We start from the raw sequence: 72,089 nt of genomic DNA, 5'->3' as shown, positions 1-72,089 counted from the left end.
GAATTAGGATGAAACCAACTTCTTTTCCTGTTACTTCTAGTAAATCTACCATAAGACTGTAAGCCAAAGAGAACTGAGAGATGCAGAAATCACATGGTAGGTTTGAGTCATGCTGGATAATCCATACTAGGGAGATGCTCTCCAGGGAGGCCACTGGGAAGGCCCTGAGTTCTGAGCATTCCCAGCAGCACTTGATTTATCTTTGGCTGGAGGCTGATGGCCTGTGATGATGTTGGTATAGTGTAGACTAAGGAGGCTATGATACAGGATGTGTAGTTTCACTTTATCTAACTTTTGATGCTTCCTGATGGCTATTTTGAAATGTGCCACCTGTTTGCTCTGTAAGACAACAGTCTAACACTCCAATTGCTTTCCCACCAGGCACATCCAAACTGTTCTATCTAATTATTTTGATTGAGAGATAGGTGAGGACTCAGCTTGGGTGGACAAGAGAAAAACATTACTCATTCCCGCACATTTAAAACTGTCTCTCTAAAGAGGAGACAGTTTCTCAGATACTTCAAACTACAGAGACAGGTTTGAGAGAGTTAATTTGAAGACTCACTTGGATTTACTGCCAGACTTGTCCCCAGTCCCCAAATCAGCTTACGGTTGTTGCCAGTATTACACAGTCATGGAAAGCTTTACAGAAACCAACCAGGCCAATGTGTACCAGGAAATCCCTTTCAATCCCCAAATCTAGCCAGCGTGCTCCTCCAGCTGGGATCCTGGCCAAAGAAGCAGTGGGGAAGACTGCTCATAATCGTGGCCAGTTTACAGCATGGTTGGGACACAAAGGCTGTTCTGAGGTTACATATTTCATCCCCCAACCTCCAGACCAAGCTGTCCTCTCACCAGGCCAGCAAGGCATGGCAAAATCCTCACAAAGTCACTGGAGAAGGTTCTCCCACTCCAGTGCTCAGCCGTCCCTGAGTTCAACCCAGACTCTCTGATGCAAATGGTTAAGACAAAAAGGACAAAGAATCTGTTATCCTCCAGCTTATTTGTTTCTGTTCCAGAGAATTACCTATGTGCCTGTTTTCACATGTACATATGGCATATATGTATGCTGTATCAGCCTTAGGATTAATGGTTAGAATTAACTTTAAAAACACTGGGTGGAGAAAGTCCTCAAATGAAGTTCAGTGCTATGGCTTCCTTTAGAAATCAGAACATTCATTATGGATTCAGCAGAGATACTCACGAGGTTTGACCATTAACCTTGTTCCCCCTCCAAATGTGAACACGTTGCCTGCATTATTATTCACACAGTGATCTTCAGCTCAGCAAAAACCTCCTGGAAACTGAACTAAGTTTTCCCTAAAGATCTTCTGGAAGAAGCGATACCATGAGCATGGAGAATATTAAGTAATTGTCATAGTAATAACCTGGCACAGAATCCTAGCTCCAGCTTGGAGTTCAGAACTGTTTCCACATTGGATGAATGGAGGGTATTCTTTCTAAATATTCTAAAGAAGGAATTTTCCCACAAAAGCCCAGAATACTTTCCCACAAAAGCCCAGACTGCCAAAATCCTAGCTATCCTCTGGTGCTTTAGATAAAAATTCTCCTGAGGTTCTGAAGATCATGTAACTCATTTGGACAAAGTAGGAACAGTTCCTATCCATGGCACCAAAGCAAAAGCAGTCAGAGATGCTGTCATCGCAATGGTAGAGACTGAGGGCAGCTGCCACTGCCCACCCGGCGAGAGGGGTGGGCACATTGGTCCACCCTTTCAGGATGCTGGAGCCTGGCTCTGCTGCCCAGGCTCTCGAATGTGTAAGGGGATTCCTGCCTTGTTCTCATTCCAAAAAACTAGAGACAGTTGCAGGCACTGGTCAGCCCTGGAGCTCACCCTTGACTCTAGCTCCAGACCTTTCATCTCCAGCTTGGACAGTCACCAGGAAAAGGACTTTCACTACTTTCTATCTTTGTCCTAGTGCAGGCTTTTCCTAGCTTACTGTCCCTTTCCCGGGAGATAACACAAGCCAAGGACTAACCTAAAATAATTCTTTTAAAGGTAACTTCTCCTGTTCTGTCAAGGTGATTCTTTTGAACCTCTCTTAATTTTGAGGTAGCTTGAAGGAAAATCTGAGAATGATTTTACCTTTTACTTTCACTGTTGAGTATAGGGCAAAGTGTCCCCCCCTCTTCCCTACCTCTGGGTACCGGTGGGTGGGGACCAGGGGCTTAACAACCAACCATCTGGAATGGACCCCTCCAGAGGGAAAACAAGAAGCATGCAGGAAATATGGCAGCCCATACATTCCTACTTGGGTTAAGTCAGTGTTGTTCTCCTCCAGAGAATGTCTTCCCGCCTCTCCACACCTGTTACAGAAGCATCTCCTTCCTTCCTACTTTGCTATTTGCCTGTTGGATCGCTTACCCAAGTCTCCGTCATTTTGAAGAAGGCATATAGTTTCTCAAGTTGTCCTGTGAAATGAAGCCTGGTGACACTTGTGCTGGGTCTCCTGGCTGAGAAACAATTGGTTTCATGTCTGCAAGTCTGCTCTCATTGGTGGGTCCGTGGAGTCTGACTTATGGACACCAGGCTCAGGTGTGGGCAATTGTAAGCGTTCAGGGGAAGCAGGTGTCCAGTTTTCCTGGAGCAGAGCATTTGAGAAACAGCTGGAAAGAGATTTGGAGAACAGAAAGGGTCCAGGTTTTCGAGAGCCTGCTTTCCTGGTGACTCAGACAGTAAAGAATCTGCCTGTAATATAGGAGACCTGGGTTTGATCCCTGGGTCGGAAGATTCCCTGGAGAAGGGAATGGCTACCCATTCCAGTATTCTTGCCTGGGGAATTCCATGCACAGAGGAGCCTAGTGGGCTACAGCCTTTGGGGTCGCATGAGTCGGACACGACTGAGCAACTCTTTCACTTAATTACTTAAGTCACAGGCTAAGAAGTGGACATGATGGTTTCTCAAAACATGAGTGCCCAGATAAAGCACTGAATTGGATGAGGGAGAAAGGTATAAAGAGGGGTAGGAAAAGCAAGTGAAAAATGTAGAATGAGAGTACAATTTTGAGAAGAATTCCCGTGTTTAGAGGAATCTCTCAAAGTCTTAAGCCAATAAATATTTTCTAGTAATTAATATAATTCTTATGAAATTGGTGGTAAGTTCATGTTGGTGAGCCTCAAGCTCTCCTTCATCCCTCCTGTCCAGAGTGGAGGGACCCAGAATGGCCACTTCAGGCAGCTGCCATTTTTGCTTCCATAGTTTACAGCAAGTATTTCCCTTATGTTACCTTTGCCTCTCAGACACTAACAACATTTAAAATAATATGTCTTGCCTGTAATACTCACTTGTTAAAACCTGCAGCCTAGTGCCTGCTCCAAAGACGTATTTGTAGCTTCCTGAGTCACAGTGCTACGTGGCTCTACACAAACCAGCATAGGGTTCCCCTTTTCTTACAGTAGCTTTGGAGTCAATTAGCAAGATGTTGTATGCACTTTTTCCACGGGAAGGTTTTGCCCTCATGTTTTTCTGAAAGGGACTTACTTGGGATAACATCTCGGTTCATAGTGAAGTCTTCTTGCTTTGGTTAGGTCTGGGCTTGCAAAACTTCCTCAGTCTCAGGCTATGCTTATCTTAAGCGTGTTTATTAAGTAAAGAGGCTGTTTTAACAAACATGTCAGGATTTAAACATCTAAATGATGGTTGAACCCTTCAAGGTACTCCCTTTAGGATCAGTTTATGGGCCACACATCATAACAATGACCTTATTTTACAGTCATACCTCATTTTTTGGAACCATGATAGTACCAGTAATTATTTTGAGTCCCTCCTTTATTTATAAGTCATGGCTCCAAAAGCTTTTTGCTTATTAATAAAAATAAAATTCACCTTCAAAACATAAAACCATCAAGGCTGCTACAGAAAGAATGTCCCAGGCCCTTTGAGGGCAGATTCAAAGGAGGAGGTGAGCAAAAGACAGTAGGGTGTGTGTAGGGGACTGAAGTGTGTGTCACTTCAGGCTGAGTGGCTTGACTGGGCCACTCATTTAAATGTACAAACGCTATTTGTTAACAAATCAACCCGGTTACTTGTTGTCACACCTGGTTCAGGCACAGAGGGTAGCTGACAAAATACAAATGAAGTGTGAGATGGCAGGTATTTCTGCAAAGAGTGTGCCTGCATGGAAAGTACCTCAGTTTCTATAATTCTAACAGAAAAACCCAAACCCAAACCCAAACCCCGGAGCACTGAACTCTGCAAGGGTGGAGATAGTGTATAAATTTTCAACACTGCTTGTTGTAATACATCTCTCCTCCCCTCTCCCTGACAGCTTCACAACTCAGATAAACACCCTGCTTTATCACAGGCAATCCAGTGGCGACAGGGAGGCTTCCAGGTTCAGGGATCCTCTGTCCCTCCTGCAGAGTAGACTCAGCCAGGCTGGGTGATGGGAGAAGTCTGTGTGGGGAACTCCTTTGTCCCCAGAGTGAAGGAGGGGGCTGTCCACTGATATGACCCACTGAGGCCATCCTCACACCGGAGAAAGTTGGATTGTTCCACTGTTCTCCCAGCAGAGGAAAGTCACGAGAAGCTCGTAACTCCTGCTGCCCACCCCTCACACAAGCCCTCAGTCCAGTGGCTGGTTCCACCCGGTGATACAGCATAAGCGCAACTGGCTCCTCAGTGCTTATCTGTTAAGGACATGCTTCTGTGGCCACACGCTGCTGCTTTGGTAGCCTCCCTTTTCATTGGTTTGTTTCTGTCTCTATCACCGAGCTTTTCTGCCTCTTATCTCTGCTTTTCCCCCAAAGCCTCAACGTGCTTTGTGGACCTTCAAGAAACACTGACTATGGTATTAATACAATTTATCAAACTGCCCACAGGACTGATAACTAAATTCAGCCTCCAGGGAAACATGTATTCATATCTTACTCACACATCCGACATAGTTAACAACTGCATGCTAAACGAAGCAATTAAGTTCAGCTGCGTTTCAACAGGTCCCTTTGGATGGCTCTCCAGAAAGGATAAGGAGTAAACCACAAGAACTCACCGGGTGTGACCAGCACTGAGGTGCCTTGGCCAAAGTTGAGCACGTAGCCGACACTGAGTTCCACAGTGCACCTTCCCTAAACAAAAACCCCTCTCTTCCTCATGGAACCTTCCATTAAATCTAATGTCTGCATCACCCTGCAGTCACACAGATTGTGGGTCTCCAAGGGCCCTCTTCCAGGAGACCACTGCTGAGAAGCTCGCTCACTCACCACAGTGAGGTGGGTAATCATTCCTGAGAAGCGCTAACCTGGGGAGGGGGCCCTCCCTCTCCCCAGGGGGTTACATGTTGTGAAACCCTATGTCCAGCAGAGGCCAGGCCTGTCTGAACTGAGGACAGCCAGGGGCCTGGACCAGGGCAGCTCTGTGGGCTCATGGCTGAAGGGCGGGTAAATTTCTTCTCATTCTCTCTGGATTGTGCTTTTAGTTGCACTATTGATTAGTCTCTGAAACCCCCCAACACTTACTTGGTTTAACAGAGACCCTAGTGCCTTTTCCAAAGATGAGCTTTCCTTGGCTGCTGCCAACATTCACACAGTCATATGGGACTTTACAATTATCAGTGGGTGGGAAGGATTCAGGGGAAGACAGAATATGGGAGACCACTTGCCCTCTAGTGAAAGTCTCACTGCTTTACAGACTCAACTCCCAATACCTTGGCAGGGATAGGACATTTCTCTAAAAATAAAAGCTGGCTGTGCAGATAGATCTGAGCTTGATCTTAAACCCTTAGTTTTGCTCCCAGAACACTGAGTTCTGATGGCTGACTCATGCCTGAGATGCGTGGAACAATTGCAAGGTCAGGCTGAGATATGCCATCTAGCACAGGGGTCAAAGAGTGGCTATTTTGGGGACTAGGGACCATGCCACTTTCATAGTTCTTACAAAGAATAACAGCAACCATAAAATCCAATAAAAACCCAACAAAGGAGCTGACTGTGCTCCTCTCGGAGAGAAGGAGGGATCTTCTTGAGGAAAACCTGATTTCTGAGTTGTTTGGTTTTTTTAATTTGGGTTTTGCTTATTATCATTAGCATTTTTATATATCCAGAGCCAAGGAAGAAACCAACGAAAGTCTCTACTTCTTCGTGACCTAATTCTTAGGATTGCCAGAACTCATCAAGAAATGGACTCCAACCAGCTCAGGTACAAAGAAACCAGGTGCATCTACCCCCGTGGGAGCAGCAGTGTCCCAATCCTGCTGAACTGCAGAGAACAGCACTGCCTTTCAGACTGACCCGGTTCCCTCACTTACTTGGTTTTACCATCAGTCTGGTCCCTGCTCCAAAGCGCAGGTTGTTGTTATAATTGCCACAGCAGTACACCCTCTAACAAAAACCTCCCAAGGAAAGCTTGCAGCCAGGCTCCCCGTGTGGCAGGGGCAGGGGGCAGAGGCACCAACTAAGACCACAACACAACTGTCTCATTCTCTCTCTCACAGGAAGGGAGCCATTTGTCATGCTACTAGGCTGTACAAGTGGGCACTTCTCAGCGCACTGAGCACAGCTAATCCAGAACCCAAATTGGCACTCTGAGACATAGAATCAGCTCTCTAACAGGTTCCCAAATTAGGTATAAACCCATACCACAAACAAATCATGCCCAAACACAGGGTGTGTCTTCAGGGACCACTGTGTATGAGTTACTGCCTGGTGGCATGCTCCAGATTGTTGATAACTTGCATCTTAATTATGGGTTCAAAATACTCAAACTGCTCATCTATATAATTTCACGTTAATTATCATGTAGTTATTTCATAATTGGTAAATAATGAAACGCGGCAGTGTGTTGGGGGAGAGGATTAGCATTTCATTAGGTTTTCAGAGGATTGAGTGTCTTACTCCACCAAGTGTCTAACCCAACAATTCCTCTCAGAAGTTGAGTGTGTAGGACATTAAGCAAGTTTCCTGAGAGTCACTCAAAAAGTCATTAGAAGGTCACTCTAGCCCACTTCCTCCCATTTGCACATGTCACCCTTGAAAAGTTATCTGGAAGAGCAGGGCTTTCTACTCTCTATTTGAGAACACTTTTCATTCTGTTGCTCAGAGTGACATAATCCTGGTGATAAATTCCCAAACCTGCTGCTCCAAAGAAAACACACAGAGTAACAAAGACTGAAAGAGCTTCAAGTAGGGAGAAGTCTGTTTTCACAGGTGGATAGGAAAGCCTCAGTAGTGGAAATAAAAACTAGCACAAATACTGATGCAATGCTGGTACCCTCAGTGAGACCACCTCCCACTGGAACAAAGGCAGGACTGCATCCAGCTAGGATATCCCCTCCAGAGCACTCCTGTTTCAAAGGTTTCCCTGGTGGGTCAGCAGTAAAGAATATGCCTGCCCATGCAGGAGATGTGGAAGACACAGGTTCGATCCCTGGGTTGGGAGGATCCCCTGGAGAAGGAAACAGCAACCCACTCCAGTATTCTTGTCCGGGAAATCCCATGGAGAGTGGAGCCTGGCAGGCTACAGTCCATAGGGTCGCAGAGTCGGACGCGACTGAGTGACTGAACACACACACACACACACGGTTGTTACCTTAAGGTTCCTGTTACCTACCAAGGGTGACCTGAAGTCTCGTTCCAGTCCCAAATATGACTTTCCCGCCACTCCCCGTGTTACACTGTGAGATGCTCCATGACAGAAACCTGCCGCTGGCCTCCATCCTACACTCTGCTACTCAGAGCTCTCCCCATGGACAGGCTGCCCAGGCAAGCCCTTGGGGGTCCCTTTTCATCCACCTCCCACACTCTGCAGTGTTAACCCTAGGAGGGTGGTGGAGCTCTGGCCAGATGCTACCTGGGTGGCCCTCTTTGACCTCCACTCATCATGGAGTGCTGGCTAGCTGATGAAGACTGAGAAGTTGTCAAGCTCAGCTCCCCAGACACTGGGAATTGAACTCCTTGTCCTTTCCCTTTCTGGGTTTTATGTTAATGAATCTCTCTTGTCAGAATTTGATGAGAGATGGGACTCAGAAAGCAAATGATTAATAACTGTTCTAACTTAAGGTCCCTAAGTCAGGCGGAGTAGAGGGCATGAAGACAGAAAAGAAACAATCAAACTTCTGTCCACACAGCCTTGTCCACAACACCCATGAGAGTCATTTTCATTGCAAAGGTGCTGATAACAAAACGGTTGCTATATAGTCATGCTATATATTCATACCCAAGAGGTATCCTTTGTCTGCCAGAATCCAGAATCCCCAGTAACAGGGGTACACTCACAATAACCACCAAGGACCCCCCACCCCGACTATCCCCTCCCACATCTACACATCTCAAAAGTGCCTGTGGGCTTAGGACCTTGCTGATATGCCCATGGGACCAGAGGCTCATCAGCAGGGTGTGGGAATGTTCCCATGCGGTCTGCCTTGAGGTCCCCAGCTCTCAGGCACAAGCACTTACTGGGCTGGATGATGAGCTGAGTCCCTTTTCCAAAGATGAGTCTGTTACCTCCTCCTGTATTCACACCCCATGTCAACCCTTTACATAAATCTCTCTGCCAGAGACCCATGCCCTGAACCTCCAGAACTTCTAGCTACAGCTGCTCCAAAGCCCTCAAACACCAGGAACAGCTCACAGCCCTGCTGAAGCTGCTGGTCATTTCTTCCCCTCCCTTGTTGCTGTCGTAGAAACTCAAAACACACATAACGAGATGAGGGGACTGGAAATGAGGGCAGGGGCTGCCACCACATGGCTACCAACTGCACCGCTGTTGATTTCTTCATGAGAGCAGACGAGGTCACGAAACACACCCGTGCCACGTAGGAGAAGAAGGGGAGGCCAGAGGCCCTTAGCCACAGACATTTAAAGGGGCTATGGTTTGTACCTCTGGCGTGTAAAACAGGACAATGCAAAAATTATGCTAGAACAAATAATAGGAAGAGACATAAATGTTCCACTTTCCTCTCAGACTTACTGGGCCTCACTGCTAAATGCGTCCCGGTCCCAAAAGTCAGCCTGTCTCCGCTGCCACTCTTCTCACTGTTGTCAGCAGCTTTACAGAAACAGGGCAGATATCTGTCACGAGTGTCAGCTCACCAACCTGTCTGGCTGGCTTTCTCCTGACACCGATCCCAAAGTGCCCTACAAACCAAGCAGTGTGCATCTTCCCTCATACCTCTCTAAGTCACAGGCTCAGGATGAATGTCTCAGCTCAAAACAACAGGCTAAGGTTTCTATCTGACAAGTTGAGACACCCAAACAGCAAGCAGTGCAGTCCTGCAGAGACGCTGACATTTAGAAAAAAAATTTAAGTTCTATTTCAAACCTTAAAAGATTTAAGTTCTCTCTTAACATCAGTTAATTGGTGTGTTTAACTCTCTCAAAGGCAATGCATGGGAATTCTTTGAAAAATTAAAAAATCTACAGTTTATAATAATATTAAGTTTATATAAAACCCCATGGTTACTTTTGGAGGAAACTAGGAAACCATTCAATATTCCCAAACTAGTAACCACAAGGAAAGAACCAAGTGTGTACTCTTGCATTTCTTATAACTGCATGGGAATTCTTAAGTGAATCACATTAATCAAGTGTTTGTGTTGCACTGAGATTTCACTTTTTCTTCCTTAGGAACAAAAACTTCTAAACTAGAGTCTATTTGATTTGTTATGAAACACAGGTTGGGATTAAGGTGGGCCAGAGCACGTTTTATACTCACGAGGCTTGACTGTCAAAGTGGTTCCTGAGCCAAAGATCAGTGTGTTTCCATAATTCACACAGCATCAAACTCCTCTACAAAAACAGCTCGTGGGTCTTAGCGTGTGGGGTGGCATGGGGTGAATGACTTGGTGTTGGAAACAGAACTCTTCCTCTCTGCCTGTAGGACATGCTGGGTTTTGGCCAAGAAGCCAAAGATATTGGAGTTATCACAGAAACTTCCAAATTTGAAAAGTTCAGTTGTGTATGGAGTTTCCATTGTGTTTGCTCTTTGCTTCTTGTAGTAGGATAAACGCCATGACTCTTCTCTAGAAGGAACGAATGCTCCAAAGATTTAGTATTTCTTTTCTTTCAGTGCTTTCCTAACCCTCTAGCAGAATTTTCTTTCATCTCATTAATCCTAATCAGACTCCCCTGTTACAAACATTTCTACTCTGTTGTGATGTTCTCCAACTTCAAAACCCATAGCAACCACCAATCAGTAAAAATTTCTGGATGCATTGATTGGAAACAAACTCTTTGCAGCTGGCTTCCGCATACAGTTTTTGAGTATTTGGGGCTCTGAGTTGATTTAGAACCACTCTAATCGTCCCCTGCTGGGGAAAGCATACTTTTACTGAGTTGCTCTTGGTAGCACAGAGGAGAGTGACATTTTCACCAAATGAGTTATGTTTTCAGCTGGGTACAGTCCCCTGAATACTTCTGGCTACTGACCATCACTGGGTCCCCACAGCTCAGCTCTGTCACTGTCTTGCTTTGTAACACTCAGAGCTCCCTTTCCCTGGATACAGAGTGGAGAGAGTACCACTCCTTTACCTTCTCCAGACAGAGAAGAAAAAGACTTTGAAGCCTAAAAGTGCTTTATCCAGCCTAGCTGGGAGGTGCTTTATAATGTAATTTTCACTACAATAGTCTGAGCCATCCAAGTCCTCAATACTCATGCCTTTAATTTCTAATGCAGAAAAAAGAGAAAAATATTCCTCTAGGTAACTGAGTGGTTAAGACAGTTGAGAAATCCAGACTTGGGCAGGTTTCATCTATCCAGTTCTTGCCCTTCCAGTATTTGCGAGGTTGTCTTTTGTTACAAAGTCTATATGTTCAGATTTTCCACAGCTTTAAATTTTAGATGTAAGAAATTTATTTGCCCCATGCTTTTCGCATTACTGTACTCTGGGTATATATATCCAGGATTTATGTCGTTCTTTCTATCTCTCTCATTTATCAACTATCAACTATCTATCATCTCAGACATAGTTTTTTTTTTTTTTTCAGTTAATTCTGTGCCTTATCCATGCTGTTACTTACTAAATGCTCGAGAATTGGTGATGGACAGGAAAGGTGGCCTGCTGCAGTCCATGGAGTGGCAAAGAGTCAGACACGACTGAGCAACTGAACTGTACTAAACTGAGATGTGCTGATACACTGATAAACTCCACTGGGGGACCGCCCTCCTCCACATTTTCCAAGTTTAACCTTCCCCTTGGGACCAGAGCTCAGTGTCCCATTGTTCTGCCCCATCTAAGGCATCAGTTCTTAGCACCCTCCCAAATACCTTCACCATCTGCAAAGAGAAACACATTGGACTAACTTTGTAAAATTATACTCTCCAGCATTCTGTCTGCCTGCTTCTCTGGGTCTCATGGTTTGCTTGTCATTTTGATAGCCTACGTTTCAACCATTTCTTCCCAATGACTGCAGTACTTAAAGTTCAAATTATCATACAAGATAAAAGTGGAGATGCAGTTATTCTGTCTGAATTCTCTTCACATGTCACATTAGCACATGATGGCAGCAGCAAAAACAGAATTGTGAATTATATTTTCAGCTTTGAATTAAATATTCAAGACTGGAGATCCCCCCAGAAAACTCAGATATTTGGCTGCCACTCATCCCTACCATTTGTGAGAAAGGACAGGTGGAAATTCTTCTAAGCCTGCTCTATCTAGTGTGACCTCCAGAATCTCACATAGGTGACCTAAAAATTAAAGAATAGCTGATTTCCTGACCAAGAATGAAGTACTTACTGGCTGTGATGGTGAGTCTAGTTCCTGCTCCAAAGTTTAATTGATTGGCTTGGTAGTTAGACACACAGTGTTCTAAGTCATTACAAAAACCAAGGCTCCAAGCTCTCCAAACCCTACTGTGCAGCCCCCATTTCTTCTGAACCCCCTTCTCCAAATACTTCACCATCAAAGCTGTCAGTGACCCCTTCATACCATTTCCTGCTGGACCAGCTGAGAGAAAGTGGAAAAAAGGCTATAATTAGGAGCGGCTTGACATGTGAGAACTGTTTTGATTTTTCTGCCAAATTTTCTTCAGAGAGAGGACTAGACATCCCCTTTCTCTCTCCAGGTGCCATCAGCGAATCCCTCAGGTCTAAACATAGGATGAGTCTGGACAGCCTGCCATCTTTCTCATGCTTTCATACCATTCCATATTTCAATTTTCTCTGAAGTCGCCTCTTTCCCCTCCTTTAGCCTTCTGGGCCGTTTTCTTTCAGTTGAAACTTGCCCCCCAGTCTCTGCTCCTGTGGCCTGTGCCAGGACAGGCCACGCTTCTCTGGTCAGTGCAGGTGTGAGGGGCCAGCTTGCGGGGGTGGCCCGGCTGCACGTGACACCATTTGTCCCCCTCCTCCCAGGGGTGTCCAGGTGAGGATTTATGTTCCTAAGCATGAATCACTCTTGGGGGTGGAGGGGCAGGGACTCTGCTCTGTTCCAGATACAATTCTATCTAGTTTAGAGAATTAGGACAGGGAGGCCTGGCTTGCTGCAGTCCATGGGGTCCCAAAGAGTCGGACACAACTGAGCGACTGAACTGAACTGAGTTTAGAGAAAGAGTAGCAGAATCTTGATGATTTCTTTCTGGAATTTAAAGGGTTTGCTCAACACAATGGGGATGGAAAATTTTCTTTGACTTACTTGGAATGACTGTCAAACTTGTCCCTCTCCCAAAATAGAAGTTCTGGCCGTAGCTGTTCCACTGTGATAGGAAGCTCAACAAAAACCAGGCAGAAGACAGAGCTGGTGCAGACACCTGGAGGCCCACCCGACAGAAAGACAGCCAGCCAGCCAGCCAATCTCTTGTCCTGTGCAGGCTCAGGGGCCAGGGCATTAATGGAAAGGAGCTTCAGGGCTTAGAGCAGCTGTGACCACGAGGAGTGGTTGGAGGGACCGAGTCCTGAGCTGGGGTTAAAGGGAAGGTTAAAATGCTTTGTGGGCTGCTCGCTATCTAGTGAAAGTTGTGGGCCCATTTGTTTTATGCATGGACATTTAAAAAATTCTTTTTCTTTGAAGATTTAATTTCTCTCCTGATGATCACATGATTCTGAAGCTCATTCTCATTAAGTCTCTTTATTATATCTTTTAACTCTGGGAAGGCTTTTATTTCTTTGTGAAATTTTTGGAACAATTCCTTTTCTTGGGATTAACCCAGATGAGGCTCTGATCACTTGCTCCTTTCCAACCTACCTCACTTCCCTAACACCCTATTACCGTGTCCATTGTTCACCCACCTGATCTTATACCCCATGAGCAAGGAGAGGGTGGAGTGAGGAGAACACAGGTTAGTGACTTGTTTTTCAAATTGCCATGTTCAGGTCCAAGCTCTCTACGATACCTTTTAGGCACTAAACCCATATCTGCCATTCTTTGACCTCCTTTTCTGATCACAGTGAATATATCCTGATTCCCTTAGCTTTGTGTTTTCAACCACCATGCCACCAGCACAGCCATCTGAGCCCCATGCCTGTGGTAATTATCCCCACCACCCTCCACAGGCAGAGTCACAGGCAAACTTACTTGGAATGACTGATAAGCTCGTCCCTTGCCCAAACATCAACTTGTAGGAGTTGTCACACAGCCATCGAACACTTTGCAATAACTGACAGGTGACTCTGTGATCTCAGACCCCAGTCTTTCTTGATGCCACTTCAAAAGGCATCTCAGGTAACTTCAGATCTGAGAGTATGGGGCCACAGTTAGGTCAGATTCTTTGGGGGATGGTAGAAAACTTGCTAGGAACATGTGCTTCTTCACCTTGGGGTCATTGCAACTTCTGACATGCTAATGATTTTAAAAACATCAGTGAGTTCCCTTGTCATCTTCTCCCTTCTCTGTCGTCACCCACCCACACCATGTCCCCATCTGCATCTCATTTCCATCTCCAAGCCCTTGTTTGGTGACACCAGGTCCTCAGGCACCATTGATCTGCCTTCTCCGAGACAGCATATATTCACAGGCTGCCGTGATTAAAGGACTGGAAATGCCAGCCTCTCAGAAGCTGAGACCTGGGCCCCTCGCTCTTGATTGCTGGTCAGTATGTTGTCCTCATTTGTCTGGCTAATGAAGAGCTGACCTTTCTAAGTGGATGCTTTTTTTTGCTGAAATGACAACTGCCAAAGAGCTAACAACAAAAGCAGAGCTCTGAAGGCGGTGTTGCCCTTTCAGACCCCTTTGGCATATTTCAGTCAAAGGGTTCCCAGGCTCAAATGTCATCCTCTCAGTTTCAGCTCCCACAATACTAGGCTTGGAGAAATTCAACAAAAATTGGGCAATACTGGTCCAACCTGCCCCCTGTTCAGTAGACCCAGGCTCTTCTGGGAGGCATCTTGCACATTCAAGATGGTCATCACAAGCCAAGACTCCCCTTTAGAGCGGCACTTCTAATGCCACATCCACCTGGTGTGAATTGATGCTGCTCCTCAGACCATGATATCAGAAAACTCCAACCCTCCATCCCCACTCCCCTCTCCATCACACAGAGTAGGGACCATGCTGTCTGCCTGGTCGACTACGCCTGCACAAAGACACAGACCTGGATTCTCATCCCTTTAGCATCAGAAGACTTTGCCCTCAGTGGAAAGCCTGGGAAAACAGTGCCTGTAGCCCAGTCAGGGTGGTGCCACCCTTCTCTGTGACACCCTCCTCCCCATCTCAGTCTCATCATGCTGCTGTTAAAGACATATTCCTACGTTTTAATATTTTAACATTTCCCCCTTCCTATAGCTCATTCCTTCCATTTATGTTTCTGAGCACCCCCAGGACTCTAGCCTCCGTGATCTGTTTCCACTGGACTCCATTAGCATCCTTGCAAGAAAGGGACAAAAGTCCTAAAATGCAAGGATACCTGGGGGACACTGTGAGTTTGGGTCTTTCTAGCTTCTCGGCTTCATGGTTAGTCAAGTTCTTTCTTTTTCTAACTCAGAGCTGCCGTGCTACTCCCTGCAGTGGAGAGTTTTACAACGACTGACAGAAGGAACTTTATGAATCTTAAAAAAACAGTTTCTCACTCTTCCCAGCGGGGAGCAGCAGCAAACACACCAAAGCCAAATCTTCCTATCTGCTCTAATTATCAGCAAGGATACAAGTCACCACGAGGAGAAAGGTATTAAGCCTTGTATCTGAAACTCTTTGGAATTAATTGTAATCCCTTGCCTGGTGGTTTCAGTGATAGGAACAGTGGATGTGTGTGGTTTCCCACCCCTTTCCCCCCGCCTCCTCTCTTTTTGTAGTTTTGCATCTAGAGAAGCCATAGGAGACATGCAGGGATTTGAAATAAGACCCTAGATTCCCGTTCAGTTTTCACTTTTTCCCTCTCTGCTTTCATTTGAAACTCATTCTGAACTGAATGCCACGGACTTATTCAACCTCTGCTCTCAATTATCCCTCTCCACTGTAGATGATACCAGTGAAAATGGCCTTGGCTGCACCAAGAAGAATTTAAAGTTGATATAAGGAAGAACTTTCTGATGAGGGATGGTACTAACGGTTAGAATGGGTTACTCAGGGGAGTCGATTGGAAAAGGGACACCCTCATCCCCAAAGTTGGGCATCATGTCTAGAGAAGGCTCTGAAAGCAGCAGACTCTTTCCTATCTTTCCAAGGTCAAGGTCAGCTTTATTCCACAGCAGTGGGATAGACCCAGAGTCTCAAAGGGTTAGACCCAAAGACTCAAGCTCCAAAATGGAATCTATGAATGCTGAGATTAAAGAAGAGACAGGACCCTGGAGACTACTGGTCAACGTCAAGCAAGATCTGGTTTCTAGGCAACACACATTTCTCTCAAAACTAACACCAAGGCTGAAATCCCAGAATTTCCAGTATGTTTCTGTGACATGTTACACTTACTTGGATGGACAGTCAAAGTGGTTCCTTGTCCAAACATCAGCTTTCCATAGGTACCACCAGTATTAACACTGCGATGGAAGCCTTTACAAGAACCCCGGGGGCACCCCCAAGGCTCACAGACAACTTCCTCTTTAACTCCAGGGAGAAGAGACTCACTCAGAGGGGTCCCAATCTGTGAGGCTGAGATTCTTCCCACCTAAGATCAGAGAACCATTTGCATGTCTGGTCCTGGGACGCTGACCTCCTGCATCCCCCCCAAGCCCGGGGGCTGGGGGCTGTGTTTTGTCTCTGTCCATTTCCTCTGGTTTGCATCCCGAGGCTTACTGATTTCTCATGTTCAGCATTTCTCTTTCTAAAGGTCTCATTTCCATTTTACAGCATCATTTTCAGGACAATTCCTCTGATCAGTTTTCAAGACATGTCCTCCCCTCCCTTCGAGGTGTCACACATTTCTGATGACAGTGAATTGATTACAAGGAGACAGGAGGAGAGTGTTCAGCTTTCTGGAGGCTGACTAGAATTTGATGAGGTTTAGGCTCCAGCCTCAGGAAATACCATCTCCTGAGCTTCCCTTCATGCCCCAGCATAAGGAATGAAAATGATGGGCATATTTGACTGAACTTCCAGTTGGTCTTGAACCTGAATTACTCACTTCTGAGAGCAGTATCTCACAGAAAGTTTACATCTGAGCTTTGTTATGTAATCAGCCATCCTGGGGGCTGTTTTGAATTTAGGAAAGAAAGACCTTTGTCTTGGGAAACCCACAATCACAGACAAACCAGGACAACTGGTCACCCTATAGGCTCATCTGAGATGTCCTGACCTCTGAGCAGCCCAGCACCATAATGGGAGAGTTAGTTGAGGCCTCTTTTAGGGTTGCTTGGAGTTTACTTGGAGTTACTCTGTGTTTACTTGGAGTTGCTGTAAATTGCATCCTTTGATCAAACACAGCTTCCACTGCTGACGGTCACAACCATAGGAAGCCCTGGGGTCTCCTTGGCTGTGTCTGGTGGATGCCACAGACCGTGTGAGGAGCTAAATTCAGGCAACCTCATTACTTGGCACACTCTGATCAAGCCCTGTCCCCAACGAAGATGAAACACAAATATTTTAGCTCCTTATCTGCATTCAACTGTTCAACTCTTCTACTGTTTTGACTGAATTTGTGCTACTCTCTCTAGTCATCTCTTCAAGCAACCACGTATTAACAAAGTGTCAACATGAAGCATAAAATGGGAGCGAGGAAAAAAAGGCTATTATTTAGCAAAGAAGAAGTGACATCTGCTTTAAGGACAGCAGTCAGGGATTCAAATGACTCTCTCATCTCTTCCTGCTTCCTAGCATCACAGTTTACAGAGCTCCCCACACCATACTTCAGCTGCTGAAATTTCAGAACCTAAGCAAAATTAGATGCCTTCTCTCAGTGAAAGTTCTCCAACAGACGGTGCCAAAGAGTCGCTATAGCAATAATCTCTGTCCTCTGCTGATTGAAGGAAAATAGTATTTAAGATCCCTTGGACTCCAGCCTTGCCTTAGTAGCCCTTGTAGAAGACGAGTCCATTGTATGGAAAATTTGGCCTACAATTACTGTCTGGAGCTCTGGAAAAATGCTCGCCCTGCACAGGTATTTTCTTTGCAAGGTGAGGCTGTCTGCTTCTACATTTTACTGTGTAGGGGTTACAGCTCTCATTTCCCTGAGTGGCCCACCAAGTACTGAGAAGAACTCTCAGCTTCTCTGTGCATTCTAGAACATCCACCATAGAGCTCTCCCTAGTGTTTCCAGCAAGACACCAAAGATGAAACCAGTCTGGTCCTCAGTTTTGGCTGCCCAGCCTCTGAAAAGTGGTGTCCCTGAGTCTCCCAGGCGGCTCATGTGAATCCCCTTGAAGCTTTAATTAGCTAGGATCTCAGAGACTACTGAATGCATGGGATTCCACGTTATTCACTGTTTCTGTTGTTGCAGACGTGTGCTGGTTTTGCCCCTGCTGAGCAAGGCACTTCTGCGTGTGACAGCTTCACCGCTGAGCTAACCACACTGACTGTTTTTCAGGCAGGACCTAGCCCAGAACATTCCAAGCTGGCTGTTACCAGGGCCGCAATAACTCCTTTATCACTGCATGCACCGCATCACTTAGGCATTTACACCCCACCACCCCACTCCAGCCAGTTTCGCAAGAGGTTCGCTGGGGCTGTATTTTGCAGTATGCCTCTCCCAGTGCTGTATCCTCTCCTAATCATAGAAAGCGGAACTGAATAAATAAAACTCAGCAACCAGGGAGCTTAGCTTATGTCAAAAGGAGACTGGGAGTGCTTTCAACATGTTTTTCCTATTTACCCAAATTTTATAACAAGTTAGTCTTCCCGGCATTAGTTTATAAGCACCACTCGCTGAAGCCGCCAGAAACACAGATTCTCAAGGAATGCCAATAGCTACCGCAGTTGCTTAGTATTTTATATATATAGCATTTAAAACTTTTCCAAGTATTTAACACATGTTATTACCCTTATGAACGTGTGGGTGCATATATGAAGGAGAGAATGTACTGCTGTATTCTCATGATTCAGAGGACAAATGAATTTTTGCCCCCCTCCTGGGTTGAGCTAAATCAACTGGTGACTTAATCAATAATTTTGGTAACAGAGGGAAAAGAGGGGTTAAAAGCTGAGTTAATCTGACAGTTCCACTCACAGAGACCTCAGTTACTGGACTGGAGGTGGAGAATAGTTCCTTTAAGAGAGAGAAAATGAAGATAAAAGAAGAAAAGAAATCTGTCTGTAGAATTTCCAGCATTCATTAATGAAATCTCTGGGTCTCATTATTTCAGGAGATAAATTTAGGGGAGTTTTAGTATCTACATCAGGAAGATTTATATTTGGTCTACTGAATTTGCATAGTCACAATATGCCAATTTCCTCTCTATCTTTTTGGCAAACATTTCCTGGCTTTAGCTGAATCCCTCAGGATCCTGTATTCAATTTTTCTCCCTGTACCAACAATCTGATTGAAGATGGATGATAGGAATGTTTTTGGCCGAAGGTAATTTAGTCTTTGTACCACGGAGTTCTAATCTCTCTGATGGGGCCCATATCTTCCCAACACAAGCATCAGATTTGGAAACTAACCTGGAATGTTTTTGGGGGGGAACAAGTAATTTAAATCAGAAGAAAGACATGTTTTGAAACCCTCCCACTCCCCACCAGGCCCTTCAAACTTACTTGGATTCACAATTAAGAGAGTGCCTTTTCCAAATGTCTGTTTATAGCTGCTAGTTCCACTAGTCTCACAGTCAGGGGAGGCTTTACAAAAACGCTAACAGGAGCAGCTCTTTGCAGCAGGGCCCTGGGGGTCAATATAGTCTCGATCTCATAGCATGGCTTGTGGGTTATTGAACAACATGCCCCCAAATTGGTTCCTGCAGGTGGGAGCTGGGCTTCTAGAAGGCAATGGAGGCTTGATAAATATATATGTTATTTATTAAAAATTAAAAATTTTTTTCATTTTTTTGTCTGAGCTGCCACCTTAGTTTGGATAAACCAATCTTTGTTTCTTCCTCCCTCATTGTCTATCACGGTTGGCACTCAGACAGTCTCTATTTTATTATACTTCAAGGCTAACTGTTTCTCTGTTTTTTGGAATTTGTTCATATCAAACTCCCAGATTCTGGTTTACTGGAAACACATGGCAGAAGGGGAGGAGAGTGAAGGAATTTTACAGGGATGTATTCAAGGGTAGGAGTTTGAGGGGTTTTTGGTCTTTCCTGATCTGCTTCCCTATAATGGGCCAGGCAAAGCAAGCAGTACCTGTCCAGGAGGGCCTGCAGGATGTGGTCTAGAGAGGACAAAACTGTCAGGGGCCCCATGAGGCTTCATCCTTCCATACTCACTGGGGTTGATGGTCAGCCTGGTTCCTTGCCCGAATACCAGCTTCTGGCCTGCACCTCTCTGAGTCACACCCCAGCAAAGAGCTTTACATAAACTGTATGCAAGGCCCCTCTCCCCCCACAAGACCCCTCTCTCCCCTGAAGAGGAGCCTGCTGTGCTCTCAGTGCCCCAGCCTGCTGGGCCCCTAGTCTCACAAACCAGAGAGCTTTAGGACAGTGTCTCTTTGCTGTCCTTTGCCTCCTTGTCAATGTCCCCTTTAGCAGTTACAGGCATGTACCAGAGTTTTGTTCTCCCTGTCAGTCAAATATTTAACATCTTTATTTCCACTTCATAGAATTTTAAGTTAAAATAAAAAATCATTCAGCCTTTACAGAGCTCTCTCTAAAATCAGCTGGATTAAAAGAATCTTTCAAGTCAGAATAAACAAGGTCTGAAGTTAAGCTGGCTTCCCCCTTGAAACTGGTGGTTTGAATCCTAGGGTCTGCTCGTCTGGGACCTGATCCATCGGCTAAGACAGGAAAGGTTAGAAGTCAAGGCAGAAAAATCCAAGGGAAATCCTGGCCTGTGAGCCCTTCTTGTCTTCACACTCTTATTTGCACTTATTTTTGGACTTATTCTCTTCTCCTCTCCAACCGGGACATTGCTAGCTTTTGTCACCAACAGGGAGCCCTGCTCAGCATCAGTTCTAGAAGGCTCCCACCCACACACCCTGAACTCTGAAAACAGACATCATTTCTTTCTTCTGCTTGGGGAAATTTGATTGAAAAACAATTTCTGATTTTGCAAAGTAAAAAGGATTAGGAGAAAATCTGTTTGCTTCTGTTTTCTTTCTCCACCCCCTCCTCTTCAGTAGTTTTAAACTATTCATAGATACAACCCCTTTAGGGTTAGAGAAATGTGGTAAGTTTCTAATCTCATCATCTTTTCTTCTTGCTATCTATTTACTGCAGTCCTATATTTACAATCTAAATTTGCATTTCATTTCCATTTGCTGAATCTTCTAATGCACTTTTTCTATTACTTCCAGAACACCATGTGCAATGATAAACTCTATTGAAATGAACCAATTCAGGAGTTTTTAGGGCCGGAGGCTGACATTTCTCTCTTCCAAAAACAGGTCTGGGGGTGAACACGTTATTATTACTCTTCTAGGCAAGCCCAAGATAGGGACAGTGCAGCCATCTGAGCAACTTGGCTTGTGGGGCTGAGGTCTAAATAACCATCTACTGAACGTTGCTCCTTGGGATTAATTTGAGTTTTCTTTTTAATCTAGTTCCCAAATGTCAGCTTCCCATCTTTTTAGCTCTTAGAATCTCTCTGACAGGCAAAGCTTAAGGTAAATCTCATAGATGTTTTCTGAATCTCAACCAATATTTCATCTCTGTACACATTACAAATAAAGAACCAAAAGAAGGATGAATATAACACCTCTGGGAGAAAATTTAGAACAGTTCTCTGGGAGAGATGAGAATTATAAATAAAAACGGAATAGCATGTGCTTTTTCTGATTATCATTTCCAGTGTCTGGGGGACTCTAAATATCCAACCCAATTTGGAAACATGGCAGCCAACTGGTCCATGTTTTGAGCTCTAGTTAGCAGCTGGACACACAGGTCAGCATGGAAATATTTTTTTTTATTCTTATGCTGTTTTAGGCATAAGGGACTTCAGGAAGGTCATCTGGAACTAACATAATGCTCACTAGGACCTCCTGATTCTAGCCTTTCTAATGTGGACACTGATTTGGCCATGAAAGTGGAAGTTTTACTTTGGGATATCCATTGGGTAGTTGGTATCTCTTATGAATTGTAAGCAAAAGTTAAAACCCAAACAATTGTCTGGAATGAGCTTCTATTGCAGTAGATAGAGATTCCCCCATGGAGCAAAATTTCAGCTACAGTCAAGTTAATTAATTAGATTTGTTTTGAGAGTGGTAAGTAGCACTCAAAAATCTCCCTCTGAGTATTGCAAGGTGGAGAGATGAGTTGTTATGTTGGGTTAGGGACTCTTTCCCTCACACTTTGAAGGGCACAGAAATGAGTGGGTATTCAAAGGGGCTTCTCTGCTGAGCTCAGCTAAGGCGAGAATGAAAAAGTTCCAGTTAGAAGCATCATGGTTAACAGCATCATGGGGCATGTTTTCAGAAGTTCGTGATCTGTTTTGAGTATTTGCTTTCAGTCTTACCACTTCCCTAAATATCAGCTTGAGATTAATGTCAGCACCAGAAAATCCTACATGGTTTTACCCAACTGGTGTGGCTCCAAGGATTTGAGAATAATTGGGATTAGGCAATTTCTTTCCTAATTTCTCCAAAATGGAGGCCTTAGGAAGGCAAGTATCTCACCTGAGATATGAGAATGAAAGTGGTCATTCAGCCATTTATATGAACAGGCTGCATCTCACTGTCTTCTTTTGAGTCAGGTTGCATTGCACACCCTACATTGCTTTAGTCTAATAGATCCTTTCTTCCTAACTGCTTTCTGCCCTACACACTAAAACTTTAGTTCAGATTTCATTTGTCAGACACACATCTCCAATAACAACCAAAACCAGCATAACACGTCCAAGGGCTTAAAGGTGTAGAAGAAACAGCCCTAAAGAGTCTCCATATGAGGCTGCCCTCATTAGCATCTCACCAGAAAGACTGGTGACACCAGGTCCCCAAAGATGCTAATAGCTCAGTAAGTAACTCCGTGATCTTTCACAGAATTTCTAAGAGTGAAGGCTTATGTTTAGAAACAAATCATCTTTAAAACATACCTGGTCTAACACTCAGGATCGTTCCTTTTCCAAATGTCAGCTTATTATTGGATGGGTACCACACAATGACACGAGGCTCTACAAAAGCTCAGTTGCTCAAACTCCCTTTACTACCAATTTAAGTGTTTACTTATCATCCAAGCATTCTCTTGATAAAACCAGCTTTGTATGATGAGGGTTTGGTGGTAGAGTTTATGGACTGTCTGGGCCCTTCTTTTTCCTTGCTCTATTGTCATTTGGCTGGAAATGTGCCAACATCCCCCCACAGCCTGCCTGCTCTGGTAAAACAGGAGTAGGAAGTGCTTCCCACATTTTACAGAGGGAGAGAATAGAGGCTCTGCGAGTTAACTGATTTTCTCTTAGTCTCATGGAAAATTCCACCAGTTATAATACGAAATTAAACTTTCTAACAGTCTGACTCCTTAGTTTAAATGTTCCACTAGCTTCTGGTCTATTAGATAAAATAGCACGTGAAGGTAAACAGCAGAGTATTGCATGAGGTAGGTATATATCATCAGTTGTTTCAATTGGAATCCATCAATGGAGCTGCCATGATTTGGACTTGATTATAAAACAGAGTGAGAAATTTAAGAATCAGGGTTCCAGAGAGAAATCTGGAAGCATTAGTTACTCAAACTTACGTGGGCTTACTGTCAGCTTCGTTCCCTTTCCAAAGAGGAGTCTTTCAGATCCGCCCTGAGTTACACCCCCACAGACTGCTTTACAAATACTGCCAAGACCCTTCCACCGGGTGCTGGGGGCTGGGGCTCCTCCGTCTCTCCCAAAGGAAGCACAAAGGTGGAAACACAATGTTGTGCGATCATGAAACTGTACAGTCGTTCCTGAATAGGGGGAGGAGCTAAGGAAACACTTTAATCCATCTTTACCTAACATTAGATTGCTGCCATTAGTGAATTAATTAACCTAGCTGGTTAGCAGTTGCAATTAATTTGAAATAGCTCAGTTTTGGGGTCAGAGAGACTTCGGTTTGGAACCAAGGGCAAGCTCCTTAACCTGCTGCACCCCATTTCCCTGTCTGTAAAGTGGGGAGAAAAGTGGGGAGGATGGAGAAAAGTGGGGAGGATGGTGCTGCACGGTGATGTTGTTATAAGGACTAGGATCTGTATGTGGGTTGCACTGGCCCTGCTGCTCAATCCCTGGCTTGCTTAGCTGAGAGCACAATTCTCTAGGGATTGTTTTAGCAACTTTAGAGACCAAAGCATCAGTGATTTCCCCCCAAAACATAATCCACTCCCCTACTAGTAAACACTAAATTCTGGAATCTGAGTTCCAAGAATTAAATTCTAGGCCCTCTTTCTCACTCAAGCAATTTGAACATGTTATTCAACCTCTCTCTGAGCTTCCAAAAGAATATAAAATATGAAAATGAAAGAAGTTCTCTTCTATAAAATGATGATAATAATAACACTTAACCCACATAGCCGGTACAAAGATTTGCTATGATAATGGATAGAAAACATGTAGCGCATTGCCTAGCACATAGTAAGCAATTAAAAATCATCATTATTTTCCTCCCCAGAAGCCAAACACACTGGCAGTGATGCTCTTTTCACAATGCCCTAAAAAGCTCCAAGTCCTTGTATACTCTTCTTCTAATTGGTAAACCAGCAGGGCTATGAGGGTAACAGAAGAACTACCCAGCAGTTTGATGAGGAGGGTAAGTGATTTTGTGAGAATTTAGCAAAAGCTGTATTGAGCTGCATGGGTGCACCTTCATGACTGGACCATCTTGGAGGATATGGAGAGGGTATCATTTAGCTAGGCAGAACTTGCATATGAGCAGAGATGGGCCAAGAAGTCACGTACCCACGAATTGCTGTAAAAGGGTCTCATACCATTTTCAAGGAGAAGGTTCAGTGCTTTCTCCACTTACCAAGTTGCACTGTGAGCTGAGTCCCTTTCCCGAATATCATCTTAGAGCCACCGGTTTGTTGAACACAATGCTCCGAGGCTTTGCAAAAACCGGAGGGGTCAACTCAGTGAACCCAACTTTGCTGAGCTTCCCAAGAATTAAAAATTTCCTTCAACCTCTAAGCTTTTCAGCCAGGATAAGTGATGGTATCTTTCTTGGTGGTACCTCAGAGCTTCAGGACTGAGAGATATGTCCAGAGATATTGCTACTTTAAGACACAGGAGGGCTCAGCAAGTCGATTCTGTATACACATTCTGTGGTCCAGAGTATTGCATAGCTGATGCAATTTATCATAGAATATAAAATCCCACTGGGAGAGAAATTAGCGCTGCAGAATTTATAGATAGTGTTTGATGGTCACAGTCAATTGTCTGAAGACAAGAACAGCATTTTCATTTAAGCTTTTTTGCATCCCTGCCTCCATTTGCAGATGGCTGAACATTTCCCCTAAGATCAGGTTTAGCTGTTTTGACTTTAGTCGACTTTCCCCCACAAAACAGGCATGTGATGATTTTATCGCTTTTTAGAACCCTGGGGTTCTGTTCTGAGTTCACTAAATTTTGGAAAAAGAATGTTTGGGGTTCAAATAAACTTGCTCAGTCAAGAACCATGATATTTTTTCTCTTGGGTCTGGCCTGGTCACAGCTGTGAGGTGTCTTGGCTTAGTCCCAGACCAGGCTCAGCTGTGTGACCTTGAGCAAGTTTACAAACCTCTCTAAGTTTCACTGTCCTATTTGCAAAATTAAAGAAGTGAGTTAGGTGGTCTTTCAGGACTTTCTGAGCTACTACTCTTTGGTTTGATTCTCTGGACCTAATCTATCCCAAAATACTGTGCAACTCTATTCCTCCCAACCTCCCAGAGTGTCTAGTCCTCCTCCCCATTTCCTAAACAAAACAAATAAGCAGAGAAAAGAAAAGTAGGTCTCTACTTTCACATAGGGAAATAGAGTTTTTCGAGCCTACCATCTGCCTTAACATTAGATCTCTTTAGAAGTTTGAAGTCAGAATTTTGGAACCAAATCCTCAGGGTTCTTCCTTTGGAGCTTCCAGATAATTCAAAAACCAAACCAAATAAACTGACACCTTTGGTTTAAAGCTAGTACTTACTAAGTTTCACTCTCACTTGAGTCCCGGTTCCGAATGTAAATTGCCTTGCTTCCCACAGGAGCAGACACCTTTACATAAACTACAGGCTCTTGCTTATCCACTGGAAAGGTGGTTCAATATTTATAGTCTTTTCCCAATGGATAAGGAAGTTCATCATCTAGCCACCAGTGCCAGCTCTCTGGTTACTAGGTGTTAGATGCTGAGGGGGGTTTTGCTAACACTACATCTGAAATGGAGGTACTCACCCAGGCTTACAATTAACTGAGTCCCTTTCCCAAAGGTGAATTTCTCGGTGCTCTTTACACAGTGCCTGGGCCCTTTACCAAAAGTTCCTCTTAGTGCTGGGCTGTGACTTCCTCTTCTCAGATGTAGCCTGTCTCTGGGCTGATTAGGGGGCTAGCTTGGTAAGAAAGGTCACTTAGGGTTGTCCTGCAGCCCAGGACTTGGGCCATGAGGTCACCAGGACCAATCACGTTAAGGGGTCCAGAATTCTCTGGCTTCCGGGCAGCAGAGACTCCCGTATTCTGAACGTCTTGTAGGCTATTTCTTATTCCCATCTTGTTGTACAGATCTATAAAAATCATAACTGTCTGGTGGTTCACCATTGGTTCTGACCTACAACAGGAAAGGAGACCCCTGTGGGCATCAAGTATATGAGGGATGTCAGGTCCCCTTTTTCATTACTGGAAAGACAAAAGTACCACTTCTTCCTATGTTGACTGTGAGCCTAATTCCAGAAACCTATGATTCTTGAAAAGCTTTCCCCCATATATTTAATAGATCCAGAAAACTTACAGTTGGGGAGAGAAACTGGCCCTACAAAATAATGAAATGTGTGCTAAAAGCCAATTATAAAATGCCATTTTTGATGATCTTGTGTTTTAGATTATCCATGCTGTTGTGTACACATTTTTCCCCCTGAAGATAAGCTACTTACCCAGGGCCACAGTTAACTGTGTCTGGGTCTCAGAGGTAAATCTGTTGTCATTGTTCATCCATTGACAAAACCTTTCCTCCCTTAGGGCAATGAAACCACCTCCTCCAAAACTGGCCCAGGTGATCCCTGGGGAAAACTGTAGGCATTTAATAAATATTTATAAATAGAATTGTATTAATCATTCATCTTTTGTTCCTCTTCCTCAAAGAACACTTGAATATTTCTCTGACAATTTTCAGATGAAAAAAAAAATTAATTCTGCCAGATAGTACGTACTGAGTTTCAAGATTCCTCTAGTCTTGGTTCCAGAATCTCAGTTTCCCACTAACCTCATTCCCACAGGGGTGAACACCTTTACAAAAACTAGAAGCTTCAGCATGGTTGAAAGGGATGTGGCATCACCTCTGTTTCCCCTCCTCACTAGACAGAGATAGCTGTCTGTCCTCTCCAGGGGCCCCCTCTTTCCTGGGAAAGGTCTGCCCTCTTCCCTCTGTTAGGACAGAGATAGTAGGTGGCTGAGTAGATTTCAGGGATGAAGATGATAAATAAGATATCAAAATGTTATCACACGATGCAGAGACTTCTTTTTTTTTTTTTTTCCTTGCCAAATTAATGCTTTTTTCCATCCCCCTCCCTGCAAAGGCTGTTTTCAGCACTTTCTTCCTCCCAGATGCAATAATAACTGGATTCCAAGTTGGCATAAGGGCACAAACCTCCAGGTTCTGATGAGTCACACACATACTCAATCAAGAAATGATGCTCCCCCCCAGTGAAGAAGCATGCTTTGCTTGCCTCGCTTGCTGGGCACGGCAGAGTTTAAGCACACACACAGGGGAATATAAACCAATAATTCTCTTAGTTCAGCTCTCAGCTTCATACATTAGCTTCCTAAAGTGCAAGACCTGGAAGGGACCTTAGCAGCTGCTGGGGCCAAGCAGAGGATGAGGAAGCCCAAGCCCTGAGGGACAAAGCTGCTTAAGGCCACATCAGTAGATAGAGACAGAGATGGGGCTAGAAATCAGAACACCTAAGTCCCATTCCTGCCTTCTTCCTTCCTGTGATTCAAGAGAACAGGGACCTTCCCTTGGCAGTCCCCATCCCCGGGACTCTCCTGGCTAGCCTGGGTATGATTATCTCTGTTAAGCAGTGGATAAGTGACTCAAGGGAGATGTTTGGCTTTGGCACAGGGTTTAAAATTTTAAAGAGAGATATAGAGCATCTTAATTCATTTTTAAAATTTTATTTCTTAGGCTGCAGGCAACAGCAATTGATAGTGGAGGAAATGGCCCGTGAGGTCTCAGGGAAGCCAAGGGAAAAGCAGAGATTTAGAAATTTGCCCTTTACCAAAAGGATAATCCAACAGAGAGTTGCCTCTGATTAGTCTTTCTCTGCGGGACTCATTACCAGGACTGACATCTAAGCAGGGATAGTGGCAAACACAAAGCCACGTGGTGTTACCTCCTGTTCTTGCTCCCGTGGCAGGTATTGCTAATAGACACATCACTCTGCTCCCTGGGTCTAGATGTAGCCTCAGTCCTTTTTTAAAAAAATTGAAGTGTAGCTGATTTAAAATATTATGTTAGTTTCAGGTGTATGACAAAGTGATTCAGTTACATATATATTTATTAGTATATAAATATATATTAGATGTATCTCTGATTTTCCATCATAGGTTATTCCAAGATATTGAATATATTCCCTTCTGCTATACAATATATCCTTGTTGCTTATCTATTTTACGTATAGTTCACAATCCTTCTTAAAACTATGCTCCGGATAACTATTACCAATAACTAGCCCTTGGTAATTGAGATATCACCTGCTTGCCCTCCATGCCTGGGGGATAATTGGAGAGAAGATCCTACAAATGGCTTGAGAGATGTGCTTGGGTCAGGGTCAGGCCGGGTCCCTCATAGCCCCAGCACAAAAGATATCACTGACCTGGTTGGACCAAGACTGTTCCCTCCATAGGCTGCTGCAGCGGTGATGACAGTAATACCACGGAGTATCGCTTCCTCCTCACAGCTTTCCTTCAAACACAGGCCTTGGGCAGCAAACCATGGTAGCATTCTTCGTACTTGCTCTGGCCCAAAGAGCCTTCAGCAAGATCTTCCCCCCAAACAGGTCCTGGGGGTAGAGGACGTCTGCTGGACCTCAGTCCCTTCCTGGCATGCTTCCTCTCATCCATCCGCCCAGGTCTGTCCTGGGGGTCCTGGAATGGAATGGGCCACAGGAAGAAAATGATGCAGAAACCTTCCCACTAGACCACTCACTCCCATCATCACACAGTCAGATGTTTCTAAGCTTTTCCTTTTAATCACATGTCTGTTCTTTCATTGGAAAGGCGATGTGTTTGTCCATGTCCATCCAAAGACATTTCCCTGTGTCCTTCGCTGTTGCACTAGGCTTTTGTTTGGTAGGGAAACGTCCCATGTACCCTTGTGGGGTGCTGTCTCATGTCCTTGAAGACAGTGCTCTGAGTGACTGCGGGAGGATGGGCCCTTTGGCCCAACAGAGAAGCAGCTGCCAGTGTCAGGGTTGAAAGGGGATCGGGGAACAGAAGCAGCACTTTGACTAAGTTCTGAACAAAGAATATTTTCCTCCCCTGACCTCTTTTCTGCCAACTTCCAGTATGACCTACTTATGGAGATAGCTAATTAGAACAGCAGAGGGCGCTATAAGGTAAAAAACAAAGCTGCCCTCCTCAAAGGAAGCTGGGAGGAAAATCCCCCCTATTTTGAGCTAGTGTAGAATGGCACCCTACTCCAGTACTCTTGCCTGGAAAATCCCATGGACGGAGGAGCCTGGAAGGCTGCAGTCCATGGGGTCGCTGAGGGTCGGACACGACTGAGCGACTTCACTTTCACTTTCCACTTTCATGCATTGGAGAAGGAAATGGCAACCCACTCCAGTGTTCTTGCCTGGAGAATCCCAGGGACGGGGGAGCCTGGTGGGCTGGAGTCTATGGGGTCGCACAGAGTCGGACACGACCGAAGTGACTTAGCAGCAGCAGTGATCAAATCCAAGCCTGGGACAAGAGTGGCTTGTTTATCGAATTCCTGGGGCCCTGTCAGGTCCGAAGGCCTCTGCTGAGTGGTGGTTTTGGGTTAAAGAAAGGCAGTCCCTGCCTGGACTCAGATGCAGACACCCACAGGTTTAAGGGAGTTGGGGCAGGAAAGTTCAAGGGCAATGTGTCCGTAGTAGGTCATTAAATCTTGAGGCTCTCTTAGCTCTAAACTTTGGGGATCACTCTCTTGTGTACATTGTGGTCTCCTATGAACAAGCCTGTTGAAACCTTCAGAAGACATAGGACAGTGAGCTAGCAGATTCATTTCATACTCCCAGTGCTCTTAGGGGTTTGGGATAAGCATAGCTGGCTCAGGTCTTAGGGGATCACAGAGCTCTATGACATACAGCAGTGGCAGAAATGAAAGATGAGAGTCTCTTTTTTATTTGCCATCGATTGGTACAACGTGGTTTTAAAAATTTTTTTGGCGTGATTTCACTTTATTTTTTAGACTTACTCAGCATCTTCTCTCTGAACGTTTTTGATGAGGCTCAAGCTCTCAGGAGTTTATTCATCAGTCTATTTCACAAAAATGACGATAGCAACAGCAATGACTAGCATTCTTAGATCACTTGCTGGGTGTATTGCTTGTGTTATTTCATTTAATTTTCCAGCAGTCCCGTGAAAAATCTATTATTATTTTCATCTCCATTTTATAGATGGAGAAACTGAGGCTTGAGGAGGAGTTAGGTTGTGTTTACGCTCTCACAACAAGTAGATGCTGTAGCTGATAGGAACCCAAGTAGTGTGGATCCAGAGCCCTGCTCCTTAACCACGATACTGCACTGCTGTTCTGAGAAGTGCCCTGGTTGAAGTGGCCTCTCAAGGAATGATGGAAGGACACCATGGTGGGGAGGGGGTTGTTTTATGATCGTGTCACCCTGAGAAGATCTCAGTGTGAAGGCTTAGAGAGGGCAGGTGAGTGAGGGTCTCTGGAGCCCTCTCCTCTGTTCTCGCTAGTGGGCAGATGTAACTGAGGTTGGTCTGTCAGAAGAGGAGCAGCAGTTTAATTTGTAAACTGTTATATTGCCTAGGAATGATGCTAAAGCTGAAACTCCAGTACTTTGGCCACCTCATGCAAAGAGTTGACTCATTGGAAAAGACTCTGATGCTGGGAGGGATTGGGGGCAGGAGGAGAAGGGGACGACAGAGGATGAGATGGCTGGATGGCATCACTGACTCGATGGACGTGAGTCTGAGTGAACTCTGGGAGTTGGTGAGGGACAGGGAGGCCTGGCGTGCTGCGGTTCATGGGGTTGCAGAGAGTTGGACATGACTGAGCAACTGAACTGAACTGATATTGCCTAGGTCAGGAAGGGAACACTCAGTTCTCACAAATATCATGCTTGGCACCACCTTTAGAACAGGGACAGACTCCCAAAGACTGAGTGGGGGCCGCCAGAGCCTGTGAATATCTCAGAGCCAGAAGCTGGAAGTTGCCTTCCCTCTCAGAGGGTCTGGTGCCTTTGAGAGGGAGACCCCTACCTCCAGGGGGCAGTGCAGGCCTGGTGGCGCTGATCAAACAAAGCAACCAGGTTGCTGAACCTCCCTCTTCCACATCCGGAGGCCTGGGGATGGTCACACTGGGGTTTCAGACTTTCTGGGATATGCTTTCGGTGGTCTTCATGACTAGGATTTCCAGATAAAATGAAAAATGTTCAGTGAAATTTGAATATCAGAAAAACAATGAATATCTTTTGAGAATAAATACATCCCAAATATGACATCTCCCAATTATTACTAGTGAAAGTTGCTCAGTCGTGTCTGACTCTTTGCAACCCCATCGACTATATAGTCCATGGAATTCTCCAGGCCAGAATACTGGAGTGGGTAGCCTTTTCCTTCTCCAGGAGATCTTCCCAACTCAGGGATCAAATCCAGGTCACCTGCATTGCAGGTGGATTCTTTAGCAGCTGAGCCACCAGGGAAGCCCAAGAATACCGGGGATCTTCCCGACACAGTAATCGAACCGGGATCTCCTGCATTGCAGGTAGATTCTTTACTAGCTGAGCTACCATGGAAGCCCCAATTATTACTAAAAATTTTTTGTTGTTGTTCATTTGAAATGTAACTTTAACTGAGTGTCCTATATTTTTATTTGTTAACTCTGGCACCTTTACTGTGTAAAATAGTCAAGATATGGAGGTAACCTAAATGTTCATCAATAGATAAATGGATAATGAAAATGTGGTTATACACCCAAAGGAATACTACTCAGCCAGAAAGAAAAGAGTGAAATAATGCCATTTTCAGCAACATAGATGGATCTATGGATTATCATACTGAGTGAAGTAAGTTAGAAAGAGAAAGACAAATACTATGTAAAGTACTACATATAAAATAGATAAACAACAAGGTCCTACTGTATACCACAGGGAACTATATTCAATATCCTGTAATAATCCATAATGGAAAAGAATATGAAAAAGGATATATATATACATGTAAATAATCACTATATTGTACATCAGAAATGAATACAACACTGTAAATCAACTATACTACAATAAAAATAATCTGGCAAACTTATCCATGCCAATGGTGAGTTTTTAAGTGGAGAAAGTTATATTCTGTTGTTCATAAATATTTGTTGATTGCCAGATGCATGGCAGACACAGTCCTAGGGGCTAGGACTCACCATATCTGTGTATGTACACAGGGTGATGAAATGAAAGTGAAAGTTGCTCAGTCGTGTCTGATTCTTTGTGACCCCATCTATAGAGTCCATGGAGTTTTCCAGGCCAGGGTACTGGAGTGGGTAGTGTTTCCCTTCTCTAGAGTATCTTCCCAACCCAGGGATCAAAGCCCTGGTCTCCCTCATTGTAGGCAGATTCATCACCAGCTGAGCCACCAGGAAAGCCCAAGAATCCTGGAGTGGGTAGCCTATCCCTTCTCCAGCGGGTCTTCCTGACCCAGGAATCAAACTGGGGTCTCCTGCTTTGCAGGTGGATTCTTTACCAACGGAGCTATCAGGAAAGTCCATACAGGGTGAGAAGGGAAAGACAAATAATAAGCATGTATAAGCTCAGTGATGTCAAATATAGTGACTGATGAGATGTGAAAATAAGACAGAGATGAAATTGAGGGTGACTCTGGGAAAGAGGAGAGTGAAAAAGTTGGCTTAAATCTCGACATTCAGAAAACTAAGAGCATGGCATCTGGTCCCATCACTTCATGGCAAATAGATGGGGAAACAGTGGAAATAGTGGCTGACTTTATTTTTCTGGGCTCCAAAATCATTGCAGATGGTGACTGTAGCCATGAAATTAAAAGACGCCTACTCTTGGAAGCTAGACAGCATATTAAAAAGCAGAGACATTACTTTGCCAACAAAAGTCCGTCTAGTCAAGACTATGGTTTTTCCAGTGGTCATGTATGGATGTGAGAGTTGGACTATAAAGAAAGCTGAGCACCGAAGAATTGATGCTTTTGAACTGTGGTGTTGGAGAAGACTCTTGCGAATCCTTGGACTGCAAGGAAATCCAACCAGTCCATCCTAAAGGAGATCAGTCCTGGGTGTTCATTGGAAGGACTGATGTAGAAGCTGAAACTCCAATACTTTGGCCACGTGATGTGAAGAGCTGACTCATTTGAAAAGACCCTGATGCTGGGAAAGATTGATGGTGTGAGGAGAAGGGGACGACAGAGGATGAGATGGTTGGATGGCATCACCGACTCAATCAATGGACATGGGTTTGGGTGGACTCCAGGTGTTGGTGATGGACAAGGAGGCCTGGCATGCTGTGGTTCATGGGGTTGCAAAGAGTCAGACACGACTGAGTGACTGAACTGAACTGAACTGAACTGGGTACCCAAGCAAGTGACTAATTTATTTGCCAGGGAGAGACTCTCAGAGCTGAGACTGGTAAAAAACTGGAAGCAGAGTTTCAGGCAGCTAGACGAGGGAGGCAGGGAGGGAGCAGAAGGAAAGCCACAGCAGCTGAAGGGCAGCGATGGGTGTAGGAGAGGGCATGCGAGGAGGCTGGCAGACAGCAGTGGTCCCACCATGTGCAGTGGGTCACAGGCCAGGATAGGAGGCCTCCCTGACATCATTAGATTTACATTTTATGAAGACCTGGAGAGGGATTGTCCAAGGGAAGAACAGAGTCAAGGGGACTAGCTGGGGGGTTACTGCCATGGGCCAGACAGGAGAGGGTGGTATTGGCAGGAGGGGATGGGGGTGGAGAGAAGTGGAGGCCCTTGGAGACACACCTCTTGGTGGAGCTGACAGGCCTTCCTGATGAATTGAAGGTGAGGGACAGGGAAACAGAGGGACTCCAGAGTACTCCTAGAAACACTCCCGGGTTTGGTGGAGCAAGTTGGTCATCTGTTCTTTTAGGGCAGTGCCTCCCAGCAGTTGCCATATCTTGGCTTATTCAGAAGATAATATTTGTACTTGAGTGTGTCCAGGAAGGGCTGACCCAGGAGGCTCCAGCTGCCCCAGGTCTCAGTGTCCACTGTGAGCACTATCTCAGCAGCCTTGTAACCTACTCACCGCAGCTCACCCACTGGGAAGTGCTGCTTCAGGGGAGAATTTTCCAGCTGGGGCCAAGTGTGTGCTGCAGGAGAGATGGAAATCAGACTGCGGGAAGTGAAAAAATGATCTCAGAATTGCAGCCCTCCTGATCCATCAGAAATCGATCCTTCTGCTTTTCTGTATATTCATTCTATTCATTTTTGAGAGTTTGATACTGAAACTCCACCTAAAAATCTTAATTTAGCTACTTAAGAGAATAATTGTAATGTAGAGTGGAACTATATGTTACTTTGTTCTGTATTTTCCAAGTCTCTGGTTACTTTATCACACTTTCAGAATTTAAAAAGTTAAAAAGAAAGAAAAAATAAATAAAACTGGGGGAAAAAAGAAATAGAGGAGTTCAAATATTTTGTAATAATTGTGAACAGAGCGCAACATTAAAAACTTGTATAAAAATAAAAAAACAACAACAACAACAGCAAAAGAAGAGTTCTAGAATTCAGGGCTAGAGCAGATTCTATTTATTAAAAAATATTTATTTCTTTGGCTGCATCAGGTCTTAGTTGCAGCATGCAGAGTCTTCTGTCTTCATTGTAGCGTGCAGGTTCCTTAGTTGTGGCACGTGGGCTCTAGTTCCCTGAACCAGCGATCAAACCCAAGCCCCTCCTCTATTGGGAGCATGGAGTCTTAGCCACTGGACCAGCAGGGAAGTCCCTAGAGCAGACTTTAGAAATGACCTTATCCAACTCTCTTCCTTTTCTCATTACGCAAAGATGTAATACTAGGTGCCCATTCATTTCTTCCTTGGACCGAGCGCCACAGGCATGGTCAGCTGTGCCCGTGCTGTTTGACGGTGCTACTCAAAGTGCGATAGTGGACCGGTACCCAGTCTGTGACCAGAGGATGTGGAAATGGACCAGAAGGCAGTTTCAGGGCTTCCCTGATGGCTCAGTGGGCAAAGAATCTGCCTGCAGTGTAGGAGAGAGAGGAGACGCGGGTTCGAATCCCGGGTCAGGAAGATCCCTTGGAGGAAGGCATAGCAACCCTCTCCAGTGTTCTTTCCTGGAGAACCCCACGGACAGAGCAGCCTGGGGGACCATAGTCCACAGGGTCACAGAGAGTTGGACATGACTGAAGTAACTGAGCGTGCAGCATGCAGGGCAATTTGATATCGAAGTATGTGATCATTGGGCTTTAATTTCTATTTTTTTCCTTTTTCAAAAACTAATTCATTTTCATTGTGTTTTACAAAAGGATTAGTTCAAGAGGGTTGAGGACTACAAAAACAACAACAATGACATTTCCTGGGTTGGAAGCATGTGCCTCAGAGAGTTACAGCTAATTCAGGCACGTGACCATCAGGGCTGTCCCACTGCCTTCACGTCCCTCCCATCTCCTTCTCTTCAGAAGCCCCAGAGATGGTCTCAGAGGTTTAAGGAGCCTGGGTTTATGTATATCCTCCTCCTTGATATAAAAAGATGTTTCTCCCTGTGGGTTTCAGCTTTTTGCTTTTCTGTAAGTGTACTCAGTGTTTGTCCCACTTATTCTATCATCCGTTTCCCTGTTTCTGATTTTCCAAGGCTTGGGCTCTTTCCCATTCACACTAGATTTTCCAGTTATTTTCTGCCTTTAATTTTCCTCTCTGTGTCCTTCCCCTGCCTCTGCCCACTGAGTTCCCCTGGGTGGGCCTGTGCTGGACCCAGGACCTGCAGAACGAAGCACTTCACTCTTTCCTTATTTTTCTCTTCACAGACAAGGGCGTGCTGTGTAACCAAGTGACCCAGAGTTCCCCGGAGCAGAGAGTGGCGAGTGGCAGAGAGGTGACACTGCGCTGCACCTTCCAAACCTCATATTCAAATCCAGACTTATACTGGTACCGAAAAACGCCAGGTGGTGTCTTTCAGTTTGTCCTGTACAGGGACAATACTAGGTCCCGTGGTGCAGATTTTGCTCGGGGTAGATTTACTGTGCAGCATAGCGTGAGCCACAAAACCTTCCACTTGGTGATCTCCTCCGTGAGGCCTGAAGACACTGCCACTTACTACTGTGCTTTGGAGCTCCCACGGTGATGCAGGCACCCAGGAAGTCTGCACACAAACCCCTGGGCACAGCCTGGCGGAGCGGCTTCTCTGGGCAGCTCATGTCCTTGAACATGGCATCCGTCTTCCCTGTCCTTCTGTGGTCCAGTCTGGCCTTGGGAGGAGCCCTAACGTGTCTGCCAAATACGAAAAAGCCTGGTCACTTGCAGGGGAGCACCCCGACTTCTGATGGAGGAGATGTCGCTCCACATCATAGAGGGCCCTTGCTGCCCTGGTGCCGGTGGTGGGGAAGGGAGACTGCCTGTCTGAGGGACCCTGGTGCCTGGGTTGTGCCTGATACAGAGAAGGGCTTGACAGGGGTGTTCTGTGTGCCCTGGGCAGATAGCCAGATGGGGTGGGTGGGGGACCAATCTAAAGAGAGCCCATTGGAAGTGTGTTTATCTCCATCATTTATCCATCGTTGGAATTGGACTGTTTCCCTTTTAAGATTCAAATTGGACACAAAGTTTTTTACTTTAAAAAATTTCCTCAGTTTACCCTTCATGCCCATCTTCTTGAGCAGTCACCTTATTTTTCTGGGATGTTCTTTGGTACCTCCTTTTTCCTTTGTCTGGAGAATATTTTCCTTTCACCAAAGAGCATTGAGATATTCCCAGAAAGCTGTCTGTGAAAACCAGAATCCCAGCTTCAAAGTTCCTGAGTTTGGCGCCCAGTGGCATCCCCAGGGGAGAGAAGTACCTCCAGGCAAAACTAAGATGTGATGTCAAAAATAGATACACCCTCAGCCCTGGGATTGCACCCCTCCTTCCTCTACTACTGATGTTTCTGCCTTAATACAACTATTGGAGTTATTATGTGTAATCTTAGAAATAGTAGCAGTCTTGGTGGTGGTGGTTGAGTTGCTAAGTTGTGTTGGACTCTATTGTGACCCCATGGACTGTGGCCCACCAGACTCCTTCATCCATGGAATTCTCCAGGCAAGAATACTGGAGTGGGTTGCCATCTGCCCATGGAATTCTCCAGGCAAGAATACTGGAGTGGGTTGCCATTTCTTCTCCAGGGGACCTTCCTGACCCAGGGATTGAACCCGTCTCCTGCATTGCAGGCAGATTGTTTATGGCTGAGCCATTAGAAGCCTGGTAGAAGCTTTAGATGTTATTTTACAGGAAAAGCCCAGAGAAGTGAGGGACAATCAGAAGATCACTGGGCTGGTTAATGACTGAGCCAAGGGAGCATTTCTGGGTGCCCCATGCAGCTGTGCCCTAGGAGGCTGTAGCAGTAGGCAGCTTGGGCAGCAGTTTGTCTGGGCTGGAGCATAGGCAAGTGGAGGAAAGAACATGGGTGAGGGAGCCAAAGTTTCAGGCAAATGACTCAGCCTCTGGGGCTTCTGTTCTGCCACCTACTGCGTGTGTGTAATATTCTTCTGTAAACTCCTTTCGGGTCCTTGTGGGACTTGAGATTCTCCATGTGAAAGCTCTGGAAACCTATAACCCATGGTAGCAAGGTCCCCACACCTGAAGGCAGCCACAGTCCCCTCTGGCTCCAGCCTTGAATCTTTTCTGGAGGGTCCTTTTGGTGGAAGAAATTCATAGCCTTTTGCTGATGATCAAAGTGGGCCAGTGGGTGGCTCATTCATATGCTAAGTGCAGGACTGTTTGAACTCGGAGTTGGCGCTCCTGATAACTTGGTTCTGCTCCCAGAAATATCCCTGCCCCACTGAATGACTTTGGACAAGGTACATAACTTTTTGAGGGGCATTTTTTTCCATCTGCAAAATGAGTCTATGATCTTTTAGTTTTTAGCAACTTCAGAGAAATATTCTAAGAATGGCCCAAGGTAACAGATGCACATGTTTTGGAAATAGGCATTCTTGATGCCCATGAGGTGAAGATGTGTGCAGTCTTCTAGTGGCTTTTCCCAGGATAGACCTGGCTTATCCATCTAGATTGTCCTAGACTCACTGACTCAGAATGCAGCTGCCTGTTTTCTTTGGTTTGGGGTGTGAGGACCTGATGTGGCAGTCTGCAGATGGCAAAGGCGGGGGAGTGGTGGGTGAGCCTTGCTCTTTCACTTGTAACCTCACGAGTCCTCAGCTGACACCCCACATAGGTGCTGAGGCACCCACAGTGCTGGGTGTCTAAGCCTCTGCTATCTGTGTTCCTGCAAAGGGATTAAGCTGGCCTTGCTGAGGTGAGAGGAGCAGAGGGCAATGGCCACATGCGGGGAGGGGCGCCGCTGTTGCTGTAGCAGCCGCGGCAACAACAGCAGGAAACCCAGGGCTGGGCTAGGGGCCCCGGAAGCTGTGGTGTGACCTATGAGCTCAGTTTGGTTTTTGTCTGACTACTAGTGAATTCACAGCCCCCCACCTCCCCCTGCAGTGGTCCACAATAAATAAAGCCAGAAGCAAGGCACATATAATGCACTTTAATAAACGCAACAGAGACAAAGAAGAACGGCAGAAAGCCATCAACGCCAAAGATCCAATGCCCTCAGATTCCCCACACACAGATGGGCGGGCAAGGGGTCAGGAAGACTTTGGTTTTACAGGGAAATACGGGGGACTCACTCCTACCCCTCCCTCCAAAAATACTTGCACAGTGAGTTGCTTGAAAGCAAGACCCATGTTATTTTTTTTTGTACTCTCAGCACAGTGCCTGGAACTTGCAATAATTCACATTTGTTAAGTTGAAGAAAGCACATTTCCTCTGCATTTTACTCTGATCTCTGCTAATAGCTCTGAGAGTGTTTAGATGAGACTTTAGAAATCCCATTGCCTACACAGAGAGTATTAGGGAGTCAAGTGTTGTTTTGTTTCTCAAGTACTAGGGAAAGCAGAAAGTGCCTTTGTGGACGAGAACACTAGTTTGGGGAAATCTAGTGCTGGGTTGAGCAGAGGCTTTTACATTTAGGTAGAAGGACACCCACTATCCTTTCCCCAGGATCTATTTTGCCTCTTGCAGGATGGAGCTGGGAACCGGATGGGTCCCACTTTCTAGTTCTGGAGGCAAAGAAAGTCAAAGAAACAAAAGACCACTTTCAAAGTATGTCAGTCATAGGGGAAAAAATGAGTCCTATATACCTTCATATCTCTTATCCCTTTATAAAGCAGCATATAAAACAGTTGGGGCCATAAGCCCCCACTCCCCAGGACTTCTGTCTTTCATCAGGCTGAAGGATAAGCTGGGTTTGTTGCCTTTAAAGGAAAACCAGTTTGGGGAGCAGCCATTTAAGCAAGGCTGGGATGGGTCAACTTGAATCACCAAAAAGTTGAAAGCCTAGGAGATAGCTTCTCTGTAGGCTTTTGGTTTCTTTCAGGGAATGCAGCCTTCTCATGCCAGTCAGCCTGCAAATGAAGGAAAACTGTCAGAGCTATAGAATCATAGACCTTCAGTGCTGGAAGGAATCGTAGCAGGCATGGGGATGGTCAGTACTTGCTGTGGTTGTACCGTTGCAGACGTCACTAACCCATCCTGGCACATTTCCCTTCTACACATGGTGATAGTTCAGCTAGTCACTACCAGTTTATCAGTGTTGGCACCAGTCATAAAACCCATCTGCTCTCCTTAGTTATCTTTCACTCCTTTGTATTACAGATGTGATAACCCAGGTCCAACAGGGTGAAGAAAACTGGCTCAGCTATTGTAGTGAGTTAGTGACAAAGTTGGAATGAAAATCTAGTGCTTCTGATCCCTACTGAGGTCAGAAGGCCCTTTTCATGTAGCCATTTGGCCTATGTCCTTGGGATGGCTGGTAAAACCCTCACCTGTTGGGGAATGTCTGCGGATGCTTGCAGGCTAGGTTGAGTAAGTCCAACACACTAAGTCTAGGATTGTCCTTAGATCAGGAGCTGGGACTGAGGGCTGTTTGGGGGCACTGGAGAAGGAGCTTTATAGGCAAACCTAAGTTCCAGTTCAAATTTCATGTCTAAGATACTTAGGCCACCTGATGTAAAGAGCTAATTCATTGGAAAAGACCCTGATGCTGGGAAAGATTGAGGGCAAGAGAAGAAAGTGGCGGCAGAGGATGAGATGGTTAGATAACATCATTGACTCAATGGACATGAGTTTGAGCAAACTCCAGGAGATAGTGAAGGACAGGAAGTGGGGCGTGCTGCAGTCCTTGGAGTCTCAAAGAGTCGGACATGACTTAGCGACGGAACAACAATAACAAGATAACCAGAAGAGGGAATGCAAGTAACAGGCAAATAATTCACATCTCATCCTCAATTTGTATGCATCCTGAGTGGTTACTAGTGAGCTGTTCACTAAGAATAGGAGTGCAGGTTCATCCCAAAGATAGGCTGGTCGACACATCGAGTCGATGACTAAGGATCAAGAACTGGCATCACCTTTGTCTGGCAAAGACAAGTTCTGCTTCCCTGAATATTCTTCAAGTGAGCCTTTACTGATGGTCTCTCAAAAAGCCCATGGTCCTTTGGCCATATACACAAAAAAAGCAATAAAGAAAAAGATTTTTCCTGTTTAGGTCCAGTTTTTCTAGCTCCTCAGTTGGAGGTGAGGATTATTGACTGGTATTACATTATATTACATGAATTTTGAGTCTGGCTTGAAATAAAAGGCCAACAGGAGGCAGAGTGTAATGCTAAGTATCTAGAAAGGCCCACCTTATTGAATCGTAATATGTCTCTATGTGTTTTTTCCTTTCCCAACACTTCTTATCAGTCCTAAACTCCTTTCTTCCACGTGTAGCATAGTTTGGGTGGAGATAGGAATAAGAAGCAGCTAGTTCTTACCTTAAAAGAAAAATAACTTGGCAGTAAAGAGAAAATTGACGGCGACACTCTTGGCAAACAGCATTCGGAGCCCCAGCACCGAGAGGGACATCATGTTGACCTTCCTGGGTTGCACTGCGGATGAACGAGAGTGAAGACTGTTCACTCACTTAGCAAGAGACTAAATTTCCTGCCAGGTATTGGCTTACAGCACCAACACCAGCCTGCCCCGCATCACCATCATTCTTCCTGGTCTGAAGCCCAGTGCGGTGCCAGACAGCCTTCACAGACCTGAAGGTGCTGTTCACAGTTAGCAAAGCAAGCTTTGGGAAAACCCACTCCTATAGTCAGGAAGACTCTGCTTGAAGAGTTGGAGGGAGCCAACTGGACTCAAGTATGGTTTTTGTTTTCTTTTGAAATAGAATGATTTGGGGCCCCATCTGACAATGAGAGAGTTTGCTTTAACCTCAATTCTGAAGTTGACCCTTTGGCTTCAACTGACCTTGGGGCTCATAGCAGGTCGCTGGAACTTGAATTTCCGTGCTGTTTTTAGATTCCTTCGGGTTTGGAGTTGTTTCTGGAACAAACAGCAGTGGTCAGGGTTACAATGACAACTGAGAGACTCAAGGGCTTTCAGGTTTTAGAATTGGAGGTGACTTTAAGTATGTAAACTAAGGACCAGAGGAGTGACTTGGTTAAGGTCCTACAGCTATTGACACATGCTTCCTGCCTTGAGGTTTTTTTTCCAGTAGGCCATGAAGCCAACATCCAGATATGCCTCTAATTTGTAGGAAGAACTGGGACAATGAGCACCAAGATAAGCTGGGCAGCCCTTGGTTGGGGCACTCACACTAGTTCAGATCCCACATGAATGTTCAATCCTAGAGTCTTTAGTATGAAGGAGACAGAGTTTGGTGAAGAAGAGAGATGGGGATGAAATAAGATGGATTTTATCCTAGATTCCAGCTCAGAGATGTAACAAGTTTAATTCCTGTTCAAGGATGGGAATTAAGCCTAATTCTTAAATCTGAACCTAAGTCTTATTTCCAGCATGATGCCATATTGAATGTGATCTGTCACGAGTTTACATCTCCAACTTCTCTTTCCCTCAATTTTTCTTCCCCACAACCCCAGCCCCTTGAGGCCAGATAGGACCTACCTGAAATATCTTTCTTTGGTTCAAAGTCAGAAGAGTGCCAGGTTTTTTTGTTGTGTTCAACCGAACACGTCACTGAATCGGGATCTTCATACTGACCAAGCTTGACAGCACTGTACCTTCCCCCAGGTGAGACGACAATAGCAGGGTCATATTCTGTTATTCTCTTGGATGATTGCAGACTTATAGTTACATCTTTGGGGTAGAACTCCTTCACCAAACAAGCGACATTTGTCCCATTTTTCATGACAAAAACAGATGGGCTCACAGCAGGTTGACTTTCTGCAAACATAATCAGTTTATTTTGTGAGATGATTATCCACATGTGGGAGTTGAACAATGCTGTTTCCCTCAGTTTCCCTGGGGCCCAACACCGCAATCCAGACTTTCCTGCATCCTGTTAGTGACCTGAACTTGTTAGCATCTCCATGAAAGGATGACCAAGGGAAGCAGAAATGAAAGGCAGGCAGTTTGACTCCTAGTTAGGAGGTACGAAGAGATATGACTGGGAGTAGAGTAGACAATGACAAATACAAAGAAGTGTCTAGGTCAACTGAGTTTCAATTATCTATGTTTTATTAGTCAATCCTCTGGACGGTTGAGTTCGGCTAAATATCTATCTGAATCAGTACCTTTATTTAATTTCTGAATCTCCTTCATTTTCATTTATTAAATTTTTTTTAAAATTGGAGTATAATTGCTTTACAATTTTGTGTTAGTTTCTACTGTACAATAATTTGAACCAGCTATAAGTATGCATATATCCCCCTCCCTCTTAGCTTCCCTCTCAACCCCCCTACCCCGACCTGCCCACCATCCCACCCCTCCAGGTCATCACAGAGCACCAAGCTTAAGTTGTGCTGTAGTTGGTTTGTTTTAAATGCATGAACGCTTGGAGTGAGATCAAAGCAGAGTCTGAAAAGGGCTCCATAGTGTTTCCAACACACTGCAGATATTAGTGCTGACATCACTTCAGGGTGTCTTTCCTATTTTTTGGACTGGAAGGGATCTGCTAAAGTTAAGTGGTCCACCTCTCTGCCTTCAGGTGAACTCTTGTTCTCTTGTAAGGGACTACCCTATAGTCTTTTGAGTTTTTAATCAGAGAATAATAACTATCATTCTCAGAAGTCCTTACGAGCATGAAACCAGTTTAAGCCCATTCTTGTTTTGTTCTAAGTGGAGCTGTGGGATATGGGTTACAATAGGTGGGTCTCCTCCTGGCCTTCTCTCCTTTCATGCCTCATCTTGGACAATCATTTATCTGCTACTCTGTGTATGCATCTTTTTCTTTCCTTAAAATCAGAGGTGTGTGTGTGTGTGGGGAGGGTGTTGGGGATTTTTCAAAGAGCTCTCCTGGAACCTAAAAGGAGAAAAGCTTCATTGTTTTGTTTCCTGGCATAGCTGAAGCCGCTGATAACCGACACTGATAAGCCCAGCAGTAACGGCTTGGAAACCACACATTCTGCTCAGTCATCTCCCTTCAGAACTGTGGCATTTCTTGCTCACAATACTGATTTGGTGAGATGAATCTGGTTGATTTTCAAGGGAGCTATGAGTTATAGAGAAAGGGAACTAGTCCATTGAAAACCAAAGCCCAGACATTCCTATTTTCTTCGTTACTTAAAAATATGATCCAATCCTAGTCTGATTTAGTTGGAAAATTAAGCCTTGCTTGGGATTTAAAAATTTAAATTCAAAGGCGGTTGTTAATAATCACTCTGGGATGGAGAGACCTGGCTTGAATAATTTGAACAATTTGATATAACCAAGAAGACAGATGTCTGAAGAAGGTCATACACTCAGGATATTGAGCTCTGAAGCTGTTAGTATTTCAGATAGAGCATGATGCATTGGTTGAAAAGACATTTTTCTCAGATCCTCTTTCTAAATTAGTGTCTATCTGTTCAAAACAGTTGTTTGAAGGTAAAGGGTTTAACTCATTCTTTAGTATCATGGTAACTAAAAAAAAAGGCTATGTGACTGACACGAACCTTTTTAAAAAAATAGAATGCATTCAATATAGTTGTCACATGTAACCCAGTCTATTTTATATTAGGCCTAAACTTAATATGAATTTAGGTTTTTATAAAACATGTTGTCACATGTAACCCAGTCTATTTTATAGTAGGCCTAAACCAAATATAAATTTGAAGTTGTGTAAAATTTGCACTACATTGCAGTCTAAAATGTAAAGATGTAATTGCTTGTCTTTTGAGAATTTCCAATCTTTCTTCTTGGTCCACAAATATAACTACATTTTGGCACGTGTTTCAAAGTGCTATTTGTTTGGGCAATTGTTATTTTCAGACTTTCTTTTTATATGAGTACTATCTAATGCTAAGGTTATGTGCTGGTAAACATACAAAAAGAAGTGTATACCTTCTCTGAACAGTCTTCCCTAATTTATAAACTTAGAAATCATCTATGTTTTAGATTCTTATAGAGTACCTTATAGGTTCCCTAAGCATTGAAACATTGATAACAGATGTCACTCACAATTCCAAAGATCTCTGCCAAGATGGCCTTTAACTTGAACACTGAAATATAAGTTTGCTCTACCTGATTACTCTCACCAGGTTAACCATCTCTCTCCTAAGTCTTCCAGCTGCAGGACACTTTTCAGGCGGCACAAAGACATACACAGTAGTCAGCTTAGCCAAAGCGATGCGCAAGGATGAAGCAACCACCTGGAGAATTTGGGCCTCGGCCCCTCCTGCATCTGATATTGCAACATATCAGATTAATTCTACTAGATTTCTCTGTGCTTTCTGGGCTGCTCTTTTTTCAGAAATAATTTTATTTTTTTTAGTAATAATAGTTACAGAGCTACTTTGCTACTCAGCCTAGTGTCTTTACTGTGCCCCACTCCACATCTGTACAACTCCATCTCCTAGTTATACTTTCTCATGTACCACAAACTGGATGGCAAGCCTAGCCCCAGGAATCAACTTATCCCTAGAAATGTATGGAAAAAAAAAATCAACTTACGGGGCTCCACGAAGAGTTTGGTGCCAGCTCCAAAAAACATCTGCCGGGTGTCCCAGGAGCACATTGCGACACAGCCTGACAAGTAACCAGCCTGGGGCCGGCTCTGGGGCCTGGGCTATAGCATCTGTGTCCTGCCTCCACAGCTCGGGTTCCAGCCTAGACAGCCCATGCTCAGAGAGCTACAAAGCTGCACTTGGTGAAATCAGGGGGCTGAGCACACAGAGTCCCAGTTCCCTTTGAAGCTAAGAGTAGTGTAGCTGCTGGGTAAGGAGGTGAGCATGAAACCCCCAGCCCAGGAGCGCTGGGACAGGGGACAGGGCTGAGACAGAGCAGAAGAGGGTGACAGGAGACCAGTAGCTGCCTCCAAGATGGAAGGTTTAACACCCGTCAATGGAAGGACTCGCTGAGAACACACTAGCTTGGGAGTAGGAATGGGGCACTGCATATTGACATTTCTTGCAATGAATGTTAGGCCGAGGAGAGTTTTAGGCACAGCTCTTTTTCTCATATTCTGTTTCCCTTCTCTTGGGTCACAATCCTGCTTTTTGATTAGAAACTAATTTCTCCCCCATCACTCAGACTGAGTTTCACAGTAACAACAAATCTACCTTCTAATTCCCTGAGCCCGTGCAAAGACTTTCTAAGGACCCGAGGGCTGAACAAGAAATTGGTAGCTGACAGAGGAACCCAGTGGTGCTGCGTGTCATGGACACAGGTCAGGGAAACCAAAGCTTGCTTTGGATTGCTTATTTTTGTTTTATAATTTCTCTTGACTTTGGATCCAGATACAAGCTTCAAGAGGACAGAGTAATCATGTGAAATAGAACTTAAAACCCTAGAGATTACTTTGTCTTATCACCAAAAAATCAAGAGTCCAGGGTTAGAGCTAGGCGAAAGGGAAGGACCATTCTTTGCTGTCAAAACTTTAAGGATTGGGAGCTTGATTTGAAATTCTTAAACCCCCTACCTGAGCCTCATATCATCATATTATACTCAATCACTGCAGGAAGAGAAAACTGGAGAAGCAATTGGGATATCATTGGAGAGCACAGGTCAGCATCTCGGCAGAGGGTCTAAGCTTTGGTTTCATCTCTTTCCTTCTTCCTTAGGACTCCCAAAAGCATAGCCTCAGAGGTTTGATTCTAACACTGCAGATAACTCTGAATTTCAAGTGGAAATGATTTAAAGGGAAAATGAAACACAATACTTTTTGCTCAGATGCAATTTGCCCAGCATCAATCAGACTGCAATCACTTACAATGTGATTCTGTTTTTCCTCCTTTTCATTGCTCTAGTCTCCCTCTCCTCAAAGATAAGAAAACTCACCAAATTCCACTATTTCCTTGGAAGCCCGAGGCAATCAAGAACGCCTGTACGTTTATATTACCCTCTGAGAGGCAGAGACCGCGTTGACACTACCAGTCCCTTTCAAGACTGTCAGATTGCCTCCTCATGTTCACGTACATTTCTCCACTTCTTTATTGCCTCTGAAATAAGTAAAATCAGAATCTAACCAATGCCCCATTGGCCTTGGCATTTTGGAAAGCTTCTCAGAGACAGTTGTTCTCAGGACTGGTTCCAGTGACTGATGGTTGGCAGCTAGCCAAACTACATGAATATGGCCCCTGGATTTCCAAACACTGGAACAGACTGCCCATGGATAGTATCCCTAGGAGAGCCCTCTACTTCCCTATTGTCCTGAAGTTGGGGGCTGTTTTTGTACTTTTGGTATAGACTCCTGACCTTTTACAGAATCCTCAGATTCAGGGCCAACAAGGGAGGTGAGCACAAAACAGTTCTGAGCAGACCTAAACAAGGATGGGACCTTGGAAATAATTTAGTGTGAGCCAGGCATGATGAATTAGTGCAAGTTCTCAGCAAAAAAAGAGACAAGGGCAGATTCGTTACTGACATCTGAGGTAGAGAAGGCGCTTTTGCGGTAACTCCTTTAATAATATTTTTCTTCTTCTAACCTTCCCTCTCCCTGTGCTGTGACCATGACTCTTTTCCCTCTTAAACAGTGGAAAGACTCTAAAGATCCAGAGCTTGCCTTTTCCCTAGTCCCAGTCCCTGAGCAGGGGCCAGAAGTCTGACCAGGGCTTTATTTAAGCAGTTGCAGAAGACTTATCAATACTAATCCTCAGAAGAGAGTTTCCAAGTATACATAGAATATTTTCTTTTTTTTTTCATAGAATATTTTCTTAAGAGAGATCTAATGATTTTATTCTCCAGTTTTATGTTGACTCTTTACAGCAACAACAGCAATGACAATGGATTTCCCATTTAGAACCTCCTAACTTCTCAAGAAGCTCTGCTTATACAGGACTGCACCGCGATTCCAAGGGAATATACACACTAAATGAAATGCATAACTCACTCGGTTCCATGATGAGTTGAGTCTCATTTCCAAAGACGAGTTGTGTTATCACTACACCATTTCAGACATCATGACCCAAAACCTCACTACCTATTTTCTCCCTGCCTAGCTCATCTGTTTGGAAGTGGATGGGTTAGCTGGATACATAGAGCTCTACAAGTATTTCTGAGATCTAAGCCTCTCATTTTGGCAACTTCTTTGATGGGTGTTATCTTCTGAGTGTTGGCATTTAGGGAAGTCCCAGGGTTTACTGCTATTATCTCCTCAACCTGTCATCTCTTACCCCAAGATCTTGCTTCACAATCCTATTTTCACAGAGAGAAAGGAATTAATTTGGTTTTGCTGAGAATGTCAAGTGGCTATTTTCAGCAGAAACACAGCTGTAAGGTTCAAGTCAATCAGAAAGGACTATGCCTTACTTAGAGTTGGAAGGATGTGATGGCTGGACCAAAAGTCATTTCTGCAAAAGACTGGGAGTCTTTTAAAAAGATCCCAATACTCTCAGATGTCTGCCATTTCTATAAGTATTTTACTACTTCCAAATGGCTTGTGCTTACACTACCTCAACAAACACTATCGTAACAAGCTCCATGAGCTGATATTATTAGATCTGTTTTACAGATGAAGTCATCGGAGCTAAAGAGCAGTTAAGATAGTGACTGAGCTGTGTCTGACTCTTAGCTCTCCAGACCCCAGTTGCCATCCATTGAACCAGAGTAATAGATGACAGGACTGAAAGGAGCTTCAGCTGCCACTTATCAAAATTCCTTGGCCACACAAAGGCTAAGTAATGGGCATATAGACAGAGTTTGGACTCCGTTTTCAGCATCATTTTTCATTAAATCTCAGAATTACCACCGGATCATAAGACATTCACATCATTGGACTTTCTTTCTTTTCCTAATATATTGTCCCTTAGAATTGGTCTGGCTGATAATCAGGATCTTAGTGTGCTAAGAAGACACCTTGGAAATCATTTGAATCAGCTAGAGGGAAACCCAAGTACTGTGAAGTTAAGTCACAGAGCTGGTCAAACAGAAGGATTAGAACTCAGGATTTCAATTCTTGGCCTAACATGCTTGCCACTCACATTTATTAGATGTGCTGTAATACAGGTCTGGTCATGGCCCAGATCTGTAAATGGCGAATGCATGGGTGTTAAGTAAGCTGGTTCTCTAAGGGTAGTCAGGTAGACGGAAGGCCGCAAAGACACTCCGGGATGGAGAGTGGACCAAGAAGACTACTACAATGCATTCCCACCCTGGATTTTGTCAGAAACCCAGTCCCTGCCCCTCCACCATCCCTTGCTAAATCACTTGCTGGAGGGACTTTCAACAACCTGAGAAGTGTTTCCTAAACTGATGAATTGGGAAAATATTTAACAAAGATAGTTGACAGATACAGTGGTCAAAAGAAGAAGAAGAAGAAGAAGAAAACCGAATCACTTACTTGGTTCCACGTTCAGATAGGTTCCTTTGCCAAATATTAGTGGATTCTGCACAGCTGATAAACCCAGTCTAAAAACTGCCTTGCCTTTTCCTTACCACAGCCCTGGCCCCAGTTGCCAAGTCATGTGACAGTCATTGGATGAGATTTTCTGTCTCATTGCTTAATCTCTTTCTTCCTCTGTCTTGGGAGCTACCCTTCAGGACAAAGCAGGAAGTGATTCCTGTGTCAAATAGAAATCTAGACTTTTGCCCTGTTATAGTCCGAATTTGCGGTCTGAATAAAAGATATTGAAAAACAATTCCCAATCTGGAGCAAAAAACGTGGGCTATTGGTCATAGAGCACATGAAGGTATGCTAAGTTGCTTCAGTCATGTCCAACTCTTTGCAACCCCATGAACTATAGCCCGCTAAGTTCCTCTGTCCATGGGATTCTCCAGGCAAGAATTCTGGAGTGGGTTGCCATGCCCTCCTCCAGGGGATCTTCCTGACCCTGAGAATGAACCAGTGTCTCAGTGGCTCCTCATTGCAGGTGGATTCTTTACCACTGAGCCACTGGGGAATCCTGTTGGTCATAGAATGGGGATTCTCAACCCTTGGGTTATACTTAGTGGGGCAAGATCTAGTAAGTTATGAGCCCCACTCAGAACCTTTCAGGAGAATTCCATTTCCTATCCAATCAGAGCTTTGTATCATTGACAAGCATTGTGCAGCAGCCAGACTTGGTATAAAATAGAACTAAAGTCTATTTTAATAACATTTTAATAATATATTCATGAATTTCAAATTTGAGCAAACTTTAATGGCATACTTACACTTAGATATGACAGTTAAAATAGCTCCTGTCATATGTAAAAATCAGAGTCTATGAAATTGCTGTATGTTACTCACAAAAATCCAGGGAGAAAATTTTTCAGATCAGTTTACAGCTCATACAGGATTGCATATCATACTTTGAGAATCACTAAAGTGGAGAGTGGTTCTCAGTTGTGTGAAGTAGAAAGGAATCAGAGAACCTGAAATCAAATTCCACTCAGTGTCTTACTTACTAAGTGTGTAATCTAGGCCAAGTTCTTTAAGGTCACTGAGCTTCATTTGCCTCTTTCATAAAATGAGGATACTGTCTTCTGTATTGAGAGGTTGTAAGATTAAGTGAAAGGGTGTATGTATAAAGCATTCTGTAAATGTTCAGTGTAAGTATTAGAATGCTTATTAGGGTCAGACTCAGAGTAAAAGGAGAAGGCAATGGCACCCCACTCCAGTACTCTTGCCTGGAAAATCCCATGGATGGAGGAGCCTGGTAGGCTGCAGTCCATGGGGTCGCTAAGAGTCAGACACGGCTGAGCGACTTTCCTTTCACTTTTCATTTTCATGCCTTGGAGAAGGAAATGGCAACCCACTCCACTGTTCTTGCCTGGAGAATCCCAGGGAAAGGGGAGCCTAGTGGGCTGCCATCTATGGGGTCGCACAGAGTCGGACACGAGTGAAGCGACTTAGCAGCAGCAGAGTAAAAATTTTACCTGAAGCAGGAGAATGTAGTTACACTAAGCTCAGAGCCCCCCAGGGCAAGGTACAGGGAGAGGTTGCTGAGACAGGAGAGGACCCTGTTTCTTTGGTGTTTGGGATAAAAGTGAGGACTGGAATCCAGGCTTCTGTCTCCTCTGGTCTCTTACCAGGGTCCAGTGTGACCACCACTCCCTTCTCTAACCTCCCCTCTTAAATCCAAAAGTATAGGTCCTTGCAGTGACTTGCTACTGCTAAGTCACTTCAGTCGTGTCCGACTCTGTGTGACCCCATAGATGGCAGCCCACCAGGCTCCCCCGTCCCTGCGATTCTGCAGGCAAGAACACTGGAGTGGGTTGCCATTTCCTTCTCCAATGCATGAAAGTGAAAAGTGAAAGTGAAGTCGCTCAGTCATGTCCGACTCTTAGTGACCCCATGGACTGCAGCCTACCAGGCTCCTCCGCTCATGGGATTTTCCAGGCAAGAGTACTGGAGTGGGGTGCCATTGCCTTCTCCGTACAGTGACTTACAAGCCATCTTTTCTACATTATCAACCTGACTTCATTTGCAAACTCTCTCCCAGTCACTCATTCTCCAGCCACCCAGGCTTCCTTGCAGTCTTTCACGTATCCTGGGCAGGGCTCGTGTTCCCTCTGCCTAGAAGTGTTCATCCTTCAGAAATCTGCACAACTCGCTCCGTCACTCCCTCGGGTCTCTGCTCAAATGTCAGTTTTCCAATGAGGCCTTCTATAACTTCTTCGTTAAAAACTGCACACTGCCCCCTTCTATTGATATGCTTTATTTCTCTTCTGTGGTTTATTTTCCTTCACAGGGCTTATCACCAACTAAAATATTATATAATTTATTTGGTGAGTTTATCATCTGTCTTTTACAGTACACTGTAAGCTCCAACAAGGCATGGGTTTCTGTCTGTTTTGTTCATGCTGATTTCCCGGCAACTAGAAGAGTGCCGTGCATATAGTGCCAGCGACTTGTCACAGGTTGCGAGCTGGGATCAGGCTTGGCTCTGGAAGTGCCTAGCTTGCTTACATTTCTGTTTCCTTTTGCCTTTCACCACTGCTCACTTGTCCATTCATCCATTCACTCATTTGTCTATTCATTCATTCAACAAATACTTATTTACTGCTTTCAATGTAGCCCTTGTCCTCATGGAACAAGGGTGATAGCTGATAAATAAGCATTCAAAGTTTCAGGTGGAGATGAAGGCTATACGAAATAAAGCAAGGTGGACTCCAGACTGCAAGAGGATGAGCTTCTGGCTGAAGCCCCCCAGGTTGTGGGCTTTTGTTAGGACAGCCCTGTGAAGCTATGCATGTATGTGTTCAGTTGCTCAGTTGTGTCTGACTTTGTGACCCTATGGAACATTTACCTTAAATAATGGTTATCATAGAGTCTCTAATATAGACAGTTAAGGTCTCCTGTAAAACATGAATAATGCCACTTAAAAAAAAAAAGCAAGGTGGACTTCCCTGGTGGTCCAGTGGTTAAGAATTGGCCTGAAAATGCAAGGGACGAGGGTACAATCCCTGGTCCAGGAAGATTCCACCTGCTGCAGGGCGACTAAGCCTGTGCGCCGCAACTACTGAGCCCCAGTGTGTATAGCCCGTGCTCTGCAGTGAGAAGCGATTGCAGTGAGGAGCCCAGACACCACAACTAGAGAGTATCCCCGATAGCCACAACTCAAGAAAGCCTGCAAGCAGCAATGAAGACCCAGTGCAGCCAAATTTTAAATAAAATAAAAAAAAAATAAAGCAAGGGCTGCAGCAGACAGGGGGTAGTTGAGGAAGGCCTCACTAGCTGTGATGTTTGAGTAAGACCTGGAGAAGGTGAGCGAGAAAGCTAGGGTGAGTTCATGAGAGAAAATGGTTCCAGGCAGAAAGTACAGCAGGTCAAGGCTCTGTTCTGGGAGACGCTCCTCCTGAGTGAGAGGGAACGAATGCCAAAGACAGGAGTGGGAAGCTGTCTCTTGGCCTTTTAGAAACCTGCTGATGAGCCCAGGATTTTGTGGACTTCTCTTTCTAGAAGGAAAAGGTGATGCTCTGATCATTGTCTGAACCTTTCTGAGTTTAGGGACCCTCGTGCCTGAGGGGTGTAATGTGGGGGGTGGGCCTTGCCTGGAGAATGCCTCTTTGGGTAACTGGTTTTGGTTGGGAGGCAGGAGTTCTGCCTTGGTGAAGGATTGTGGTGGGGGTGGCAGCTGGAAGGGAAATAGCTTAACTGTTGCTTCTGACTTGGCAGGCAGCTTGGAAAGGAGCTCATTCAGAGCCTGAGTGGGAGAGCCAGGCAGGAAAAACCTCCACAGGTGCCCCAGTCCAACTGAAGTCCCTAGAAGAGCAGAGTGTTTTAAGTGCACAGGGTTTGGAATTGACAGATGATATGAATTTTAACTTTGCTAAGCTGTGTGATCTTGGGGAACCTCTCCTGATCTATAAAAATGCAAGTAGTAGTACTTAATTTTTGCATAATCATGTGAGAACCAAGTAGAATGACATTCATGAATAAAGTGCCTAGTCCAGTGGCCCAATACATAGTAGGCTCTCACAAAGCGGTAGTTGATATGATGATGATATATGAATATCATATGACAGTATATGTAATTCTAAGTCCATCCAGTGGCCCACTGGCATGAAAGTGTTCCTGACTACCCTTTCTAAGCTCCTGTCATTGTCACGGTCAGTAGCACATATTTACATTGTGGGACTTCATTCCTTGCCGTTTTGTCCTTACTCTGGTTCTGGTTTATGAAGTTAAGTGGCAACCCTAGGTTTTTTCCATCTGGAGGGTTAAAAGCTATGGTGGGCCTGTGACAGTGGGTCTGTGGGTCTGTGTAGACCTGTTAGTTTGGTGAAACCGGGGATCCCTGCAAGTAAAACTTGACAGAAGCTCCTGAGGAAAGAGAGCATCAGAAAAAAGTAGGCTTCTGAGAAGATAAAGGATCTGGATTTGCAGTGATCCTTCTTTATCCAATATGTGTTGGCTAAAAAGAAGTCACTGTGCAAAGATATTCTGGATCTGGGCTACACTGAAAGAGATGCCTTCTCTGGATGCCTGCTATCTTTTCATCTCAAAGGACAATGGAATGCACCAGCTCAGTGTTTCTTAAGCTTCAATTAATCACATCTCTTTTGGGGCTTTTATTTTGGGTCATTTCCATTAGTCATAAGATTTGCTTAATAATTTTCTTTAAATTCACTCACATTTGAACTTAAACTACAATTAAGAGGAAACTTTAAATCACATAGGTTTGACAACCTAGTTGTACTATGCTGATACCATTAAAAGACAGTGCAATTCAAATGAAAAGAATGTCTGTCTATGTACCACTGAAAATCATATATTATGCATTCTACACTTAGGGCAACATTGGCTCAAGTAAGTCAGTAAATGGAAGAACTTAATTCATTAGGAAGAACTTGGTGAACAAAGAGAGATAAAGGAACTCAGTCACTAGCTTTGTCAGGAATGTGGATAAACTGTTATTTCAGTGAGAAAAATTAAAGCCAACAAGGTCTAAAGGGAAGACCCTTAATTAGTTGAATTTTCAAATCTTATTATGATTTAAAAAGATAGATATATGATTTTCTTTGCTCTGACCCTGCTAGCCGACTTTGGCTCTCCATCTTTTTCTGGATGCAAAGCCCCTGCCCCACTTCTCCCTTTTGTGTGTGAGGTTGGGGGTGCCCAGCCTGCACTTCTCCCCTTCCCTTCGTCTGATCTAAATTCTATGCCTCCTTAAATTCATACACCCAGGACAGTCCTGTCCCCAGCCATTATATGAGAGGAGCCCACTCCATCACACTTTCACCCCACTTCTCTGTAGCCTTCTTTTCCTTAGAAAACACAATCTGAACACTAGGGCATCTGACCAGGTTGTGCTGTTACTTTTCCAGCAGATAGCTCCAGCAGACAAGGGGGCCCCAACAAATTTGAGATCCCCTTGCCAGACTCCCCTAGGATCTTTGAAATGGGGTTTTGTGTTGTTTATTACATTTTCTAGCTTAATATTAATTTTCACTTTCTAATTGAAAGCTGCTGCCCACTGGAGATTACAATCTTTTTTTTTTCTAAACAAGACACAGTTGAATTAAAATGTCACTTAAACGACATGAGAAGATGCCTTCTGAGTTGAGCACAGACCTTTGACAAGATTAGCATCGATTCCTTTATAACAATTAGTGAGTGGCACTGCGTACCCTTAGTGAGGAAGATGGACGCCATGAGCCCTTAGGGAGCTACACCTGGCTATGTCCTATAGGCTTTAAAGAAAGCATAGCACATCCACTTTCTTCCTCACTAGTCACCCAATTTCCATTTGCAAACAATTAGAAACAGATTTCTGGAACTGGTTCCCTTTTTCAGAAGAAAAATGGAGCTGCATCAGCCCACTTACCCTGGCCTGAGCCTCTGTGCCCAGGAAGCTGATACAGTTCTGAGCTCTCCTAAGAGTGAGTGTTTGGCTTAAAGATCAGAATTCTTTATATCTGGAGCCAGCTTGACAGGGTCACCCAGACTCAGCCTAATCTTGTACCTGGTCAGTTATGACTCTCCTGGAGGAGTTGAGCCAGTGATTGTGTGGTTTCTACAGCCTGACCCAAAGCTCAGGCGTTGGACAGAAGCTTTTTCAGTCTCCCTGAGCTGTGTGGGGGTCTTTTACAACCCCCAAATCTACTTTTTATAAAAACAACCCCCTCCCACTTCTTATGGAGGAGCTTAACGGTAGTTCATATCTTCCCCGAACCCCTCCTTGACACAATATTGGTGCTATTACTACCTATTTCACATTCCTTGATATTTCCACCCCCTGAGATGGAGGACTACCTTTCAAAGAACAGATAAATGAATTACTTACTTGGTTCCACGATGAGGCGGGTCCCTTTTCCGAAGATGAGCTTGTCAGTCTCACACAGAGCTTGAGGGCTTTCCAAAAACCTCAGCAGTGCTCCCACCTTTCTTCTTCCTATCAGCTTGAGGATGGGAGGATCTTAAGGGTTTGGCTCTTTGAAAGATGGCACTTGATGCTCATCCAACCGGTTCATGCTCATTTAGTCAATTGCAGAATCGCAATTGCTTTTGGGTTTGCTTTTGGAAGGTTGTTGTCTGAAGAGAAGGTAAGAGCACACACTCCTTAGTGTGTGCATTAGGTGGACATTTCCTGTACAGGACTTTTTGTGAAGTTCTTGGAATGGTTGCTTTCTGTTATTTAAAACTTTTCTCATTTCCTAGATGCACACTTAACTCTCAGTCTTAGAAGATGAGTGTTGCCCAGAGGGTGGGTCTTGGATCCATGGCTATTCCAGAGTCAAGGGCTTCACAGATACCAGAGCTGCTTTAAGTCAGATAATATGTGGCATATCCACAGTGACAGCATGAAACACCAGTCCTGTACTGGGGATTTACAGTATATTCAGTGTTAGAATGAGCAGCTACTACTGGTGATGGCCTAAAACCAAATCCCTGTCTTTAAGTTCATCTTCCCAAACTGCATGGCAAAGCACACAGGCAAATGTCTCTAGGAATTTGGGTTCAGAAATTCCATATGTCTCTCTTTTACAGTAGAAACCAAGACAAGGATAGTTTTCAAGGATCACCTTTTTGTATTCCTCAAATATGGGTGAAATACCAAGAGAAAATTCAAGAGAACACAGCAGAGAGAGAGAGGCTAGCAGTAGCAGCTGGCAGGGGCAGTTGGGGGGTGGGGGTGGGAGTTGGGGTGTCACCTCTCCTGGTTCTGACAGGTTTCTGGCATCCCTTCTGGGTCACAGGGGAGGGAAGGACAGCTATTTGCTGTGTTAGCTCCCTAGGGCACGGTAGCCAGGCTATGGATTTCCCAAGGAAATGTCTTTTGAGCTCCTGCAGTTTTTGTACAGGTCTCTATGGGTTTTGTATCACCGTGCGTATCCCACCCACAACACTACAGTCCTTTACAAAAACCTCCCCTACGGTTTTGCCCAATGTGGCCTCTTAGAACTACAGGGCCAGGTGTTTTCTCCAAGTCATGCTCCAGCAAGATCAAAAGGATTTGGCTTAGGTCAGGGCCGGTTCCCCAGTTGTTTCTGTCTGAGGCTCTTCTGAACCCCTGGCTAGATCTGTCTTGGAGTTTGTGACTAGAACAGATTAAATCGTGATGTCTACTCCCACTATGCCTTCTGGCTAGTCTACTCTAGACAGTTTCCCCAGAAGAGTTTGCCAGACCTGAATGTCTCAACTGGACTCTACAAGCTGTAGGTAGGCAAAAAATGTCTGTGGCTAATATAATTTCTTCTTTATCTTGCTCAGCTCTCAAATTAATTCTCTTTACTCCACTTTGCACATGGGGAGGATCATACAACTGACAAAGGACTTTCACATAAACTTAGAATTTTATCCTCTCCATTGACTCTCTGGTGCTAAATTCAGGGCCAGTAGCCCATATACTACTGAGTGTGACTTGGAGAAGGTGACCGGCTGGGCGCATGCAGAGGCAGCCCCTTGGGTTCAATGTGGTGAATAGAGGGCTGCTTTGTGAGCTTTCTTAAAGGCTTCCCTTTCTCTGGCTGATGCAGCTCCACACCAGGATCTTGGCTCAGCCAGCAGAACGCAAGCTGAATTTTAACCCTACTTGTCCCCTAGGCCAAGAGCTGATTAATATAGATGCTAAGCTTTGGAGGGATCCCAACTATGAAATTACCTTCCAGAATTTGTGGTAGCTCCCCACTTAGTTCAGAATAAGATAGTTTGGAACACAGGTTTTTGCTTATCTTTCTAGTCCTACATCTTATACCTCACCACATGCTCCCTTAAACTTGGCTGCCTCAGACTACTTGCTTCCTGAAAGGGCCATGCTCTTTCATTCTTCCTTGCTTTGCCTTGTGCTTGCTTTTGTCTGAAATGCCCTTTATTTTTCCAGTTCTCCAGTTTGGTCCCTTACTCACTTCCTTAGATCCTATTGAGTTGCTGGTCTGAGCTTAGCTGTGGATATTCCTGGGAAGTCCTAAATGACTGCTTAAGACTGGACTGTGTTAGATGTACCCTTTCCCTGAACCTTCTTGCAGCCAGTGCTGATCCTTATCATTGCTCTCAAAACCCCAGTCCTTTCATCTTCATTAGGTAAAGACCCTTGAGAGAAGAGATTTCTCTTGCTCATCACTGTATCCTGTGTTCCAGCACAGTGCCTCACTGATTGAGTGCTCTGACACTGCCTTCAGAAACTATTTTAGAGAAGTGGTATCTCGTATTGAGAAAGGATAAGCTTGAGGTGACAGAACCAGGGCCAGCACCCATTCCTGGTCCCCTGCTCTCTCTGACCCTAGGTGCCCGATGGAATACTATCTTACATTTGTCTATCTGAGCACAGTTATCTGAAAATAACTGTGCCCAGTTATTTGCACCATTAGTTGTAAATAACTGGGTTTTTAACATTAGCCTGAGTTAAGCATCGTTGGCTTCTCTGGTGGCTCAGACAGTGAAGAATCTGCTTGCAATGCAGTAGACCTGGATTCAATCCCTGGGCTGGGAAGATCCTCTAGAGGAGGGCATGGTGACCCACTCTAGTTTTGTTGCCTGGAGAATTCCAGGGACAGAAGGAAGAGTCTGGCATGTTACAGTCCATGGAGTTGCAAGAAGTCAGACACAACTGAGAGACTAAGCACAGCATAGCACAGGCATCACTGAGAAGATAAATTTGTTGTGCTTTGCTCCACGTCATGAAATATATTCCAAAGCCAAAGAGAAATGAGTTCTGTGTTGTCTACATATTTGGAGTATTCAAATTGCTTTCTTTCCACTAACATGAGTAATCAAGGATGAACTGTGCCTTTGGAGAAGCATCCTAGAATGTCATAGATAAGACAGTCTTCAAGGATCATATGTTCACTTCCCTATGTGTTCAGAGGAAAGAATCTAGAAAGATCCAGAAGGGTTTCACAACTGGTTAAGGCACTCAACTTGAAAAGAACATACAAGAAATAAAGTATCCCAATTCCTAGTCCTGTGATAGTTTTTGGTACACTTAAACTTTGGTCTTTTATTCTGACATTTGTTATTTGAAAGTGTCTTAGCATCTGCTTAGTCCTCCAGCTGATCTTTTCCCCTGGAGTGCCCTTAGAATGGCCTGGGCAGCCTGGCATTTTCTTTCTTTATGTAGCTTTTCACTGTTGTAGGAAATGCTCTTCTGTGGGAAAGGGGAGGGGCAGGCCCAGGGTGGGTTCATCCTGAAGTTCATCTCTTTCTGGTAGGAGGCTGGGTCATTCTCATTGTCAGAGGAGTGCCTTTTCAGAGGGGATCAAAGAACAGGGATGGTCTGAGGGTACTGAGTTTATTATGGTTTCTCCAGTCCTGGGTGGGATCAGTTTTCCTACTGGAGACTCAGAGCACTTGGAGAAAATTTATGAGGTGCCAGGTCAAGAAAAGAAATGGGGATTAAACTGGGGCATCCTAGAGCTTTTAATTTTGCAATTGTGGACTCTGAACTTGCTTTATTTATCTCCACCCCCTGCTCCTGATATTGACATGTACTCTTTGAAGGTTATAGACAAACTGCAGTGTATTCAAAGCTGAATACTAGGCTATTGAAAAAACTTTCAACCACATACAGGCAGGAACAGCTTGGGAGATACTGGAGGTGTTTGTTTGATCATAGTCTTCAGATAACCATCAGGGTAGAGCTGGCTTATTAGAAGACAGCTGGGTTTACTTGTGTACATATGCCTTCTAGCTATTGTAATATTTCAGTATGGTTGAAATATATGAGCAAAATTTGTCCTTATACAGACAAACAGGTAGTCCAAAAAAGTAGGTTAGTTGCCATTTAAAATCTGAAAATGTGCTAATGAACTTTTCTTATTCTTTCCCATTAAAATCCTCTGGTCTAGCCTGTATTTTGGTTGGAACTTTCACCCATGCATGGTTTTGTAATATTATCCATTAATCTTTTTGCAAAATAATTGGTTCACTGAGTTAGGCAATTTCTGCATGTTGGCATATTTCATTATACAATATCAAATGTATCACAGTAGTTAATATGACCACCAATATTTTAAAATCAGAACAGTGTTTAACACTAGGGAACCATACAGCTCATATGGAAGATACAAGTTTCCAAAATTCTGTTTTTAATATATATATTTAAAATTACTTATTTATTATTTTTGGCTGTGCTGGATCTTCGTTATTGTGCCAGCTTTTTGTTAGTTATGGAGAGTGGTGGTTAGCTTCTAGTTGTCATGCATGGACTTCTCATTTCAGTGGCTTCTATTGTTGCAGAGCATGGGTTCTAGGTGCTCCAGCTCCAGGAGTTGTGCCTCCTGAGCTCTTGAGCACAGGCTCAATAGTTGTAGCACTCTGGGCTCAGTTGCTCTGCAGCATGTGGGAGCTCCCAGATCAGGGATAGAACCCATGTCTCCTGCACTGGCAGGCAGATTCTTTACCACTGAGCCACCAGGGAAGCCCCCAAATTCTAATTTTTGCCTGAACACTTAGATTTTTATCATCAGCAACAATGGTCCATTGTTTTTCTTGATGTGCAGGCTCAATTCATTTCCAAGAAAATACCTGACAACTACCAAGATCTGATTAACCATGGTTTCTCTGCCAGTTATTCTGTCAAGCAAAATAGCTTGTTTAGCCATGAAAAAGTGGCTAGTTCGGCTTGTGGCTGAAGCAGTGGCTCACATGCTTTCCCTTGGGATGATCTGCTAGTCTGGAATGCAGCAGATGTGCTTTGTGTGTGCTTCCACTTTTGTCACATGGAATACTAGAAAGACATACACTCGGGGGCGGTCCTAGGATGGCGGAGGAACAGGACGGGGAGACCACTTTCTCCCCCACAAATTCATCGAAAGAACATTTAAACGCTGAGCAAATTCCACAAAACAACTTCTGAATGCTGGCAGAGGACATCAGGTACCCACAAAGACAGCCCATGGTCTTTGAAAGGAGATGGAGAAGTCTTGAGGCTACTGTAAGAATAAGACTGAATACCAGAGGCAGGAGGCTTCAGTGCAAATCCTGAGGACACCAGAGAACTCCTGACTCCAGGGAACATTAATTGATAGGAGTTCATCAAATGCTTCCATACCTACACTGAAACCAAGCACCACCCAAGGGCAAACAAGCTCCAGAGCAAGACATACCATTCAAATTCTCCAGCAACACAGGAACATAGCCCTGAGCTTCAATATACAGGCTGCCCAAAGTCACACCAAGCCCACTGACATCTCATAACTCATTACTGGACACTTCATTGCACTCCAGAGAGAAGAAATCCAGCTCCACCCACCAGAACACCAACACAAGCTTCCCTAACCAGGAAACCTTGACAAGCCACCCGTCCAACCCCATGCACAGCGAGGAAACTCCACAATAAAGAGGAACCACAAACTGCCAGAATACAGAAAGGCCACCCCAAACACAGCAATATAAACAAGATGAAAAGGCAGAGAAATACCCAGCAGGTAAAGGAACAGGATATATGCCCATCAAACCAAACAAAAGAGGAAGAGATAGGGAATCTACCTGATAATGAATTCCAAATAATGATAGTGAAAATGATCCAAAATCTTGAAAACAAAATGGAGTTACAGATAAATAGCCTGGAGACAAGGATCGAGAAGATGCAAGAAAGGTTTAACAAGGACCTAGAAGAAATAAAAAAGAGTCAATATATAATGTATAACGCAATACATGAGATCAAGAACACTCTGGAGGGAACCAACAGTAGAATAACGGAGGCAGAAGATAGGATAAGTGAGGTAGAAGACAGAATGGTAGAAATAAATGAAGCAGAGAGGAAAAAAGAAAAAAAGAATTAAATGAGGACAACCTCAGAGACCTCTGGGACAATGTTAAATGCCCCAACATTCAAATCATAAGAGTCCCAGAAGAAGAAGACAAAAAGAAAGACCATGAGAAAATACTTGAGGAGATAATAGTTGAAAACTTCCCTAAAATGGGGAAGGAAATAGTCACCCAAGTCCAAGAAACCCAAAGAGTCCCAAACAGAATAAACCCAAGGCAAAACACCCCAAGACACATATTAATCAAAACAAAGATCAAACACAAAGAACAAAATTAAAAGCAGCAAGGGAAAAACAACAAATAACACACAAGGGGATTCCCATAAGGATAAAAGCTGATCTTTCAATAGAAATGCTTCAGGCCAGGAGGGAATGGCAGGAACACTTAAAGTGATGAAACAGAAAAACCTACAGCCCAGATTAGGGTACCCAGCGAGGATCTCATTCAAATACGAAGGAGAAATCAAAAGCTTTACAGACAAGCAAAAGCTGAGAGAATTCAGCACCACCAAACCAGCTCTCCAACAAATGCTAAAGGATCTTCTCTAGACAGGAAACACAGAAAGGGTGTATAAACTCGAACCCAAAATAATAAAGTAAATGGCAATGGGATCATACTTATCAATAATTACCTTAAATGTAAATGGGTTGAATGCCCCAACCAAAAGACAAAGACTGGCTGAATGGATACAAAAACAAGACCCCTGTATATGTTGTCTACAAGAGACCCACCTCAAAACAAGGGACACATACAGACTGAAAGTGAAAGGCTGGAAAAACATATTCCACGCAAATAGAGACCAAAAGAAAGCAGGAGTAGCTATACTCATATCAGATAAAATAGACTTTAAAACAAAGGCTGTGAAAAGAGACAAAGAAGGACACTATATAATGATCAAAGGATCAACCCAAGAAGAAGATATAACAATTATAAATATATATGCACCTAACATAGGAGCACCACAATATGTAAGATGAATGCTAACAAGTATGAAAGGGGAAATTAACAATAACACAATAATAGTGGGAGACTTTAATACCCCACTCACATCTATGGACAGATCAACTAAACAGAAAATTAACAAGGAAGCACAAACTTTAAATGATACAATAGACCAGTTGGACTTAATTGATATCTATAGGACATTTCACCCCAAAACAATGAATTTCACCTTTTTCTCAAGTGTACACGGAATCCGGATAGATCACATCCTGGGCCATAAATCTAGCCTTGGTAAATTCAAAAAAATTGAAATCATTCCAAGCATCTTTTCTGACCACAATGCAGTAAGATTAGGTCTCAATTACAGGAGAAAAACTATTAAAAATTTCAACATATGGAGGCTGAACAACAGGCTGCTGAATAACCAACAAATCACAGAAGAAATCAAAAAAGAAATCAAAATATGCATAGAAATGAATGAAAATAAAAACAGAACAACCCAAAACCTGTGGGACACTGTAAAAGCAGTGCTAAGGGGAAGGTTCATAGCAATTCAGGCTTACCTCACATAACAAGAAAAAAGTCAAATAAATAGCCTAACTCTACCCCTAAAGCAATTAGAAAAGGAAGAGATGAAGAACTCCAGGGTTAGTAGAAGGAAAGAAATCTTTAAAATTAGGGCAGAAATAAATGCAAAAGAAACAAAAGAGACCATAGCAAAAATTAACAAAGCCAAAAGCTGGTTCTTTGAGAAGATAAATAAAATTGACAGACCATTAGCTAGACTCATCAAGAAACAAAGGGAGAGGAATCAAATCAACAAAATTAGAAATGAAAATGGAGAGATCACAATAGACAACACAGAAATACAAGGGATCATAAGAGACTACTCTCAGCAACTATTTGCCAATAAAATGGACGATGTGGAAGAAATGGACAAATTCTTAGAAAAGTACAACTTTCCAAAACTGAACCAGGAAGAAATAGAAAATCTTAACAGACCCATCACAAGCACAGAAATTGAAACTGTAATCAGAAATCTTCCAGCAAATAAAAGCCCAGGACCAGATGGCTTCACAGCTGAATTCTACCAAAAATTTAGAGAAGAGCTAACACCTATCCTACTCAAACTCTTCCAGAAAATTGCAGAGGAAAGTAAGCTTCCAAACTCATTCTATGAGGCCACCATCACCCTAATACCAAAATCAGACAAAGATGCCACAAAAAAGGAAAACTACAGGCCAATATCACTGATGAACACAGATGCAAAAATCCTTAACAAAATTCTAGCCATCAGAATCCAACAACATATTAAAAAGATCCTACATCATGACCAAGTGGGCTTTATCCCAGGGATGCAAGGATTCTTCAATACCTGCAAATCAATCAACGTACTACACTACATTAACAAATTGCAAGATAAAAACCATATGATTATCTCAATAGATGCAGAGAAAGCCTTTGACAAAATTCAACGTCCATTTATGATAAAAACCCTCCAGAAAGCAGGAATAGAAGGAACATACCTCAACATAATAAAAGCTATATATGACAAACCCACAGCAAACATTATCCTCAATGGTGAAAAATTGAAAGCATTTTTTCTAAAGTCAGGAACAAGACAAGAGTGCCCACTGTCACCACTACTATTCAACATTGTTCTGGAAGTTTTCGCCACAGCAATCAGAGCAGAAAAAGAAATAAAAGGAACCCAAATTGGAAAAGAAGAAGTAAAACTCTCATTGTTTGCAGATGACTTGATCCTCTGCATAGAAAACCCTAAAGACTCCACCAGAAAATTACTAGAGCTAATCAATGAATATAGTAAAGTTGCAGGATATAAAGTTAACACGCAGAAATCCCTTGCATTCCTATACACTAAAAATGAAAAAACAAAAAGAGAAATTAAGGAAACAATTCCATTCACCATTGCAATGAAAAGAATAAAATACTTAGGAATAGATCTACCTAAAGAAACAAAAGACCTGTATATCAGTTCAGTTCAGTTCAGTCGCTCAGTCGTGTCCGACTCTGCGACTCCATGAATCTCAGCACTCCAGGCCTACCTGTCCATCACCAACTCCTGGAATCTACCCAAACCCATGTCCATCGAGTCAGTGATGCCATCCAGCCATCTCATCTTCTGTAGTCCCCTTCTCCTCCTGCCTCCAATCCTTCCCAGCATTAGTGTCTTTTCCAAGGAGTCAACTCTTCACATGAGGTGGCCAAAGTACTGGAGTTTCAGCTTCAACATCAGTTTTTCCAATGAACACCCAGGACTGATCTCATTTAAGATGGACTGTTTGGATCTCCTTGCAGTCCAAGGGACTCTCAAGAGTCTTCTCCAACACCACAATTTAAAAGCATCAGTTCTTCGGCACTCAGCTTTCTTCACAGTCCAACTCTCACATCCATACGTGACTACTGGAAAAACCATAGCCTTGACTAGATGGACCTTTCTTGGCAAAGTAACGTCTCTGCTTTTAAATATGCTATCTAGATTGGTCATAACTTTCCTTTCAAGGAGGAAGTGTCTTTTAATTTCATATAGAAAACTATAAAACACTAGTAAAGAAATCAAAGAGGACACAAATAGATGGAGAAATATACCATGTTCATGGATTGGAAGAATCGATATATTGAAAATGAGCATACTACCCAAAGCAATCTATATATTCAATGCAATCCCTATTAAGCTACCAATGGTATTTTTCACAGAACTAGAACAAATAATTTCTCAGTTTGTATGGAAATACGAAAAACTTCAAATAGGCAAACAATCTTGAGAAAGAAGAATGGAACTGGGGGAATCAACCTACCTGACTTCAGACTCTACTACAAAGCCACAGTCATCAAGACAGTATGGTACTGGCCCAAAGACAGAAATATAGATCAATGGAACAAAACAGAAAGCCCAGAGATAAATCCATGCACCTATGGACACCTTATCTTTGACAAAGGAGGCAAGAATATACAATGGAGAAAAGACAATCTCTTTAACAAGTGGTGCTGGGAAAACTGGTCAACCACTTGTAAAAGAATGAAACTAGAACACTTTCTAACACCATACTCAAAAATAAACTCAAAATGAATTAAAGAGCTAAACGTAAGACCAGAACCTATAAAACTCCTAGAGGAAAACATAGATGAAACAATCTCTGACATAAATCATAGCAGGATCTTCTATGACCCACCTCCCAGAGTAATGGAAATAAAAGCAAAAATAATCAAATGGGGCCTAATTAAACTTAAAAGCTTTAGCACAACAAAGGAAACTATAAGCAAGGTGAAAAGACAGCCTTCAGAATGGGAGAAAATAATAGAAAATAATAGCAAATGAAGCAACTGACAAAGAATTAATCTCAAAAATATACAAGCAACTCCTGCAGCTCAATTCTAGAAAAATGAACGACCCAATCAAAAAATGGGCCAAAGAACTAAACAGACATTTCTCCAAAGAAGACATACAGATGGCTAAGAAACACATGAAAAGATGTTCAACATCACTCATTATCAGAGAAATGCAAATTAAAAGCACAATGAGGTACCATTTCATGCCAGTCAGAATGGCTGCTATCCAAAAGTCTACAAGCAATAAATGCTGGAGAGGGTGTGGAGAAAAGGGAACCCTCTTACACTGTTGGTGGGAATGCAAACTAGTACAGCCACTATGGAGAACAGTGTGGAGATTCCTTAAAAAACTGGAACTAGAACTGCCATATCCCACTGCTGGGCATACACACTGAGGAAACCAGAAGTGAAAGAGACACATGTACCCCAGTGTTCATTGCAGCACTGTTTATAAGAGCCAGGACATGGAAGCAACCTAGATGTCTACCAGCAGACAAATGGAGAAAGCTGTGGTACATATACACAATGGAATATTACTCAGCCATTAAAAAGAATACATTTGAGTCAGTTCTGATGAGGTGGATGAAACTGGAGCCTATTATACAGAATGAAGTAAGCCAGAAAGAAAAACACCAATACAGTATACTAACACATATATATGGAATTTAGAAAGATGGTAATGATAACACTGTATGTGAGACAGCAAAAGAGACACAGATGTATAGAACAGTCTTTTGGACTCTGTGGGAGAGGGTGAGTGTGGGATGATTTGGGAGAATGGCATTGAAACATGTATATTATCATATGTGAAACAAATCGCCAGTCCAGGTTTGATGCATGAGACAGAGTGCTTGGGGCTGGTGCACTGGGATGACCCAGAGGGATGGTATGGGGAGGGAGGTGGGAAGGGGGTGCAGGATGGGAACACATGTACACCCGTGGCAGATTCATGTCAATGTATGGAAAAACCACTACAATATTGTAAAGTAATTAGCCTCCAGTTAAAATAAATAAATTTATATTAAAAAATAAAAGGACATATACTCAAAGGTGGAGATTTAATAAAACTAAGTTTTACTGCTTTTTCAATGTTACAGCCTGAACTGTATCCTTCCCAAATTCATATATTGAAGTCCTTATCCCTCATACCTCAGAATGTATCCTTCTTTGGAGATAAGGCCTATAAATATAAGGTAAACTGGGCCATTTACACAAGATTAGAGTGGACCCTAATCCAGTCTGGCTGGTGTACAATGAGGAAATTTGAGCAAACAAAGAGACACAAGGGATTCGCATGCACAAAGGAAAGTCCATATGGGGACACAGGGAGAAGGTGGCCATCTCCAAGTCAAGAAAGGAAGATTCAGGAGAAACCAACTATGTGGGCACCTTGATCCTGGATTTCTAGCCTCAGAACTGTAAGAAAATAGGTTTCTATAGTTTAAACCACCAAGTCTGTGGAATTTTGTTATGGCAGCCTAGTCAATTAATATAGTCAATAATATTTTTAAGTGAAACTTGCTTTTTACCCCCCTGCAAATATAGAAATGAAGGATACAATGACCTCTAATATACAATTAAGACTTCTGTCTTCTTCATGTTGAGGGACCAGGAGTTTTATCCACCACTGCTTTTGCACCACTAGGGCAAATGTCAACACAGAGAAAAAGGCAAATATTGTTTTGATATTATTATGAAACTTGGTCTGACCTCATGGAATCCCTGAAAAGGTCTTTGGGTCCTTTGTGGTTCATGGAATATCCTTTGAGAACCACTCTCCTAGTCTATGTGATTTGTGCTGCCAAAGCTGCAATGGCCACAGTCAACCCAGGCTTTCTCTACTACTTCACCGCTAACTTGTTTACTGGCAATTAGCCTATCAACTGTAACATATGCTTTCAGTACCCACACTATATTTCTGCAGCAATATTTCAAGCTTTCAATTAAAAATATTATTTATGTCTTTAAATGACAGGTAGTTAGGATGACCACTTGCATTTTTGGCAAAACCTTAGAGGGGAGGAATAGACTGAATTGGCTTTCATGGTTAATGGATCAAGCAATACACTTAGCAGCTGGACAGGAAATAAAAAGGACCAGGGTTTTGAACTGAGACCCATAGGAAGTCCCAAGAATGGATAAACCTGGTCAAGTTCTCCTTAGGCAGGGAGCCCCCAACGTACTTTATCCTTTGTTAAGACCTTTGCCTACCTTCTCTGTGATGCCCACCTTGGGCAGGGAAGTAGGCTTGAGAGTCCACTGCTTGGAGACCTTGGGGCATCTGTAGAGGCCTGGCAGTGCCCCACCCCCACACAAGTGGAAGACTGGATCTGAGCTATAGTCATTATCTCAGATCTTGAAAGACAGTGATTTTAAGATATACTATTTATGTCTATTTCTTGAATTAGAATCATTCAAGATCTGCAACATCATCCCTGGCAGTTTTCTAATTAATTTTACCTGTGTATTCACTGACAGAGTCCTTGTTGTCACATGAACATACAGTTTCAATTTCTTGAAACATCATTGGATTCAGGGTTTCTTTGAGCCAAAGCAGTATTCTTTAAGAAAGCATACTTAAAAAAAGGGTACAAATGAACTTATTTGCAAGGTAGAATTCTTGTATTCTTGCCTGAGAAATCCAATGGACAGAGGAACCTGGTGGGCTACAGACCATGGGGTTGTGAAAACAGCTATATGGTATCTTAGCCAGACCAAGGATCAAAACTGCAACCCCTGCATTGGAAGGCAGATTCTGTCTTTTATAGATGGTTTTTAGAAACAAGAGTTCAGTCAAATTCTCTGCACGTAATTAGGTTACTAACTTAAGTTTCTTCAGTTCAGTTCAGTTCAGTTGATCAGTCGTGTCCGACTCTTTGCGACCTCATGAATCACAGCACGCCAGGCCTCCCTGTCCATTACCAACTCCCGGAGTTCACTCAAACTCATGTCCTTTGAGTCGGTGATGCCATCTAGCCATCTCATCCTCTGTCGTCCCCTTCTCCTCCTGCCCCCAGTTCCTCCCAGCATCAGGGTCTTTTCCAATGAGTCAGCTCTTTGCATGAGGTGGCCAAAGTAAGTTTCTTCAATATGTAATAATTCTCCTTCCATTGTTTCCCTCCACTGTACTTGTGTTTTGTTCCATCATATTGGTTTTTGAAGGGGCTGGGCCTTTTGTCCTGAAGAATATCTCACTTTCTGGACTTGTCTAGTTGTTTTTTTGGAATCTGACTTGTTCTCCTGGCTCCCTTGCCTCCTGATAGAACTAAAGGCTGGATTAGGCTTTGTTTATTTTCTTATTTTTGGCAGGAATACTGTGTCGGGGAGGTCATGTCCTGAGGATATCATGTCAGGATAGACATAATGACTTGATGAGGCAAAGAGCCATCGCTAGGATAAGATGGTGGCAGAAAAATCTATCTTTTGTAAAGTTTTATATTCCCATTGCAACCAGCAAATAATTTGAGACATCTCAAGGTTTTAAAGCTTTTTCTTTATTGGGCTTGAAATAATTTTTCCTTCATGATTGTTTGCCTGAAGCAGGGTGTTAGTTCACATTTTTTCTTCCTACAACTGTGAATCCCTATAACACCAGAAAGAGATGTTATAAACTCATCACTAAATGCTGAAACATTAATATCTAACAGAGTTCTAACATTAATATCTAAAAGGGTTCACTCTTTCAGAAATTGTAACCCGAGGATGATATGTTCCATATCTGCTCTATAAATGAGAATTTTATTAAAGTGTGATATCTGTGAACTGAAAATGAATTCTTTTTAAAAAATTTTATTGAGCTGATGTATTATATTTTTTGAGGCAGGGGTCCCCAGCCTTTTTGGCACCTGAGACTGGTTACATGGAAAACAATTTTTCCATGGACAAGGGCAGATGGTTTAAGGGATGATTAAAACACATTATATTTATTGCATACTTAATTTCTACCATTATTATATCAGCTCTACCTCAGATCATCAGGCATTAGATCCTAGAAGTTGGGGACCCCTGAAAGCCATGAGCTCAGTCATTTTGAACAACCTAGCAGGAAGCCTAGGTATAGTTTTCTTCCTCTATGAATTTATTTTTCTGTCCTAAACTCAGAGAGCAATGTGATATGGTAATGGGTATTATAATCCCAGGATGAAGGGGTTAATCCCTGTGCTCTAGGATCAAACACTAGCAGGGTCAGAAGAGTGATGGACAGGCCAGGACTAGTCAGCTCTTAGACCTGTAGGATTCACATTGATTGAGTTCTCTTTCTGAGTTCCCAAGAAATATCTTTCAAGAATACATAGTGTAAGAGGGTGGGGATAAGTGGTGCATTTGCTCTGGGATGAGAAGAAAGAAGATTCCTTCACTCTGAAATAACATTCCCAGTCGGGGTAGGTCTTGTGGAATCTTCAAGGACCCACTTAAGGCTCATCTCCAAGATCTCGTCCCAGCTAACTCTACTCAAAAAAAAGAATTTACCTGCCACGTCTCTTTACTTACCTTGTGGTAACTCAGGTTTTCCTTTGAAGGGTCTCTACTCTTCATTTGTCTAGTGTTATATAATAACTACCTTCTTGCTATCTCTACTCCCTCATTTGACAGTTTTCTCATAGAACAAGACACATGAACTGTCAGGGTTTAAGGATTTAGTGTTATATTTTCACCTTGCGAATCTGCTTTTAGTTATGGACTTTAGAAATGTGTTACAAAAGCTGTCTGTTTCAATCAGTAGAATTCAGTTCCCAACAACCACTTTCCAAAAACTTGTTTTGTTTCATACTGAGCTTATGAAAAGAGGAATTATGTAAATCAGACAGACGTGGGTTCAACTTCTTGCCTCATCATATACTCCTGAATGACCCAGTACTCAGGCTAAGAATGTGTGTGCATGCATGCTACTAAGTCACTTCAGTTGTGTCTGACTTTTTGCGACCCTATGGACAGTAGCCCTCCAGGCTCTTCTGTCCATGGGATTCTCCAGGCAGGACTATTGCAGCTGGTTGTCATATCCTCCAGGGGATCTTCCAGACCCAGGGATCGAACCTGCAGCTCTTCTGTCTCCTGCACTGGCAGGCTGGCTCCTTACCGCTAGTGCCACCTGGGAAGCCCACACAAACTTACAGTCTTTATTAACTCCACTTCCTATGCTTTTTCCATGTTCTCTTTTACATGGCTTTGAGTATATGTTTAATAAATTTTGTGGTACTCGTTCACATTCTGAACTATTGCAAGTAGACATGTGGGGTAAATCTCTAAAGAAAGGAGTCAGGGGCAAGTGGGTATTAAGCTCCTATATTATTTTCTCCTGACACTCAGAGGTTGGTTCCTGATGCTGAGACATATGTAGCAGAGCATAACTGTGGTTTTTGAACAAGGATTTAATACACTTCAACCTCTGTGGTACGTAATCACAGTGAAGCATAGCTTTACAATAACCCTCCTCTTCCTTTTATCTTTTCCTTGGCATCTTGCCATCACCACCCTCTGCCATCTAGAATATCTCAGAAATATCCTTTCTCCAGTGCTGTTATTGTGTTGAATGCTATGAAACTCATGTAAAAACTATTATAATCATACAAATTCTTAAGTAGTACAGTGTGGACCTAAAAGATAAATTGGCAAAGAACAAATGAAGAAAGTCACTCATTGGGTAAATAAAGTATCAATTGAACAATTTTTAAAAACAGAATTAAAATTTTAATTTAAGCAATTTTTTGTTAGAAAAAGTTGTGTTCCCTATGCTGGTAAGATGTTGGTAACACTATATAAATTGCTATATATTTATTGCAAGCCAATTAGTTAATATTAAAAGGGTGAAGATACTAATACTAGTTTGAACAAATATCTTCACTTTGGGAAATTCCTTGTGAGAAAATACCATACATGTTTAAATGAAAAGTCAAACTCATTATTCTCGGAGAAGGAAGAGTCCCCTTATATTTGATTCTTTGCAAAAATTACAAAAAGCAATATTATAATGCTTTCACACAATTGTTTCACTTTGCACAGTTAAGTACAACTTAGTGAAGATCCTTTAACGAGGAATGATCTTCATCAAGGCAGGTTCTACAATACTCTGGAAGTCAGCTGAAGAGATTAGTGAAAAAGATAGGTATAATTTAGCAAAACTTAACTGCCTTTCTTGGGATTATGCTTTTAAAATTATGTGTTCAATATTGTTTAAACAAATCTTTTTAAATGAATGTTTTGTTGCTGAGATCATGAATACTCAATTACAGGCTAAGTGGAAAAGCAATAGTTGTAATATTTTGTGAATTAGCTCTGTGGTTTAGAAATGTTTTAGTGATGACTTCATACATGGATTCCCAACGTGCTTAATTTAAATAATGTAGGCACATTGTAGACACATATAGACACATGATATGCTTGGAAAATGTTTGAAGATAAAAAACAGTTCTAGTGATCATAAATACATCAGCTTAAGTTGCTACTAAAGAAATTAAAATAAATTTTATGAACTAAGAATGGAAAAAAGTTTATTTCAAAATCAATAAACTATGTAATATGTGATTTAAATTAAGTATGTGTAACTGAATTGACATATTAAACATTTAAAGTAAAATTTCACAATTTTATTTACAACCTTAATACATTTATATATTCAGGTTTATTTTAAATTTTATTTAAATCTTCTAATTGAGGAAAAGTGGGAACATACTTCATATATATATGTATATATATACTGTATATGTATGCATATGTAAATAATATAGTTATGTGTATGTAGTTACATATATATAAAGTTTACCTCATATTACGTATCACAATTTTAAGTAACGGAAATGTTACAT

The 72,089-nt window shown here is 43.4% G+C and overlaps 2 gene segments (V, D, J or C); one reads left to right on the top strand and one right to left on the bottom strand.

The window, feature by feature from the left end:
• Positions 1 to 35,067: 35,067 nt before the first annotated feature.
• On the top strand, positions 35,068 to 36,831 carry LOC120853402. The segment is given in 2 exon segments: positions 35,068 to 35,473; positions 35,711 to 36,831. Coding segments are annotated over 2 exon segments (354 nt in total).
• Positions 36,832 to 38,401: 1,570 nt separating this feature from the next.
• Positions 38,402 to 45,091, bottom strand: LOC120853388. The segment is given in 5 exon segments: positions 38,402 to 39,340; positions 40,751 to 40,864; positions 41,232 to 41,306; positions 41,889 to 42,167; positions 44,874 to 45,091. Coding segments are annotated over 4 exon segments (531 nt in total).
• Positions 45,092 to 72,089: the final 26,998 nt, after the last annotated feature.

The sequence above is a fragment of the Oryx dammah genome, unplaced genomic scaffold (assembly GCF_014754425.2).
Source record: "Oryx dammah isolate SB20612 unplaced genomic scaffold, SCBI_Odam_1.1 HiC_scaffold_26, whole genome shotgun sequence".
Taxonomy (NCBI): domain Eukaryota; kingdom Metazoa; phylum Chordata; class Mammalia; order Artiodactyla; family Bovidae; genus Oryx; species Oryx dammah.
The sequence above is the reverse complement of the archived record's forward strand: the minus strand, read 5'-3'. Positions and strand labels throughout refer to the sequence as shown.